The 72,089-nt window shown below is 37.8% G+C and overlaps 1 protein-coding gene across 1 annotated transcript; it reads right to left on the bottom strand.

Moving 5' to 3' along the window:
* Window positions 1–3,312: 3,312 nt before the first annotated feature.
* Window positions 3,313–13,094, bottom strand: LOC140166729 (hatching enzyme-like). Its single transcript, XM_072190230.1, has 9 exons — window positions 12,844–13,094; window positions 9,405–9,525; window positions 7,507–7,706; window positions 6,883–7,087; window positions 6,334–6,498; window positions 5,670–5,924; window positions 5,205–5,341; window positions 4,267–4,399; window positions 3,313–3,664 (listed from the first exon to the last, which is right to left on the bottom strand). Exons 1-9 carry the CDS (start codon window positions 12,955–12,957, stop codon window positions 3,420–3,422), a joined length of 1,575 nt encoding a protein of 524 aa, XP_072046331.1. The 5' UTR covers window positions 12,958–13,094; the 3' UTR covers window positions 3,313–3,419.
* Window positions 13,095–72,089: the final 58,995 nt, after the last annotated feature.

The following is a 72,089-nucleotide window of genomic DNA, read 5'->3' on the forward strand; positions in this document are numbered from 1 at the left end:
AGTAAGTATAGAAAGTAAAATATAGGTAGACATACAGAAAAAAGAAGGACGGACATTGGCAAAAATTAATAGAACGACGAATATAATATGATGAAGGATATTGTAAAATAATAACAAAAAAGAAAAGAAAAAGAAATCTAAATAAATTCAGGGGCTCGAACCCGTGTCCACTGCGCCTGTGGCAGATGCGGTATCCATTGCGCCACAGAGCTGTGTAACTTCAACAGGCTTAAACTATAATGTAATGCTATTCAACATGCATGTATATAAATATACGCGCTACACACGATATACAGTCCAAAAAAATACATTTTTACGGCATTTGTTTCATTAACTGAATATTTATCATATAGCAGGTGTTGGCTGACATTGTGCTCCACATTTAGTTCAGTTTTTGTCCGGGATAAATGACTACGGTACAAAATCGGACGGTATACACGTCTTTAAAGAGTAAAGAATTTTAATATAATATTACTTTCTTTTTCTTTTTACAAACGTGTATATCGTTCGTTTTTGTCCCAAAATCATTTTACCCCGGCCCAAAACTGAAATATATGTGGAGCACAAATGTCAGCCAACACCTGCTATATGATAAATATTCAGTTAATGAAACAAATGCCGTAAAAGTGTGATTTGTTTGACTGTTTATCGTCCGTAGAGCGTATATTTATATACATGCATCTTGAATAGCATTATATTACAGTTTAAGCCTGTTAAAGTAATACAGCTCTGTGGTGCAATGGATACGGCATCTGCCACAGGCACAGTGGACACGGGTTCGAGCCCCTGAATTTATTTATATATCTTTTTCTTTTCTTTTTTGTTATTATTTTACAATTTCCTTCATCATATTATATTCGGCGTTCTATTAATTTATTATTGTATGTAATCGAAATTAATGCTAACAAGTTGATTTACTCCGTTGCTTCATTTGTTGCTTCATTTGTGGTAGACTGCGGTAAATTGGGAAAACAAGTGTGCATGGGTTCGATTCCTTTATTTGTTTTTTGATCACGAGATGTTGTGATAACTTTTATTTTCTTCTATAGCTGTAATGTAACATTTTAATTGGTGGAAACAATAATTTTCCATTTTAAAACCCAAGTTTTTGACAGTTAAAGTGACGAATAGTGAACTTAGACAGGGCCAAAATATCGTTTTAAGACATTTTAAGTGACCAGTCCTAAATTTCAAATGTAGCCATCCAAAATTTTTTGGTAAAGCCACATGATAAGATCTCTAACTGCTCCAAATTTGGTGTCAATATCATATTTACTTTTTGAGTTATAAGCAAAAAACTGAATTAGATGATTTTTTTCAACTTTTCAAATACAACCATGGCCAAAATGTGTTGGGACACTTATGGAAAACGTACACTATAGTATGACCTTATTTCCGTTAGTATTAACGTGATAAAGTGGAGGTTTCTTTGGTGTCAAGCCTAAACACTTTCCTAACACCCCAACCCGCCCCCTTCCCCACCAATCAATGTTGGGTGCCACAAGGCTCGTGTGACCAAAAAAGTCGAATTCAACATTGATCGGGGGAGTGGAGGGGCTTATTTACAATACCCTATCAAACCGTCCCAACACTTATGGCCAGCATTGTAGGTCTATTTAAATCTTTAAGGTTCTTTACAGAACTTTCTAAGGTTCTTTATAGAGGTTCTGCATACAGACGAAAAAGGGTTCTGGTGCACCCTTTTTTCTAAGAGTGTACGAGTAAAACATTTTCACGAGCTTTTAACATGTTTAAAATGAGGGGAAACCCATAAAAATCGCAACAATTAAAACCGCACAAAGGTACGCAACTGTGTGATTTATTATGCCACTGGAATGCGGAGGTTTGGGCAACTTTATACAATTTTAAGCAACTTTACCGATTTGTCTGCTTTTTTACCAATATGTAGCCTATTTTATGCAAACTTCTTAACTCATCTTCTTTTGCAGGCTCCCTAGCACATCGGGTCTTCCTGATTTCTTGATTGATAAAACCCGACTTCTCGAATGGAAAAAAAATCTTTTTTCCCCCAGAACCCGAGTTTCTCGGTCACAACAATACTTTGGTCACAAGTCGTATCGAGAAAGCTGTCCTATCGAATGAAAAGCCAAGTTTTGGCACACCTGGTTTCTCGGGTCGAAAAGCCATGCAAGTATGCATGAGCGGATCCTAGGTTTGAAGTTTGGGGATATAAAAAGTGTTTCTCCCGGTGTTTCTTCTCCTATTTGAATTCATTGTTTTCTCCTCTTTTTGGTCTTTTTTCTTCTTTACAAAAAATTAGGGGTGATTTGTTGGCTGTCGTTTCGGAAGAAAAATATAAAAACCATTGAAATAGTTTCAAGAAATGTAGGCCTAAAATGCATTACACATTTTTTGGTAAAATATAACCACGGTCGAAAAAAAGGAGAAAATTTGCATAAGCCGTTTTTCGGCAATATGTATCTATGGATTTCCTAGATTTTCAAATTGATTGCCCCCTCCTCTATGACGCTACGCCACTGCAAAAACCAATACAATTGACACAAAATCAAAATGATTTACGATGTCTTATTTATTTCCTTCAATATACATGAGCTCGTTCGAGATATTTGCAGGGACATGTAATTACGAAGGACAGGGGAACTTCGTTATTCATGAAATTGCCCGATTTCAGTTTGTGTTATAACAGGAACTTGTACTATCATGTCATTATCATATGTATAAAGGTATTATTAAAACATTTAGTGTTATCATATTTTTTGTTTTAACAGATTAAGTTTGCACTGTATATCGACCGTGTATGCGGAAAGGGTACACTCTTAGAAATCACCGTATTTTTTACGGCACAAGCCGTAAAATTTCACGGTAATTTACCGTAAACTACATTACTATTTCTCTACAAACTAGACATGTTAATACCGTTAAATTTGATTATTTTGTAATGTGTTACATCATCCACATTTTTGAAATAGGAAATAGCCATATTTGTCTTGACAAATTGTGTTTAAAGACTACTTCATATAATTTATTGTAATTTTACTGTTTTTTACTGTAATTTTAACGGGAAAACGTTGGCAATAGAACTGCCAGGTATTTTATCGTAAAAATTACGGGCTTTCTGCCGTACATTATACCGCATATCGTATATTTTACGGCAATATCTCGTAAATATGCTAATTTTACGGTAAAATACTTGTTAAATCATCGTTTTTACGGGAAAAGGTTGGCAATAGAACTGCCAGGTATTTTTCCGTAAAATTTACGGAACATTTCTAACAGTGTAGCTAATTAGCATTGCACAGTGTTGCGTGAAGATTATACTTGCGTTATCTGCTTATTGTTTTTGAGAATAAAGGAACCACAATTATTATCATGTAATTGTTCAACATTAAAGATAATGGAAATATAAACTATATAGGAAAATATATTTATATTATTTTCTAGCATTTCCTATAAAGCCAAATAGGTTTAACACTTCTCGGGTAACCACTATAGAATTTGCGTGTTGAGTGTTGAAGGTTCAAGTATTGTTCTCCTTTGAAGATGAAGACATCGCCGTTGGTATTGCCCGATGCGCTGATTGCATCAATGCCTGTATACAATTCTGTGGGTAGATTCTTCCATATATTTCTGATGGAGTTGAATTCTATGTAAGTTATTCCACGGTACTTGTAGTAATACCCACCTGTTATAAATCAAGAAAGGAAGAGATATGAATACTAGACGAAACATTCACCTTCTTACTTCAATTCAAATTAATAATGTGTGATTTGCATAAAGAATAGATTCCTATTTAAATAAGCCAAACAAATGTGGTATAACGAAGAAAATTGCGATTTCATTCCAGCGCCTACAATGCGTGTACTACGCTCGCCGATCGTAACATTAAATACTACACGGAGCATCGCGCTCGACGTGTGTACACATAAGCTGACATCCACGGGAGATGTTAGCAAGCAGTCGATCGATGAACTCCGAATAAAACCGGGTCGACCCGGTTTTAATATAAAAAGTTAAATTTTACTTTTATTAAAGCACTTCAGGCTTAGTCTTTTACGTGGTATTTTAGTACACCACTGCATGGGCGTTATAATTATGCAAAAAAGTAGAAATCCGAATAAAATTGAGGGCGTTGCTGTGAAGCAAATCACATATTATTATTATGGCTTTAATAATGATGGGATTGCATTGTTACAATATAGTAAAACATGCGGTAAGCAAAAGTATTCTGATTCTAAATTAGTATTTTTCCATATCTGGTAATCTTGACTTAAAATCTTCACTTACCAAGAAAGAAGAAGCTGTAGCCATCATCGTCAGTGAATGCTGCGTCGATGTTACATGGTAGAAATGACCATCTGGATCTAATGTAACCGGTCTCTTCAAAACGAGTATTTCTGTAGCGTAATGTTTGACATCCCTGGATAAGATGAGACAATATTACAGCACAATGCTAATTCAACGGCGAACACTGTTTATTTATTTCTTCTTTAACCTGGGACATGCGATCAGTAACCAGTACTGTTTTTCCTTGCTGCCCAGGATACAACATACATGACATAGAAAAACAACGAATTTGTATTTAAAAATACACATAAAAGGCATAACATTATTCCATATACATGATATACACATACTAGCTACAAGAATTTAAAATAACATAATATTATTACATTTCAAAATTATGCAGAAAAGTTTAAGAAAGTTACCCCATGCATAATTAAGAAAGGGCATAAGCCCAAATACCGCAAGGACTCACCCAGCGCGCAGCGGTGCACATGTGCTCCTTCGCCATGAAAAAGAAATCACGCACAGACAGAAGGCCCCCCCCCCCCGTCAACTGCCGGTGGGAATTCCACAGGAGGGCACTCCCAGCCTGCACCCAAAATCCTGATTGTCAACTTAAAACCCCGTTCAGAAGCCCGCAGACAGATTTCTTAGGGAGCCCATCAAGTCTCTTAGGTAGCCCTACCCTTGACCAGGGGTGGATCCATGGGGTATGTGGAATGCATAAAGGCTAAAGAAAGCACACTTCAAGTCCTTTGAATAAAATTATTCATTTCTTTTGCAAAATGTCATCATAGATCGTCAAAAAAACAATCAGTGATGTCATTGCCCAAAATGTATAGTGCCAATCGATCAGAATTCGGCTCATCTTTTATCACGTAAGCTAGAGATGTCTCATGTCTGCCTGAGCATCGCGGACTAATGACAAAGTAGCTTACCTTCAAAATGTAAGTTTTGCTACCTTGTGTCACTGCCGCCTGTGGATTGGTCCATTGGGTGTTAAATTTACTCTCAATCGTTGACACTGTGGCTGGGCTACCAGTAAGTGGGCCTGTCAGATCCCAAACATGGCTACCTGCATGATAAAATGAAATACGAATTGTCACCAACATCATCGTCACTGTCATTCTCTCGCCGTTTATCACTCTGCTGTTGCCATGCATCGTCACTCACCATCATGACACACTCTTATCATTAGCAGACATTAGTTGGAATTGATCTTTCCCTAGCAGTCAAAATTCAGAATATCAGAGTTTTCGCTACTCTAGCGAGTATCATCCTCAGAGCAACTAAAATACTAAAGGAACAATGTATGTGCTATTAGGGACTGTCGACAAGTTGTCCGGTCTTTCTTAATTTAAACGTCGATGATTTAGTTCTTCCACTCCTCTGTCTTACGTTACCTGTGAAACCATACAAGGTCCCATCGGTTGTTTTCACCAGCGAGTTGAATTTCCCGCTGCATGCACTGGGGTCAGTTGGTGAGGATTCACCGCCTGAGCCTGTACCACCAGAGCCGCTGCCACCAGAACCACTGCCACCAGAGCCACTGCCACCAGAGCCGCTACCACCAGAGCCGCTGCCACCAGAGCCGCTGCCACCAGAGCCGCTGCCACCAGAGCCGCTGCCACCAGAGCCGCCGCTAGAACCAGTATTCCCTGAAATCAATTGGTGATAAGGAATGTTTGAGTGCATGTATGGTTACCAGACCTGGTTGTAATCGTCATAATCGATGAGTGTTTAGATACATGAATAGTGCTCTTACCACGATACCCATGCCCAGATATACTAGGTAAAAGAACACTTCATGAGATTGTGCGTTATCGCAGCAGTGCGGTAGTCACACCAGGAATTGCTTTGTATGCTGCCTTGTACGAACGCAACAGACAACAAATTTTGGACTGCCCAACACATTTAAATTATGGGTAGCAACACCATTGCACCTATTTCATTTCATTTAAAATGATTATCGTTATCTTTAGACGTTACTTTTTTTTTAAATTCAATCATGGTGAAGGAATAAGTTCGTTTTAGCATGTGGCCGATGTTTACTGGTTCCCAACTTACGTCCATATAAGCTTTGAATTCCTTGGATGTCATCGACTCCCAGTCTGAAGTTACTACCTTGGTAACCCTGATAGTAAGGAGCCATTATAGCACCATTTACACTAGAATGTTTGAGACCCAAAGCATGACCAAATTCATGGACAGCCACGATGAACAGATTGGTGCCTTAAAAAGAAAACGAGATCATTTTCAATAATCGGAATTGTGGTTAGGGTTAGTCACAGTGGAGCAACCGGACTTTGGAATCAAGAAAGATTGGGGCTACACGGACCATAAACTATTTGGGTAAGCATGCATCAGGACAGAATGTGCTATGAGAGTATGACTTGGAGGAATGAACGTGACTTGGGTAGATGCATACCATGCCATCCCACTTTTGATGTCTTTTCTGGTCAGTTTCCTGTCGTTACATTTCATAATGATGAAAAACGCGTATTACATAACTATTGCACACTTGCCAAGCTTGCTGCTTCCTATAGGATATCGCGTACTCCAGCAAAAGTATAATCTAGCTTGTTGGACATTCTACAACAACAGATAACCCCTCACCTGAATATGTCTTTGATGTCCACGATTCAGACTCGTCAAAGTGACACCTTCCATTTGTAGGATAGAATGCATGCGCTAAAACACCACCTCTCCCATCAAATGGATATCCATCACGATGATCGCCAGCCGCAAAATTGACGACGAATTCGGCGCTCTGTCCAGAACCAACTTCCCTAAAAGTCAGGGGTGTGACAGCTTCCCAAATCTTGATTGACAAAAACAACAATAAAACTCGATTCGAAATAAAAATGGTTAGATTAAACAGGCCGTCTCTTGAATGCCATTTTTAATACCAATAATATTAATACTAGTAATACAAAATAATCTTTAACCATTTTCATCAAAATAGTCACATGGTTTCTCATGTTTATACCACCCGTGACTTTGTATGACCCCGGCGCTGTTGACGCAAAAAGCCGAATCTCGGTCTACTCGCATAATCAATACGGAATAAATCGCAAATATGTAGGGAATTAAATCGGGTTATAGGTTATTGCTCTGATGACAGCATTACCTACCCTATTTATATCTAATAACAATTTTAATTTTTAGGCTTAAGTGTGCCATTGTTTTGTCCTTAATTGTAGCAGTTCTTGCGTGACAAATTATGGTACAAATTCCTACCTGCCATGCTTCACGAATTCTCTGCCGCACAATGTCACCTGGTAAGTCCGGAGTTACAGAGTCTATACGGTACCTCAGGTTGGTGGTAGACCACTTTGAAGTGGTTTCATAATTCCCAAGATTCTCATCATCAGGCTCAACATCAGGGTTCCCACAGCGTGGCACTTGGAACTGAGCTTTAGTAGCTTCATCCAACTTGCCTAATGAAGGTTTAAGCGACATAAGGTGCAGTTTCAGATAACATTTTAGAATATATGCGATTATTTCGATACTTTATCTTCAAAAACCATCAATCTCGTATCCCGGTCGTCGGATGGTCGGATAAGACTACTTTGCGGAAAACTCTAGACTCATGACACAAAACAAGAACATTAATGATCACAAACTTGTAAACTACACTAGGCCCGATTTTGACAGTGACACATTTGGTCAGGTTTTTAGGAGGGGGTGAATTTCGCACAGCGCGTAAATGCTTCGTCAACCGTTTGAAAGGCCATAATGCCGAGCTTTGGCTTGAGACGATGCACGACAATTTTTATACCAATGTTGCTTTAATATCTAGCTTAAACTATTTGCGACCTGTCTATGCGTCTACTTTTCCCAATTTTAATCACAATTAATTTTATTTTTAAGAATTAAGTATAGTGCCTTTCACCAACGGAAGACAAGAAATGAGTTTTAACAAACCAACTATTGAGGGCGCTAGCACACTAAGAATAAAGTTCCAATAGGCATTATTAATTAGGTTCAGTATCTTTCAGGGTCTAAAATGATCTGATCCACTGCACTGAAGCTGAAGATGGGATTTTTCAAAAAACAATCAGCAAAATCAATTTACGTTTCATAACGTAAGCGTGAGAAATGGGAAGAGTTAAATATCAAATGCAGGCATCATGATGCAGTCATGAATTCACCACGAATTCACCACGACCTTTGCAGGACTTAAACCCCATTAAAAGCTATTAAACCAAGATAACACTCATTGAAAACAGCTCAACTGATTAAATCAGATCTTCTCTGGTGAAATCCACACTACACATGTTTCTGTTTTACCTGTACAATGAGCAATGAGCTGGTATTATAGTTTCAGTTGGGTGAACGATTATAAAGCAAACGCAAGGTAACAATACTGTATGGGCTTTTGTTTACGAAATGAGACAATAGTCTGCTTATTGTTAAACAGCATTCTTGAAAATGAGAAGCATAATGGTTGCAGGCTTAACACGATTTGGAAATAATTTCTTCATATTTTTTGGTGTTATCTGTCGTTTACATATCCTTCCTAAAACACAAAAGTGCGAATATTTCCAAACACCTAAATTAGCTAAAAATTCAGGACATGTTACAAAACTATATTTTCTAGAATTTCAGAGAATACTTTAAATATTGGCCGGTTATTTTTCACACAGTGACGTTAACTAGGCAATTGCCTATGCTTCTAACATACACTATTTGTAGAGGTCACGCGTCAATGGTAAGAGCACTGTGTATTGTGTATAGGAAAACGGACAGTAACTGCAGTATGTATTTCAGTGGATGCCGAAAATGGTGGGGCGGAACATCAGTGAATATCGAGAAACCTCGTAAAAACAAGATGGGTCATCATTCCGTGTGACTTGGAAAATGTTGTATTTGTTTAGCTGCCTCCAACCAGTTTTTATACAAATAATTCTGAGCAAATTATAGACAATCCTTTCCGATTCTGAGGAAGCCATCGTTGAATATTATTTATTCCAGCTCCAGTGACACCTCTCTGATTTCCCTAGACCTTTGGGTGCATTCAAGTATTAGCATTTTATTTTGAAAACTCAATATAATTATGTAGTGCCACTTTTCAAGCCCCACCAGTGAACAGAGTTTGTAGTTTGTGATACATGATATTCGACCCAGTCACTCACCTGTTACATTGAGCCCATTAAAGGCCTGGAATGTTTCGAGTGCTTCTGTAATGTTGCGTTCATCAGGTTGTCCGAGTTGATGGTACGGGTGCGGAATATAACCAAATTGTTCCAGGTACACCTAAAATAAAAGTATATAAATAGTGTTACTCTGGAATTTGCAAATAAATTCAATCCGATATGATCAGTTATATTTTGGCCATTGATAATTTGGGTAGGGTGGGGTGGGGGTAGCGGGCAGGGGCTGTTTTAGAAGAAAAAAGTCACTGCACGTTAGCAAACGTAAATCTAAAAGATCAGCTAGCGGAGACAAGCTTGAGGGGAAGGGGTTGCTGGCAGAGGGGTTCCCCCCCCCCCCAGTTCTGTAAACTTTTACAAATCACGCATTTTACTGACTCGTTTTTAACGTTAAGGGCTGAGAGCTGAGAGCACATCAATCAGACATACCAAATTGCATTCTGAATACGAGGAATAGCCTTAACTGATATCAAATAATTTTGAATTTTTGAAATTTGCGATATAATACAAATTTTATGATATTTTTGACATTTAACAGTCCTCGAAGTAAAGTTTATCAATCTAATGATATGCACTTAAAGTTGAAAATTGATACATGTCTGGTTCACTAATGTATTCACTAATGTATTTGACTAATTCATTTAATTGACTTGTTATTATTTTTGATTACCCGCAGCTCCATACACACTAGGATCATTAATGTCATTAAGTTTATGGTATTGATGGTATTGATATGCAAAAATGAATACAAACTCTGCAAAAATGCATAAAATGCACACAGGTGCCTACAATTGCACGAAATTAATATCTGTAAAATGTCATAATAATAAAAAAATCCTTTTGATTTACTGAGAAGGGTAGGTTTCATTTAAAATGACATTCCATTTAATTGAATTATCATTTTTGATAACTCCATAAAAGTACACAGAACCTCTTTATTAAATGTTGAATGAAATTACACACGTGTCCCTACCATCTCTTAACCTGTCGCACAGTAGCGTAACGTTCTCAAAATGTGATAAGATTTCTGCAACTTAAGGGTGTACTACACCCCTGTTCAATGTTGTGCCTATTTTTGCATTTTTTCAAAAGTTATAGCACATTGGTAACAAGTAAGATATGTATATCATAGGGGCAAGGACTACATCTACTGTACTGAAAATTTAGCAACTCAAAGCAAGTAGTTATTGATTTATTGATCAAATATTGGTTTTCCCTCATTTTTGACTGTAACTCCTATACTAGTAACGGGGCACCACCACCTACGCCTTCCCCACCCCCACGCCAGCCTATACGCCCATAATGTTCGAATTCAGCATATCCGAATTATCGAAAAAACAAAGTTGTTTGCTAGTTTTACGCAAACTTGCCGAATGCAGCTCTTGCCTTCTTCATAGCTCAGACAGAGTTGTGTAACATACCTGTCACGTCAGGTACCGTCAGCGGCGAAGGCTGAGATATTTGTCGGGGGAGGGATGGAGAGGCGGCCAAAATTTGTCCTAAAAATTAGTAGTCTCCTTCGTACAGACGCAAAAGTTACAAAGAAACAGCTGTACAACTGCATGGCGGGCGGGGCCCAAATGGCTCATCTTCGTCAGAGGACGGTCGACCGGTCACCCCCTGTTCCACCCGAACTACGCCACTTGTTGACCTATTCGCAGCTTGATTGTATCATGTTTAATAATTTGCCGATTATGATATTTACTATTTGCCATAAATTGTAGGCCTACTCTAGACGAACTGAATATTAGGCCTACAGAATGGTATTTTCTTACTGTATTTTGTATTTCAAAAGAATTGGCTCGTCTCTGTAGTTTAGCATGTTTAGTTTAAAGAAGGGGCTATGATCCCGGGCTATGATGCACCCTCTCGGAAATCAATTTCTAATCGACGTCGGTAGATCAGAAGCTATGTTAACAAATTAAAAAAGTCAAATTTCATACAACAGGGTTGAAATTTCAAAATTGCTCAGATTTTGTCAAAAACCAAAGCATTCCTATGGCATAACGATTCAGAAAAAGTATAGTTTGACCGATCTGCGGCATACCATTCTTAGCAGAAAGATCAAAATGATATAAATGTGGCAACATTCCTGCTGTGTACACGCTTTCTAAAATATGTAAGTGAATTACAGCCTGTCTAAAAAAACAAGCAAATTGAACAGAACAAACGGCATTTGAGAGCCAAGACTACGCCCTTGACGTTGATGTAAGCATCATGTCACAACAGTATTTTTTATTTGCCAAAGAGGGCGTTTTTCACTTGCACAATTTTTTTTAGACAGGCTGTATAATTATATTGACATAAAATCACGGTTTCTTCTCAAATGAAGTCTAATACGGTTAGGAATACGACATACATTCGCTGTGTACATCGGTCCCACAATGCAATTCGCACGTACCAACCAGTGTCAGCACCAGGAATCTTTTTTCGGGGAGGGGCAGAGTGAATTTCAGGGGGGGCAAAATCGACAAATTTGGCGCAAAATTGCCGCAAAAATTGGAAATTTACGCAATTTTGGGTTTTTTGCCTGGGGGAATGCCCCCCACCCCCCGTAGCGCCGCCACTGGTACCAACGCATTGGGTTGCTAATTGTGTTAATTATTCACATTTACGCTGAAAATGTTATCGCTTTTTACATGTAGGCCTATGCATAAATGGGACGATGTTTGGCATGTAAGTTTGAAGACATTCCACATAAAGTGAGTGATTCATGAAAAGTAGGTCGGGGAGCCGAATCGCCTACATCTGAAATACAGTAAGAAAATGTCAGATCAGTTGTACACCCATCGAATGTGTGTATCAGCCCTCAGATCGGCCCTCAGACACACACATACAGGCATAGAGTTCTGCAGTAGCATGTTTTGTTGACATTTTGTGTACGGTAATATTTACATCCATGACAGTTCTAATAGTATACCATCATCAGACAACTCAAATACAAAGGATGTCAGTTGGCAATCTTAATGTTATGCAATCAAGTTTACAACACTATCACTCTTACAATGAGCAAAAAGTCACTCAGGTACGCAATTCAAGGACCAATATTGATTACCTGAAGTGGCCTACTGCAAATGACCAGATATAACCTTTCTCATTTTCATGTTATTTTGCAATAACAAAACCATGTTTTCCTTGATTTTGGTATGAAATTGAGCAAATATAATTAATTGTCATGTCAATTTGGAGTTATTAGGGGCAACTAAAACTGAGATAAGGTAAGTTTTATATGTTTGGAATCTGTATTGCCTATTCTGAAGGAATTATTGCCATGTAAACAAACCATCTCTTGGCCAATATGGACATGGTGTACAGCTATTCAGTACACTGTTTTCCATGGGTGACTGTAGGAACCCATGGATTCGATCCATGTAGATCAGTTGTAAATGTAAACCTGTCGAGCTACTCAACATGTACCTACCGCTGCTTGTGATTCTGCGGAGCTCTGGATGTCACATGGCTCTCCTTCTTCTTGAGCACTTGATATTACCGCAAATAATACCAAGAAAAAAGTCAAATTCATAATGGTCTTCATCTTTTACAGATATGTTTCGTGCATCGCGTATGGAGCTACTTGAATAATAAATAAGATACTCTATTATAAAGTGTTGCCGATTAATCTTCCAGGGGCGGGACCCATCAAGGCACTCAATTAGTGGCACTGTTTCCCATACCCATTGGTTGCTGGACCTTGGATTATACTAAAAACAAGACACTGGTACTGATGAAACTCGTCAAAAGCAGCCCACTTTGGCGGTCTAATTACGGCAATGGCAACATGTATCCATACACGCTTGCTTTTTCTACAGTCAAATTACCCGCGTGCATGATATTGAATTGTTACAAACCATTGTTACAGTTCATCATAATTTGACCCACCTGTATGCTATACAGCTTAATCGATACCTATTTTTAAAGCTGTGTTCAGACGTGCAGAAATTTCAAGATGTCTTTACCCACAGATTGTGTTGAGAATCTGTGCTTTACCTGAGCGCGACTCTCCAAGTGTGTCCAGGTGGTGTATGACGTGCAGTCCCTAAATTCAGTAAATTTTCATCGTCAACCGTGTAATTGAATGGGATTATTTTGAAATTTTAAAACGCTTGAAATATGACAAACAAATAGGCCTATGTTGATAAATAATATAAATACAAGCTAAAACCGTTGGGGTTCGATAATGAACCCCACAAAACTAAACGAGTATATGGAAAATGCCATACGGCCGGGCGGTTTCACGAGTTGCCGGCTCGATCATGTCATCCGCCGCCTGAGTGTGTCCACACAACAGTTTGGCCAATATACTAGGACGCGCGCCTCGAATCGACAAAGATTAAGAATTTTCAGATTCAGACTCAGAAAGCCGCAAATTGCAGGGGCATCCTTGACATTGGATGATAACAGATACAAGACAATGATCGCCAAACCTGTTTGGCCAGAGATACCACTTGTCATAGGCGTAGATCCCGGGGGGATGGGGGGATTTATCCCCCCAATATTTTGCCAGGGGGGATGGTCCATACAATCATCCCCCCCAATGTTGACGCCTGATAATGGGTTTCTGACCAAATTAACCTCATATTTGCCCATTTTAGCCCCAAAAGTGCAATTTCAGCGCTTCGCGCGCATTTAATCTACTTTTACACCATATTTCATCAGTTTAGCTTCAAAATAGCAAAAATTTTCACGCGCTTCGCGCGCACTTATATCATAAACTAATTCTGTCGCCAAAGGGTGCTGCATTGACTATACTTCAAGATTTTTTTTCCAACTTCATCCCCCCCCCCCAATGTCAAAAAGAAATCTACGCCACTGCCACTTGTCAGGTTTTGTCTGCATGGATTATGGAATTTTCAAAGTCAAACTATCCGCGTTTTTATACTTAAGCATCTCTGTTGGAAAGAACTATAGGAATATCTAGTCACTTTGACTAGATCCACAAGTAAAATACCGTAGTCATTTTGACTAGAAAATTCTAGTTATGGCCTAATAATCTAAATCTAGGCCTAATTTTAATACAGGAAAATAAGACGGCCATATCAAAAAATGAACCAAGACCGAAAACAAAGCGAGAGAGAACGAAAAACTAACTAGAGCAACTGTGCCCTTTGCAAGGGCACGAGGTAAGTTAGGCGTATGACTGTGATGACATCATCACGCAGCAATACTGTGCAACGTTAAATTTGACCCGACCTTTGTCTTCGGTTGACCTTTTCGGTTTCATATTCTGAGCAACGTTAAATTTGACCTCGGATGACCTTTTTCGGTTTTACACTCCCCAAGTGTTAGGGATCATTTGCCGCAAGTTGCAGCCTGATCGAGCAACTTTAAATTTGACCTGACCTTTGAACTTGGATGACCTTTCCAGTTTCATACTTCTCAAGTGTCAGGGATTATTTTCCCCGAATTGCAGCCCAATCAGAGCAACTGTAAATTTGACCTGACCTTTGACCTCGAATGACCTTTGCGGTTTAATACTTCCCAGGGATCATTTCTCCCGACTTACAGCCCAATTGGAGCAACTTCAAATTTGCCCTGACCTTTGACCTCACATGACCGTTGTGGTTTTATACTCCCCAAGTGTCAGGGATCATTTCCCCGACTTACAGCCCAATTGGAGCAACTTTAAATTTGACCTGACCTTTGACCTCACATGACCTTTGTGGTTTTATACTCCCCAAGTGTCAGGGATCATTTTCCCTGACTTACAGCCTAATTGGAGCAACTTCAAATTTGACCTGACCTTTGACCTCACTTGACCTTTGTGGTTTTATACTCCCCAAGTGTCAGGGATCATTTTCCCTGAGTTACAGCCCAATCGGAGCAACTTGTAATTTGACCTGACCTTTGACCTCACATGACCTTTGTGGTTTTATACTCCCAAAGTGTCAGGGATCATTTTCCCTGACTTACAGCCTAATTGGAGCAACTTCAAATTTGACCTGACCTTTGACCTCACTTGACCTTTGTGGTTTTATACTCCCAAAGTGTCAGGGATCATTTTCCCCGACTTACAGCCTAATTGGAGCAACTTCAAAATTGACCTGACCTTTGACCTCACTTGACCTTTGTGGTTTTATACTCCCAAAGTGTCAAGGATCATTGCATTTAAATTTCAGCTCAATTGAAACATTTTGAAAACTTGACCTTTGACCCCCTTGTTGCCCCTTAATGACCTTAAATGAATTTCAAAATATTTTCAACATGTTTAGAATGTCATAAGGATCATTGCATTTAAATTTCAGCTCAATTGGAGCATTTTGGAACACTTGACCTTTGACCCCTTTATGACCCCTTAATGACCTTAAATGAATTTTAAAATGTTTTTAGAATGTTTAGAATGTCATAAAGGATCATTGCATTTAAATTTCAGCTCAATTGGAGCATTTTGAAAAACTTGACCTTTGACCCCTTCATGGCCCCTTAATGACCTTAAATAAATTTTAAAATATTTTAAACATGTTTAGAATGTCCTAAGTATCGTTGCATTTAAATTTCAGCTCAATCGGAGCATTTTCGGTTCAAATGACCTTTTTTGACCCCAGTGACCCCTTGGATGACCTCTGACGTTAAACAACCCATAACATTTGTAGCCAGCTACCCAATACTGCTTGTGACTGAGTTTGGTCGAAATCCGATCAAGGATGTGGCAGAAGAAGCAAATTGTGAGAAGAAGAAAGAAAGAAGAAAGAAATGGCAAGAAAGAAATAAGTTAGGCTGCACGCCTAACTTAATTAATAAATTTATGCTGCCTCATGAGTTAATTTCTCCAATTAATATTCTTTGTTCATTGCCCAATATTTTAATTTGCGGATTTTCCATAATATAAGCTATCAGATATAATCCAAAACATAATGCTTAGACATAATATTTACACGAACAATGTCTGAAATCTTAATACGATATCGGTTTCACTTTTGCCAGCCTTAGGGGCACAACATTTTATTATGATCATGATCTGCCCGCAAAAACTGAGAAACCGCGCCCTATATACATGTATTTTCTAATGTTAGGTCGGTCAGCGACCTATGTTATGGACACAAGAAGTTCAAAAGTAAGTTATTATGTCAAGAACCTCAGCTGCATCGAATAAACCCTTTTCTCATGGACATGAATTAATGAATATTTTCGTTTGCTTTGTTTGTTTGATTTTTTTTAAATGATCAATTATTAGTTGATTTATGAAACCCATTCTGCTAACTTGCATGCAATCTTTTAAAAAAGTGCAACTTAGAACTTTTTGTCCCATATTTAGCACCCTAAGCAATGCTAAGGTTCTACAAAGAACCATTTTAAAAGCCAATGGTTCTTTGTAGGAATCATATAATAAAGAACCCTATACTTTAAGGATTCTCTGTAGAAGAGAAAAAAGTTCTTAAGCCAAGTAAATGATTTTAAAACTAAAAGGGATTCCTTTTCACTTTTCTTAATTTTACGATGAGTCGCTGAATTAATGAATATTAGAAAGTTTCTAGTCTATTTAAATCTTTAAGTTTCTTTATAGAACTTTTAAAGGTTCTTTACAGAAAAGCTTAGCAATGCATTATTATAATATGCTTTATGGACATTTCTAAAAAGTGACGTGGGACCAAACCAGTGGCGTAGCGTCTTAGGGGCACGGGGGACGTCCCCCATCGATTGCAAAATTTAGAAAATCCCATAGGAAAATTGCCAAAAAATCAGACCCGTTCCCACCCCCCCAACCCCCCTCACCCCCCACCCCCCCACCACCACCAATATGATGACCCACGCTACGCCACTGGACCAAACTTCAACTATCATGACCATTATGACATTCAATTGCAAAGACAAACTCGATTGGGGGTTTCCTTAATTTCTAACGGTCATTGTTCTATATCCAATGTTCAATCTTTGACTTTCTAATACCAAGAAAGAGGGGTCAGTGCCCCGTCCTAGCCTGATTTTATCATAATCTTGGATTATAATTAACCCATCATGCATGTAACCCAGTTAACATTATGTGTAACCAAAGTTGGTGTTTTTTGAGCTAGAAAAACACCTGTATGTGGTTAAATTACAAAATAATTAGTGATGTTTTGATATCATTTATTTCAATAATTCTATCCCTTTCTTAAGGATATGTATTAATTGGAATATAGGATTAATGGAATTAATGAAATTATTCCGGCGCATTGGTCAACATAGATTATCAATTCCACGTCTTGTCATTTTTTTTCGATATGTTTCTTTAGCGGCACTCCGGTTTGTCTAGCACTTGAATTTGAACCAACCCGGTAGCAATGCTGAGGGAGGGAGGCAGGCAAGGAGGGAAGGAGGAAACCAAAGGTCAGCTGTTGGTCGAGTTTATTTTGGTCACCTCCCGTGTCGATGTACTATTAACTTAGAAAAGTCTCATTGTGGCCACTTTTAAAGTCTAAACACTATACAATGTTTAAAACTTAAATATTGTGTTTAAGGATGCGTTTATATTGTTAGTGTTTATAAACGTTTATAACATTTTGGTGTGTTTATGTATAACCTAGTATAAACTTTACAAATATTTGACTCTTTCTATGGGTCAGATGGCGCAGGATATTTGCGCTGCTGTTGTCTTCAGAAGTGTACGCCATCTACTTCTATCAAAAGTCAAACGTGTTGCATCATACATTCCGTGTGATGAAACATTCTTCTCTTATTCTTCACGTCATTTGCCCAAGATGTTGATGGACGCGCGCTCCCCTTCCACCATGGCCTTCCACAGCTGGTTCCCTGAAGAATCTACCAGGTTAGCAGATTCCCCTGCCGACCACGCGGTCCGTACCCAGTGGCGTAGATTTCTTTTTGACATTGGGGGGGGGGATGAAGTTGGAAAAAAATCTTGAAGTATAGTCAATCCAGCACCCTTTGGCGACAGAATTAGTTTATGATTTAAGTGCGCGCGAAGCGCGCGAAAATCTTTGCTATTTTGAAGCTAAACTGATGAAATATGGTGTAAAAGTAGATTAAATGCGCGCGAAGCGCGAGAAAATTTGCACTTTTGGGGCTAAAATGGGCAAATATGAGGTTAATTTGGTCAGAAACCCATTATCAGGCGTCAACATTGGGGGATGATTGTATGGACCATCCCCCCTGTCAAAATATTAGGGGGGATAAACCCCCCATCCCCCGGGATCTACGCCTATGGGCCTATCGGGTACAAAACGTTGTTTAAAAAAAAAAGGGGGGGTCATTGGGTACAAACAAAATGAAAAAGGGGTCATTGGGTATAACGTTTTGAAAAAAGGGGGTCATTGGGTATAACATTGCAAAAAATGGGTCAATTGAGTAGAAAATTTTGAAAAAATGGAGCAAAATTCTATTTCTTGTTCCAAATTTCAAATACAAATTTGCTAAAATAAGAGAATTTGAAAGTTTTCGCATTATTTTGTGGCATTTTGATGATGCAATTCTAGAAAAAAGGGGGTCATTGGGTAGCCGCACCTTTAAAAAGGGGGTAATCGGGTATGATTTAAAAAAAGGGGGGGTCATCGGGTATAGTCAACTTCAAAAGAGGGGGCCTATTGACAGGCACATACCGTCACTTCAAAAGTTGAGTGCCCACCCCGGGGGTCCGTAATCAAATTTCCCCAGCGAAGGCAATTTTTTCACATTCATTTTGAATCCAAAATTATTTATTTTTATGCGAAAATATATACATTGCACTGCTGGGAAGTATATTTTGTGCACTTTTTTCTGTAACGGGGCCAATAGAGCTAAAAACGCACCTCGACTCGGGGAAAACAATTACGTCCAACGTCCAGTCAGTGCTGCCGTCATTTACGATATTGGCTGCTGCCGCATTTAAATGACGTCAGCCACCATCGTCTAAAATATGCTTCTCAACAATTTGTCAACTCCACCGTCCTTTCTTATAATGTGGCAAAATTAGCGCAATTCATAGGCGTATATATCCCGGGGGAAGGGGGGGGGGGGATAAATCCCCTCAATATTTTGCCAGGGGGTGGTCCATACAATCATCCCCCAATGTTGAGGCCTGATAATTTTATAACCTCATATTTGCCCATTTTAGTACCAAAAGTGCAAATTTTGGCGCGCTTCGCGCGCATTTATTCTACGTTTACACCATATTTCATCAGCTTAGCTTCAAAATAGCAAATTTTTTTGCGCGCTTGGTGCTGCATTGACTATACTTAAATATTTTTTCTCCATCCCCCCAATGTCACTGAGAAATCTACGCCATTGGCGCAATTTCCTCTCAATGAAGGACTTTCTGATGTTTAGGTCTGTGCCAATCTTATTCAGGACCCAGATGTTTGCCTTCTTGTCTTTCCAAGATACTCCCAACAGCCTCCTATAGCACCACATCTCAAATGCACCTTCTTCCTGTCATTCTTTGTCATTGCCCAGGATTCGCACCCGTATGTAGCAATTGAGAAGACTGTTGCACAAAGTAACCGTACATTGAGGTTGATTGATAAACCACGACTCTTCCAGATCTTTGACATATTCTGAGTTGTTGTCCTTGCCATAGCTATAATCTTCTTTTGATCGCAAATGTGCTATCACCTTTGTTGTCTATTATTGAACACAGATATTCAAATTGTTTAACCTCCTCAATCTTTTGACCATCAAAAGTCCTCTCCAGTTCCATTTCTATCAATAACCATTACTTTAGCCTTCTTGGAATTTAGAAGAAGGCCGTTCTCCACACTGGCTTTCTTGATGCATTTCAAAAGGGCCAGCAATTCCTCTCTACTGCTGAATACTAGGGTGGTATCATCAGCATAGCGTAGATTTGTGATACTGCTACCGCCAAATTTGACTCCACCAGTAAACCCGTCCAAAGCTTGTCTCATGCTGTCTTCTAAATAAATGTTAAACAGGTTTGGTGACAATATGCAGCCCTGTCTCAGCCCTCTTCCAATCTTTAACCATTCGGTAACTCCATTACTTGTCCTGACTGCAGATTCCTGGTCCTCATTATAGTTGACTAATCATACTAATGAGATCAATAATGTGACCATCCTTCTCATTGTCTTCCGCAATTGGGGATGGATGGTTGACACAGTCAAGCACATAAAGTGGTAGTCTGTGATCTTTACATTTCTCAATTATATTCCTGATGTTTACGATCTGGTTTCTAGTCCCTCTTTCTTCTCGAACATTATCGAAAGCTAGCCTGCTCCTCATAAATCTCCATGTCTAGTTTTAGCTTTAGACTTCTTCTGATGTTCTTTAGCAGAACCTTACTTGCATGACGTGACATATCAAGCTGATGGGATGTTTGGGACACTCTTTTAAGTTGCCCTTCTTATTTGACAAGGGAATGAAAGTGTTAGGTTTTATTTTGTATGTGTAATATGTAGGAGTAGAGGTTTCTGCAAATATCAGTAATTTCTAGATATTAATGTGGATGTGATTGTGAACTATTTTCAGTTGTAAATAAACATGATAAACACGTTCGTGTGTTTAAAAAGTGTTACCGAAACCTAAACATTTTTATTTGCAGACGTGCGCGTTGATCCACAAGCCTCAGCACACTTTACACTTTAACATCTCCCCTGTTGCGGCATATTTACTTATATAAAGGTGATATGCGTTCAAAATGGTAGCGCGACGTTAAATCTATATTATTTCCACCAGATATTCGACATTAACATGTTAAATATATATTGCTTTTCCATCAACAAGCATTCGTTAAAATGGATTGAAATAGATTGAATAACGAATACTTGTGGAACAAATCCGCATTCTACATCGAATATTTGGAGTAATGCCCTTAATGTCTGAACAGGTCTACCGCCCGCTCACATTCGCAACTTGACCATGTTGACGCTTGTCCGGATCAAAGTTTTTTCAGTTCTCTGGTCGAATACGGTGTTGATTCTTACGGTGTTGATCCTCATCAAATTAGCAATTGTAAAGTAAATATTGCTCGAAAAGAGGATACTGGAGGAAATCATAGTATAGTATTATTGAAAAATACATTGCAGCCAAGAGCTCCAAACGGATTGACCCCCCCCTGTTTGAACGCAACTAGCTGGTTATGGTTATTTTCACCTAACCAACAAGTAAAAAGTCAGTAGCTCTTGAAAAATTTCACAAGAGCGAAATGAAAAACATTGGGGTTCACCCCCCCCCCCCCACTCCCTCTATGGTCATCTTTGATGGCCAGTCCTAAATACCACGGGTAAGCTTAAAGGTGTTGGGGTGAAAATTTTGTCACCAAAATGAGCGCAAAGGATGTATCTACGATTAGCTTACACTCTTAAAAATCCCTAGTCACTTTTGACTAGAAACTAGTCAAATTTGACTAGATTGCGGGGTGCAATAGGATCTTACTAGACTCTAGTCATTTTGATATAGGATAATCTAGTCGACAGGAACGACTAGGGAGTCTTGTCAAAACATGACCAGAAACTAGTCAAATTTGACTAGATTGCGGGGTGCAATAGGATCTTACTAGATTCTAGTCATTTTAAATTCTAGTCATGTTAATTTGGGGAAATGCATCATCTCTTGTCCGCTTCACGCTAAGAGAGGAACACGAACAGTATTTGATAGCATGGTGACACGTGTTACAGAAATTATCTATAAAATTACGGTCTTAAAAGAGGATGGCCGAAAATTATAATGTATTTGCTTGAAAATATAAAATCTATGGTGTTTAATAGCGTTTGCCCTGTGTTCTTCATCCGTGGTTTTGTTTCCTATTATTTCAACTGAGTATAATATTTAGGATTTAGAGAAGGTCCTCCAAACACTAGCACTCATCACAATAATCATTTGTTACAAAATTGTTACCCAATTTGTTACCGAAATTGGTGTGAAAACTCACACCAAATTCTGCATCCTCGACTTGGAATTGACTAGAATTTCTTGACTAGAATTTATGACCAGGCGTAAATGACTAGATATGCGTTGACCAGGCATAAATGACTAGATCAGCGTTGAAATGATAAGAAAATCTCCTCAAAATGACCAGAATCTCGTCAAATTATTTTGACTAGGATTTCTAGTCGAAAAAACGACTAGATATTTTTAAGAGTGTAGGTCGTTTGGGCGTAAACGCGTGCGTTAATGACGGATAAAAATCTTGGGGTGGTACAACCCCCCTACGTAGTTCTTGGGTTAAACATTCACCATCATTAATATATTTATATATGCGCATGTAGCTTCGCATTGAAAAAGTTTCCAAAACAATATTATTTGTCCAGCATGCAGCATTTGAAAGGAACCCCTCTCAGATCTGGTCTCCAATGGAGAATCACAGATATTTTTTTCAAACTGAGAAGCTGTTTCAGGGTTGCATTTCCATTGGGTCACCAACGGCCTAACTTGGCTCCAGATGCTCAGCTTTAATGTTCGTTAACAGCACCAAATGAAATAATAATGATTCAGAGAGCTTATCTAAACATATTAACTTTTAGAAAACTAAACGCTTGAAATCTGCTTTATAAGGCCAAATAAAAAAATAAACATGTTTCACGTCCCCTCCCGCTTCCTTTTTTGAGTTTTCTTCAATTTTATTTTTATTTTTTGAAATTCAGTTATAACTTTTCAAAATATATGTCTAGGAAGTAGAGATGCTTTCTATAGCCTTGCTAATATACAAGAAACACTTTTGGAAGGTTTTGTGATCATTAGAGGGGGTCTACCTCTCAGAACAACAAATAAAAAGAGGCCTCCTCCTTTTTCCAGGCATTATTGTGTATACGCTAAAACAGCTCTAATTATGGGTATTTAGTAGGCCTACTATTTACACCGATTTTGCGATAAAATATAAAAAGCCCCCTCCTCCTCCTTTTTTTCAAAAATCCGGACGTGAAACATGTTTTTTATTTTACTTGGCCTAATGTAGGCGATTGCAAAAATGATCATTAAGGGGGTACTACACCCCTGTGGTAAATGTGTGACTATGTTCGCGTTTTCTCAAAACTAATAACACACTGGTAACAAAAGTTATGTATATTATAGGGGCAAGGAATCCAGTTACTACACTGGAATTTCAGTGACCCAAGACAAGCGGTTTGTTATTTATGATAAGAAATGAGGTACCGCTAGGATGTACCTTAGGGACGCACCATTAGATTCTCAGGGGGGGGGGCATGGGAGTTTGGGTCAGGCGGAATTTTTTGTTTTTTGCCTCCGATGGCACCAAATTTTTTTGGTTTTCATTGGGTGGGGGGCAAGATTTTTTTTCGTCTCATCTAGTGAGGCAAAATGGGTTTTTTTTTCGTCTCACTAGTGGGCGAAGTTTTTTTTTTCAAAAAGCTCCCATGTCCCCCCCCTGGAAATCTAATGGTGCGCCCCTTATATCCTATATATACTGAACCGCTTGTCTTGAGTCAATTAAATTTCAGTATAGGCCTAGTAATTTGGATTCCTTGCCCCAATAATATACATAACTTTTGTTACCAGTGTGTTATTATTTTTGAGAAAAATGCAAAATGGTCACAAATTTACCATTAGGGTGTAGTACCCCTTAATGTAGGGGATCATTTTGTAGGTTGTCAACTTGGCCATTGGTCCAATTGGAGGGTATTTTGTTATTTCTTATTTGGTATTAATTTTATGATATATCTGTGTTAAGTAAAGTCTGACAACTATTATCAGCATGATCAGTGACATCAATCACAGACCAAGAAACTCGATTATTATCAATATGTTGTATTTGTTGTCTGTCTACCCAAAATGTCCGATTTTGTTGAGTTTTATATGAGCTGATAAATAATGAGCATCACAATACATTCATATTGTATTTGTTGTCAGTCTGTCTATCCAAAATTGTCTGAATTTGTTATTTTATGCAAGCTGATATGAGGTCAAATATTATCTTCATGTAACCATGTTTTGTTACGTCAATGTTCTTGCTCGATACGGCCGGATAGCGATATAAGTTCATTTATAAAGTTTATTTATTAACATAGACACGATGTTTTAATTGCTTTATTCAAAATTGACGTCAATATTCATATTTGGGTCCTTTTTATATCTCGAAATGCAAGAAGGTGACCACCAGTGGTGTCAAATGAAAGAGAAAAAGTTAAAAAATATATAATAACAAGAACTGTTTAACAAAAGACAACGCAGTTTATTAAAAGGGTATTTCGTGGTCAACACAGCCTCATCCACCACTTTTCTCCTAAAAAAAGTTAAAGCAGTATGCAGACTTTTTATTGTACGTAAAATATTGTATGTAACATATCTACGTTGTTTAATCTATTGCCATTCTATTTCCAGTAATGTTTAAGTTCTAACGAATGTTTGATGACGTAAAATCGATAATATATTTCTGCTAGATATTATATGTAACATATTATCGATTTTTCGTCATCAAACATTCGTTAGAACTTTTACATTACTGGAAATAGAATGGCAATAGATTAAATAACGTAGATATGTTACATACAATATTGTACGTCTAATACTCGGAGTCTGTGGAGCGCTTAAGATTTTTTATACCACTGCATGGAAACCACTGGCTACTTTTATTTGCAAAAAGGTCCTTGCAGATTCGTATAGTAAAACATATCGGCAAATTTGAATTACGTTCTGGTGCAGGTACTTACAACAGTGGCCTACGGAGCATGTATAGGACACATAATTATGCATAACTCGCAAACGCAAAATCGGAATCTGAAATTTTGGGCTCTTTTCGTGGATACTACTGAAAAATGTCATAAAAAGACGTGCTAAGATCACGATATACTTCTTTCAATATTTTAATTAAACAGGCATGAGAATTTTCAGGTTAAATGGAGAGATCGTATTTTTCTCATTAACATATTGAAATTTAAGAGCTCCAAAATCGGTGTATTTCCGAAGATATCATCAAATAACTGTCGAATTAGTCTCAAACGTGGTATACCACAGTTAAGACTAATTCAACAGTTTTTTGATGATTTCTTCGAAAATATACCGATTTGGAACGTCTTATTTCAATAGGCCCCTATGTTAATGAGAAAAATATGAGCATTCTGATGAGGTATAAGTGGGGGGGAGGCTGTCAATCAGGTTACCCACCTACCAATCATCCTAGAGATGAAGATTCGATATCGCTAGTCCGAAAGTTCGCTTGTAGCCCTAACCCTACCCATAAACCAACTCCTAATCCTAAACTAAACCTGTAACCCTATACCCATAAACTAAACCCAACCCTACTTATAAACATAAACCAAACCATAAACCAAACTATAACCCTATCAATAAACCAAACCCTAACCCTACCCATAAACCAAACCCTAACCACACCCATAAACCCGAAACCCTAACCCTAATACCCACAAACCAAACCCTCACCCTACCCATAAACCAAACTCTAACCCTACCCATAAACCAAACTCTATACCCATAAACCAAAGTACCAAACCATAACCATAACCATACACTCTTAAAATGCGGGGTCAAATATGCACCGACTAAAAATAAATTGACCCTGTTTCATTGCAAACAACCACTTTTGTAGTCAACTTTGACCCCACACGGGTCCCCAGAACCCCCAAAGTACGTGGTTGTTTGCAATGTAACCTTCGGTCTCTAACTATATACAAACTTTATTTTTTTACATTTACGGATATCTCCAAGCGTATAATAATTAAAACAACCAACAAAAACAGGTTTTGATTATACTCAATCTATAACATCTATAACGTCTATAACATATTCAGTGAATCAAAAATGCGCCGTATAACATCCTCTAACTTTAATCCTCTAATTCAATTAATTATCCATTATGTAACGGTTTTGTTTTCTTATTCAATGCAGTTATAGATCTATCCGTTACATTCAAATTACTTCGTTAAATCTAATTACTTTTCAATCCTAAACGGTAGGGTAAGCTTAACCGTCACACCCCTTAGTTTATGGGATTAGTTCAATGTAACATGTTCATATTAGGGCAAATGAAGAATGCCGTAATATTTAAGACATGACAGGCATAATGTATGATTTTGGGTAAATTCTAATTTTGTTATTCCTTGTTATTCTTCAAAAATGGCCATATTAGTAGCAACTGCATGTCAAGGAGGTTTTTGAGTGATCATTTTAATTCGAAATATTTTTGTTATTCCCTGTACTTGGGACTGGTGGAGGAAAAAGACACACTACAAAGATATAAGCCACGAAAAAACTCCTGTGAAAAGCCCGAGAAAGAACCATTTAATTCAAAATAATGAGGAAGGCCTATATTATGTGTGTGGTGTGAGAAATTCGATAAAAATTGAGGGCGTCCTTATGGGCAAAACACTATTTTTTTCAGGGCCTAAATTTTTTTCAGGAATGAATTTTTTGTGCACTGTGTCCAATGTTGTATTGGAGGGACCGGGGGGCTATCATTTTCTTCGGACTGGTGGGGGATATACCGGGGGGGTCATAAAATTTTTGATGACCAATATGTAGATCACAAGATAACACAGATAGTGTGTTTATTTTATTAAAAAAGACTGATTTCAATACAATTTTAGCCTGTTTAGAGGGTAAGGAGGTGTATCGGTGGTGGTGGTGGGGTCATAAATTTTTTGTTGCTGAAATGGGGTCGCATTATTGAAAAATGAGTTTTGTTGTTTCAGCCCTCTTAACAACATAACTTAAGTACCACAGGACCTACAAAAGTATGTGGTATTTTATTTGAATTCTTCGGCTCACTATGAAATGATCAATACAATTTTTGCCATAACTCACTACCATTCGCAAGATGCTGTGAACTACCAAATTACTAAGGCCTACCAAAATAGCAACTATTCCTAAACCTTAATAATTTGTCATTATTATTCGTTTTTAGTTATGCTACCCAGTTTGATTAGGCATGCGCGTATTTTTTTTTGGGGGGGGGGGGTTTTTGGGGCGCGAGCCCCCCGGGGTAACAGCAGGGGGCGGCCAAAACGAAGGGCGGTGGAAGACGAAGGGGCGGCAATGATAATTAGTAAAGAAAAAGGGTGGAAAATTTGAAAAAGTATAAAAAAATTGGAAAAAATTGTACTATCAAAATGTGTTGCGTTTAGGCCGCAAGCCTAATAATCCTGAAGAGAGGTTTCGGCACCCTCTGCGTACGGGCATGGGCCCGGTCGCGGGTCCTTGGACTAGGAGGTAGGCTTGTAAACACCCCTCCTCCACACACATGTTTGAAACCTGCGCACGCTATTCGCCACTTGCACGGTTCCGCCATTATGCACTATGTGCGGGGAGAGCCTCGAACTGGCAGCACATTAGGCGGAGGCGCCGTGTTTAATGTTAGCTTTGGCCTACCCGGCTTTCCCGGGTAGGATTTAATGGCCTCTAATGAATCTGACCCTGTTCTGTCAGTATCCGTGACATGAAACCCGTGGCACACAGATTAAGTTTCACCATATGGTTTCACTCATCAAACTGCAGTGTGCACAACCATGCATGCCATGCATGGTGCTGTGCAATATGATATCTGTGATCAAACCACACAAGCAAGGTCCAAGGATTTGCGCACTGTGCAATGTGATACGGTGATCAAACCACGCATGGAAGGGCCAAGGTTTTGCGCATGCACAACAGATGACCGCTATGATGGAATATTCCTACAACATGTACAAGGCATGCTTGGTTTACCCACAAAGATATGGCTATACACGTGGTACAGGGTTACAACTTAATATTCATATTTCTATTATACGATTATGACTTTATCCGGGAAGAATACACGTCTTATCACACATGCAGCTAATCATTTATTCAAACCTGCGTAACTAGTGAAATCCCCGGGTGAAATCACCTTAACATAGATTATAATTTTTCTGAATTTATAAAGTGAGAATAGATTAAACTAATTTAAATAAGAAATTAGAGAAAAAATACAAGTGGCAATTGTGTTTATGAAGTCACGTTATTTAATTTAAATGGTAAGCAATGATTTTGAAATTTGTGACCCGTGCTAGATATTTGTTTTTTACATTAAATTATCTTTATTTATAATGTCCCATAGGCCTATGTTTGAATAATTTCTCATTGAAAAACGGAGCTCCAAAAAATTGCAGAATTTTAAGCTGCAATATAGGAGTTTTTATGGAAATATTTCGGGCGAAAAGTATGACGGCCTTTTTCTCCGGGCTGATTTTTCATTGAAATTTGCTAGGCAAAATCGTTTGCTATTTCCTTATTTTATCGATTTTGATCCGAGTACTTCACAAATTATTGTACTAACGTGTAGCTGGTTTTGGATTTTAATCTGATCTCGCCATGCTCACTTTATCATGATAAATTAATAAGAAATAAAAATCTCTGTCAAGGCGATTTCACTTTTCGTCATGTTTAGGCCCAAGTTTCCAAAAAACCCTGCTCTGCATTTTAAACTACCCGGTTCTATACGCAGACTCTTGTAGAAAGTTAAGTTCAATATGTCAAAAAAAACCTGGTACAAGTTCCCCGGGGGGGCCACTCAAATATGACAGTGTACGCATGCGTGACCAAATTATTTTCAAACACCCCCTAAACGAGTTTTACCCTACCAGCAAATTTAGCCCCTTAATAAGGTAATTTAGTGTAGAATTTACCCCCTAATGAGTTTTTGGCTGAATGCAACAAATGTACCCTTTTTGGACTCATAATTTACCAAAATTTTGAAAAGGTACCCTAAACAAGTTGTCCGGTTTCAGAAAACTACCCTTATTCTTGAAAATCACTGTTTTTTAGACCCTAAACGCGTCACGCGCGTAACTTGCCTTGCCTAAAAAAACACCCCCTTTTACTCGTTTTTTTGGTCACGCATGCGTACAGACCATTTATGTGAGTGATCCCCCCGGGACAAGTTCGAACCTCCACGAATTTGGAATGTATAGATGTTATTTCACAACACTCGTGTTTGTAGTGGATATTTTCGGGGTTCTAATAAAATTTGCATTAAAACGCACGGTAATTCAAATTTTCGATGGCGTCATCATATCCACTTTCTGTTAAGTTCCTTCTGTACATTAATTTTCACTACAGCTACAAAGACACAAATTTAAAGTCGCATCCCTTTCTCGCTCCCCTTTAAGTCCACATTTAACATACAGGGAAATGAAAGGCTTAGGCCTACATCAAATTAACTGAACGGACACGTTAAATTTTAACATGGAAATTATAGTTCATAGTTAGATGCTCTGGCTAGCAAGATCCCGCTCCCCTTTCTCGTATTGTTGTAATAATAACTTGTTCAATTCATAATTTGGTACAGCTACAACTATCGGCTAAGTCCGCATCCGTTTCTCCCTCCACTTTCTATACCATGAATACGACACTTAGCAGTGGATAAGTTGTATATATGCCTACAACAAATAAAAGGGTGCGGTCTCGGGTTAATGCGGAATTTCTAGATCGGTCATGATGTTCATAGATACGATACTATAGCTCGCACCCCTTTCTCGCACCACTTTCTGTTAGCTGCAGTTTTTCAGTACAGTACAAATTATGGGTGACTTTTCTTTACAGCTACAAAGACACACATTTAAGTCTCATCCCTTTCTCGCTCCCCTTTGTATATTAAGTTCATATCCTTTCTATTATGATATTAAATACAGGAAAATGAAAGGCACATAGGCCTACATCAAATTAAACTGACACGGTTGAATTTTAACATGGAAAATCTAGTTCATAGTTAAGCTATGATAGGGCTAGCGCGAACCCGCTCCCCTTTCTTAAATGGTTCTGGTGACATCTTGTTCAATTCATCAAGGAGTCCCTTTTCTGTACAGCTACAACTATCGGGTAATTAGTCCGCATCCCTTTCTCGCCCCCTTTCTATTACCATGGAGGGACATGAATTAATACGACACTTAGCACCGGAAAAGTTGCCATGGTTGTATAGGCCTGGAGCAAATGAAAGGGTGTGGTCTCGGATTTTACCGCCCAATTCTAGTTATTTAAAGTCGCATCCCTTTCTCGCTTCCATCCATTTGTATATATTTATTAAGACAAATCCTTTAACATAGAAATTCTTGTTCATAGTTAGATGCTCTAGCTATGATAGGGCTAGATCCCGCTCCCCTTTCTCGTATTGTTGTAATAATAACTTGTTCAATTCATTGGTACCCATTCTGTACGGCTACAACTATCGGCTAAGTCCGCATCCCTTTCTCGCTCCCCTTTCTATTACCATGAATACGACACTTAGCAACGGATAAGTTGCATACAGGCCTGCAACAATAAAATGGTGCGATCTCGGATTTTTATGCCGAATTTTTAGATCGGTCATGATGTTCATAGACGTGATAGATACGATACTGTTATAGCTCGCACCCCTTTCTCGCTCCACTTTCAGTTACTTATAAGCTGCAGTTTATTCAGTACAAATTATGGACGACTTTTCTTTACAGCTACAAAGACACAAATTTAAAGTCGCATCCCTTTCTCGCCCCCTTTGTATATTAAGTCCATATCCTTTCTAACATACATGGAAATGAAAGGCAATATAGGCCTACATCAAATTAAACTGACACGGTTAAATTTTAACATGGAAAATCTAGTTCATAGTTAAGCTATGATAGGGCTAGCGCGAACCCGCTCCCATTTCTTAAATGGTTCTGGTGACATCTTGTTCAATTCATCAAGGAGTCCCTTTTCTGTACAGCTACAACTATCGGGTAAGTCCGCATCCCTTTCTCGCTCCCCTTTCTATTACCATGAAGGGACATGAATACGACACTTAGCACCGGAAAAGTTGTAATGGTCTGGAGCAAATGAAACGGTGTGGTCTCGGATCTAGGAAGCGCCCTAAGGAAGCAATCTGGCATGATCCCAGGATTGAAGAAGCGAGGAGAGAACTACAGCAAGCGCAACTTGTGGACAGCCAAGAAGTTTCAAGCATATCAAGATCAGAACTGCAGTCTAAGAAGAATCATCTGAGAAAGGTTTATGAAGAGGCAAATGAACAAATCCTAAAAAGAAAGATCAAGGAGGTGGAAAATTGTAACATCAACTGCCAGCATAAGGCAGCCTGGGACCTCATCAATGAAGTTAGTGGGCGTAAATCTGCTAAAAAGGTCAAATAAAGGGGACACGCAAGGCGAAAGACTGAATGCTTGGTTCCAACACTTCCAGCAACTACTTGGAGACCCACCAGATGTAACCGATGAGTATGAAGCCATAGATCAAGTATACGAAGAGTTCAACATGCGAACTGATGCTTTTGACCAGGTTGAATATGACACTGCCAAAAAGACATTTCAGAAGGAAAAGCACCGGTGAGGATGGGATTCCACCTGAAGTACTAAAACGCTGCAACCTTGATGACATAGTCCTCAACTTCTGCAATGAGGCATTGATGAATGGAAAGAAACCTGACCAGTGGTCAATTCTCAACCTCATACCAATCCCCAAAAGTGGAGATTTAAGAGAAGGGAAGAACTACAGGGGAATATGTTTGTCATCCATCGTAGCTAAAACATTCAACAGGCTGCTACTCAATAGGATTCGCCCTTACCTTGACCCGGTCCTGAGATTCAACCAAAATGGTTTTCGACCTGGGAGATCTACGGTGTCACAAATACTTGCTCTAAGGAGGATAATTGAGGAAGTCAAGAACAACAATCTCAATGCAGCAGTAATATTCATCGATTTCAAGAAGGCATTTGATACCATCCACCGTGGGAAAATGCTTGACATAATGAGAGCATATGGAGTCCCAGAGAGGCTAGTGGCTGCCATAGGATGCATGTACCATCATACAATAGCTCATGTCACATCACCTGATGGTGTCACTAAGGATTTTGAGATCCAAGCAGGAGTTCTGCAGGGAGACACTCTGGCACCATTCCTCTTTATCGTAGTCCTTGATTATGTTCTAAGGAAGGCTATGGAAGGCAATGAAGAGCGACTTGGCTTTACTCTGGAGCCCAGGAAAAGTAGGCGAATAGGCCCACGCACAATCACAGACCTGGATTTTGCAGACGATATTGCTCTTCTAGCTGACAACCTCAAAGACGCGCAAGAACTGCTACATCTTGTTGAAGCTGCTGCACAGAAGGTGGGACTAGGAATGAATGCCAAGAAGACCAAGGCAATGCTGTACAAGGAAACTCCGTCTTTAATAAAAACACTGGACGGAAGCGAATTGGAGATAGTACAAGACTTCAAATATCTAGGTGCATGGACTGCCAGTAGTGAGAAGGACTTCAACATCAGAAAGGCACTTGCTTGGAAAGCATGCAACAGCATGGACAAGATCTGGAAAAGTAATCTACCAAGAGATCTAAAGATCAAGTTGTTTACCACCACTGTAGAATCGGTACTAACATATGGCGCTGAAACATGGACAATAACAACCAAAATGAGAAAAGCTATGGATGGCTGCTATACCCGTCTCTTGCGGAAGGCACTAGATATCTCATGGCAAACTCACACCACCAACAAAGAACTATATGGGAATCTGTTACCAATCTCTGAGAGGCTCAGGATTAGAAGGTTAAAGTTTGCAGGGCACTGTGCAAGAAGCGAAGAGGAAGCGGCTTCACGTGTTCTTATGTGGCAGCCCAAATATGGAAAGCGAACAAGAGGTGCACCCAAGAAGGATTATATCAAGATGTTGGCAGATGATACAGGATTAACTGGCCCAGACATCAAGAATTGTATGCTTGACAGAGCAGTTTGGAGAGCCATTATGGGAGTCCGACTACAAGAGTCGACATAAGCAAGGTCTCGGATTTTACCGCGGAATTCTAGTTCGGTCATGATGTTCATAAATACGATAGCTCGCACCCCTTTCTCGCACCACTTTCTGTTAACTGCAGTTTCTTCTGTACATTAATTTTCACTACAGCTACAAAGACACAAATTTAAAGTCGCATCCCTTTCTCGCTCCCCTTTGTATATTAAGTCCATATCCTTTCTAAAATAAATTATTGTATTAACATACAGGGAAATGTAAGGCACATAGGCCTGCATCAAATTAAACTGACACGGTTAAATTTTAAAATGGAAAATCTAGTTCACAGTTAAGCTATAATAGGTCTAGCACGAACCCGCTCCCCTTTATAATATCGTTCTGGTGACATATTGTTCAATTCATCAAGTTGGTCCCTTTGCTGTACAGGTATATCTATCGGTTAAGTCCGCATCCCATTCTCGCTCCCCTTTCTATTACCATGAAGGGACATGAATACGACACTTAGCACCGGCAAAGTTGCAATGGTTGCATAGGCCTGGAGCAAATGAAAGGGTGTGGTCTCGGATTTTATCGCGGAATTCTAGTTGGGTCATGATGTTCATAAATACGATAGCTCGCACCCCTTTCTCGCACCACTTTCTGTTAACTGCAGTTTCTTCTGTACATTAATTTTCACTACAGCTACAAAGACACAAATTTAAAGTCGCATCCCTTTCTCGCTCCCCTTTGTATATGAAGTTCGTATCCTTTCTATTATGATATTAACATACAGGAAAATGAAAGACTTTAAGGCCTACATCAAATTAAATTGACAAGGTTAAAATTTTAACATAGAAATTATAGCTCATAGTTAGATGCTTTAGCTATGATATGGCTAGCACGATCTCGCTCCCCTTTCTTGTTGTAATAATAACTTGTTCAATTCATTGGTGCCCTTTCTGCACAGCTACAACTATCGCATCCCTTTCTCGCTCCCCTTTTACAATGAAGGCACCGGTTGCCATGGTTGCATAGGCCGGGAGCAAATGAAAGGGTGTGGTCTCGATTTTTTTCCGCGGAATTCTAGTTCGGTCATGATGTTCATAAATACGATAGCTCGCACCCCTTTCTCGCACCACTTTCTCTGAACTGCAGTGGTTAAGTCCGCATCCCTTTCTCGCTCCCCTTTCTATTACCATGAAGGGACATGAATACGACACTTAGCACCGGCAAAGTTGCAATGGTTGCATAGGTCTGGAGCAAATGAAAGGGTGTGGTCTCGGATTTTACCGCGGAATTCTAGTTCGGTCATGATGTTCTTAAATACGATAGCTCGCACCCCTTTCTCGCACCACTTTCTGTAACTGCAGTTTCTTCTGTACATTAATTTTCACTACAGCTACAAAGACACAAATTTAAAGTCGCATTCCTTTCTCGCTCCCCTTTGTATGTTATGTCCATATCCTTTCTAAAATAAATTATGGTATTAACATACAGGGAAATGTAAGGCACATAGACCTGCATCAAATTAAACTGACACGGTTAAATTTTAACATGGAAAATCTAGTTCATAGTTAAGCTATGATAGGGCTAGCGCGTACCCGCTCCACTTTCTTAAATGGTTCTGGTGACATCTTGTTCAATTCATCAAGGAGTCCCTTTTCTGTACAGCTACAACTATCGGGTAAGTCCACATCCCTTTCTCGCCCCCCTTTCTATTACCATGGAGGGACATGAATTAATACGACACTTAGCACCGGAAAAGTTGCCATGGTTACATAGGGCTGGAGCAAATGAAAGGGTGTGGTCTCGGATGTTACCGCCGAATTCTAGTTCGGTCATGATACGATAGCTCGCACCCTTTTCTCGCACCACTTTCTGTTAATCTTCTGTACATCAATTTTCACTACAGCTACAAAGACACAAATTTAAAGTCGCATCCCCTTCTCGCTTCCATCCATTTGTATATATTTTAAAGACAAATCCTTTAACATAGAAATTCCTGTTCATAGTTAGATGCTCTAGCTATGATAGGGCTAGCACGATCCCGCTCCCCTTTCTCGTATTGTTGTAATAATAACTTGTTCAATTCATTGGTACCCATTCTGTACAGCTACAACTATCGGCTAAGTCCGCACCCCTTTCTCGCTCCCCTTTTTATTACCATGAATACGACATTTAGCAGCGGATAAGTTGCATATAGGCCTGCAACAATAAAAGGGTGCGGTCTCAGATTTTTATGCCGAATTTTTAGATCGGTCATGATGTTCATAGACGTGATAGATACGATACTGTTATAGCTCGCACCCCTTTCTCAGTCGCACCACTTTCTGTTACTAAGCTGCAGTTTATTCAGTACAAATTATGGATGACTTTTCTTTACAGCTACAAAGACACAAATTTAAAGTCGCATCCCTTTCTCGCTCCCCTTTGTATATTAAGTCCATATCCTTTCTAACATACATGGAAATGAAAGGTATTATAGGCCTACATCAAATTAAACTGGCACGGTTAAATTTTAACATGGAAAATCTAGTTCATAGTTAAGCTATGATAGGGTGTGGTCTCGAATTTTACCGCGGAATTCTAGTTCGGTTATGATGTTCATAAATGTGACAATCCAGCACAACTGAGCCCTGAAGTCGCCAATAATCATTTTTGAGATATTCAACCAAAATATTCTGCTTGAAATTAGCTTTAAAATGATGTATATCATGTCTATAGTAATTGACATTTAAGTAGTGAAAAATCAATAAAACAGTCAATAAATCCTTTGTTTCCTATTGTTTATTGTTAAGTTCAATGGAGCATATCTCAATAGTGGCACTGGCAACATCCGGGCTCAGTTGTGGAGGATGGTCACAAATATGATAGCTCGCACCCCTTTATCGCACCACTTTCTGTGAACTGCAGTTTCTTCTGTACATTCATTTTTACTACATGCAGCTACAAAGACACACATTTAAAGTCGCATCCATTTCTCGCTCCCCTTTGTATATTAAGTCCATATCCTTTCTATTATGGTATTAACATGCTGCAGGGAAATGTAAGGCCGGGTGTAAGGCATATATAGGCCTGCATCAAATTAATCTGACACGGATCAATTTTAACATGGAAAATCTAGTTCATAGTTAAGCTATGGTAGGTGTAGCACGAACCCGCTCCCTTTCTAATATGGTTCTGGTGACATCTTGTTCAATTCATTGGTACCTTTTCTGTACAACTACAGCTATCGGGTAAGTCCGCATCCCTTTCTCGCTCCCCTTTCATGAATACGACACTTAGCACCAGCAAAATTGCAATGGTTGCATTATAGGTCTGGAGCAAATGAACGGGTGAGGTCGTGGATTTTACCTTGGAATTCTAGTTCGGTCATGATCATGATGATGTATATAAATACGATAGCTCGCACCCCTTTCTCGCACCACTTTCTGTTAACTGCAGTTTCTTCTGTACCTTAATTTTCACTACACCTACAAAGACACAAATTTCAAGTCGCATTCTTTCTCGCTCTCCTTTGTATGTTAAGTCCAAATCCTTTCTAAATTTATTATGGTATTAACATACAGGGAAATGTAAGGCACATAGGCCTGCATCAAATTATTCCCGACACGGTTAAATTTTAAAATGGAAAATCTAGTTCATAGTTAAGCTATAATAGGTCTAGCACGAACCCGCTCCCCTTTATAATATCGTTCTGGTGACATATTGTTCAATTCAATAATAGGTCTAGCACGAACCCGCTCCCCTTTATAATATCGTTCTGGTGACATATGTGATACGATCAAGCAAAATCAGTCGGAACTCGGCAATAATAAATTTTCAGTTTCTTACAGGATAGTAAAAAACATTTACAAAGCTGGATTTTGCAGAAAACCCCATTGAAATTGAACAACCAGTTCCAAAGATATGAGCAATTAAAGAGTTTCCAAAACAACAAGAAACAAAAGGAAATATTTCTTTTATTTGGCTATATCTCAAAATCAATATTTCCGAGTTCCGACTGATTTTGCTTGATCGCATCACATATTGTTCAATTCATCAGGTTGGTCCCTTTGCAGTACAGGTATAACTATCGGTTATGTCCGCATCCCTTTCTCGCTCCCCTTTCTATTACCATGATGGGACATGAATACGACACTTAGCACCGGCAAAGTTGCAATGGTTGCATAGGCCTGGATCAAATGAAAGGGTGTGGTCTCGAACAAAATCTTAAGGCCCTTCACAATATTGGTTTTGAGTTTACTGCCGCATCCAAAATTGAGAATTGCAAAATATTTAATTAGGCCTATTTGATATTTATTTGACATTTTCTCTATTAACTGACATTTTAATTACATTAATTTGCTACTCATATAAATTTGATCATCCTAAATTAACCATCATCAGTTCATTTCTGACCTAGAATCAGCCTTGAATACCATCTCTAAAGAAAGGAAAAAATGTTTTGTCTTAGGCGACTTTAATATCGATCTCCTAAAATTTGACCATAACCATCAAGTCAATACATTTGTTAATCTGATGTACGCCTATTCATTTTTCCCCTGTATTGATCGACCCACCGAGTCTACACAACCAAGACCGGTACTACAATCTCGCTAATTGACAATATTTTTACAAATGATACTGATAACCAAATAACTTCTGGCAACTTGGTTACAGACCTCTCAGATCATTTCCCAAATTTTATTTCTGTTAAAGGCTCTCGTTTTGATAACATTTCTCAACCTATAACTAAACAAACAAGGCAATTCAAACCAAATAATATTAAAGGTTTCAAAAACTCCCTGTCTACTGTCAATTGGGATTTTATACTCCACGACGATAATCCTGAAAACTCATACACAAAATTCATTAATAAAACCACTGGCCTATTAGACATCCACTGCCCTATAAGAACAACTAAAATGTCCAAACGTAAATCACCACGTAAGCCCTGGATCACTACAGGCCTTGTTAAATCAATTAGAATTAAAGATAAACTATATAAAAAGTACATCTCTAAACCTACATCAGAAAATAAACTTAAATATACTAAATATAGAAATATATTAAATAATTTACTACGTACAGCCAAAAAATCCCATATTACCGCCCAAATTGAATCAAATAAATTTAACATGAAAGAAACTTGGAAAACATTGAATAATCTTCTAGGTAGAAACAGACGTACCAAATTACCCGACTTCTTTAAAGATAAAGATGGCAAAAAAATTACCAATTCAACTGAAATAGCCGATAACTTCAATATTTTTTTTACCAACATAGGCACTAAGCTAGCTGAGAAAATAACTACTCCTGACGATGACTACATCTCTCCACTAAATTCATTAAATCAGCATAGCAGTATGTTCTTAAACCCAACATCCCCTGACGAAATAATTAAAATAACTAAAAAACTTAAGGCTAGCAACAGTAGTGGCTTTGACAATATAAGCACTAAACTACTCAAAACAATAATCAATGAAATAGCCCCTGTTCTCTCACATATTTTCAATAGGTCCCTACTCACAGGCATTGTCCCATCTTTACTCAAGATCGCAAAAGTAATACCAATTTTTAAATCTGGTAATAATCAGATTTGTAGTAATTATAGGCCGATTTCAATATTACCTTCTGTCTCGAAAATACTTGAAAAAATAATATACACCCGGCTTTCTGATTTCATTGCTAAAAATAATATCTTAAGTTCCCACCAATATGGTTTTAGACCAAACCGGTCCACATACATGGCAATAAATGACCTTTACTGCAAAATTACAGGTGCGTTAGACGAAAAATTGCATAGTCTTTGGGATATTCTTAGACTTAAGCAAGGCCTTTGATACCCTCAACCATGATATACTTCTCCACAAACTAAATAGCTACGGTATCAGAGGTCTTGCCAATCTATGGATAAAAAATTATCTTTGTGAAAGAAAACAGTATGTCGTTTATAACCACCAGAAATCTGCAGAAGGTGACATAATATGCGGTGTCCCCCAGGGATCAATCCTTGGGCCACTTTTATTCCTTTTATATATAAATGACCTCCCACTTTCATCTCCTTCCTCCCATTTTATTATTTTTGCTGACGACACCAACATTCTTTTTTCCCACAAAGACCCAGAACAACTTGAAGAATTAATAAATAAAGAACTCAAGAAAATTTCGAACTGGTTTAAATTCAATAAGCTTTCATTAAATATAGATAAAACTAACTTCATGATCTTTAAAAATAAATACAACAATAAACCTGACCATAATTTTAACATTGAAATTGATAATAAAGATATCGAAAAAGTAGAAGTAACTAAATTCCTAGGTATTTTAATTGATAACAACCTTTCATGGAAGACCCATACATCCCATATATCAAAAATTGTTTCAAAATATAACGGCATAATTAGGAAAGTCAGACCATTTTTAAACCAGGATTCCCTCCAAACACTTTACAACACTCTGGTGCTACCATACCTATCCTATTGTACAATGGTATGGGGTGATAAAAATAATAGTAACTTGGAATAAAAATTAATAATGCAAAAGAAAATCATCAGAACATGCACTTATTCACTTTGGCTGGATCATTCAACCCCTCTTTTCATTTCCTTAAAAAACTAAAATTCGTGATATTTACACGTTTCAACTAGCAACTCATATGTATCGTTACCACCATGACCTCCTCCCACAGGACTTACCAAATAATCATTTCATGACAAATTCTGAAATTCATAATTATGAGACCAGACAGGCCCTTGACCTTAACATCGCAACGACAAACACACTGCTAGCCAAAAACACAATTAAAACCCAGGGACCTACCACTTGGAATTCACTGAACGACGACATTAAAAACTCTTGCTCCCTATCCTCCTTTAAAAACGAATGAAAAATTATATCCTGGATCAATACCACTCTGAAACCGTCAATAACGAGTACGCATCAATCATGTAAATTTCCTTACCCCCCCCCCCCTTGATGCTTTTTTTTCTGCACCCTCATTTTCATGGATGTTCTATATAGTTCATATCAAAGTAATTTTTGTCAAATATATTCATGTGGTATATGTATATGTACCTAATATGACATCCATTTACTGTTTTTTCTTTTCTTTGCAAAAATGTTATTTTCATATTTAATAAATTATTAAATTCTATGTTTTTCATTGTAATATTTTCATGTAACCTTGGGTGCCATGGTGCCATCAGCCACACGCTCAGCGTTCTTGATGGCATCCACATCTCATATAATTTATAATGTATTTGATTATCTGTATTTAATAATAATTTGTATATATGTGAGAAGAAACCAAATAAACTTGAATTGAATTGAATTGAATATGATGCTGAACAAACAAAGAACCCCTCTGCATTATTATCAATGTATAAAATCAACCATAATTGCAATATAATAATAAATTTGATTCGCTTCAAAGTAAAAAAAAAGTAATTAATAATTATTTAAAGTTACCTCGTGCCTTTTTTAAAAACAGGGAAAAAACACACTATTATTAAGGCTCATACGCATTTGATATAGGCCTACTGCAGGGCCTATAAATTATAGAATAAATGAAGTTTCAAGTTTCAAGTTCACGGAATTTTATTCACCGTGGATGTATCTCTGTGGGTAAACAAATCATGCGTTGTAGGAATTTTCCATCGGAGGAAATTTGGGGGTCATCTGTTGTGCATGCGCAAAACCTTGGACCTAGCTTGCCTGGTTTGATCACAGATATCATATTGCACATACACACACAGTGTATGCATGGTGGTGCACACTGCAGTTTGATCGGTGACACCACATGTTGAAACTTAATCTGTATGCCACGTGTTTCATGTCACGGTGTAGGAACCCGGGCAGGGTCCAGGGTCTAGAATTAATTGTTTATACTCTACATGCTTTGCCTGTCAGCAGTCAATTACAGGCATGCATCAAAGTTTCTCAAGAGAGCATCGGCCAAAGCTAACATTAAACACGGCGCCAACCTGTAATGTGATGATACATGAATGGGAATTGAACCAGTCATATAACATTCTGTGTAAGGTTACGTAATTCTTCCTTTCATGTATGCTGCCAGTTCGAGGCTCTCCCCGCATATAGTGCATAATGGCGGAACCGTGCAAGTGGCGAATAGGCTACTTTAGCTAGCTCAATATAGTTAACATAACCGGGAACATAACTCCCCAAAACAAATAAAGGCCTAAACAGATAAAAACAACATCAACAATTCAGTCAAGAAAACGAAATATGTTTTTTAAATATTTTAAGGTTGATCTTCATAACTGCTAAATTGTTGGTCTAAAGTATTAAAAGTAGGGGAAACCGGGGTAAAGTGGACCACGGAGCAAAATGACAAGCTATAGAACACGGCATGGATCGAGCATTATTTTTTTTTACAGAAAATGTCTGTTTTTATGTTTAACCCGATAATTTATAGAAATATTGTTATCTGCCAAAGCACTGTGCTTTTGCTGAATTAGGCCTACTTCGATAGCCATATTAATGACAGATGGGCTTAAGCATATTCATATGCATGTTAACAGGGATAGCATACATTAGTGTACAAGATTAGTGATGCATGTCGGGAGAAATCTCACATGGTCGGGGCAAAGTGGACCGGGGCAAAGTGGACAAATAGTCCAACGTGGATGGGGCAAAGTGGAACACCGTAAACATAATACCCCTCCATCACTCAGAACTATGCAAAAGAAATTTATCCGGCCATTAGTATGCCTATGACTGATATACCAGAAGGTGTAGGCCCTAGTGGTGTTGATAAATGAAGACACACCTGCCTGAAGTGGATGCATTCCTGTACCGGGGGTAATGCCCCCTCCACGTTTCACTCTATACCCCGGCCCAAATGAGCCTGGGGCAAAGCGGAACGACCTTTTTCAAGTTCACACCATTTAATAAAACTGCATTTTTGATCAACTTTATTAATGTCATTTGTTAGTTGCAGTCCTAAGGTAAGATTATAAACCTTAAGTTTTGCCTTGCCTTGCTTTGTAATCCTGTTTGGGCTGGAAAATAAAAATTTGGTCCACTTTGCCCTGGTCTCCCCTATACATATTTAGAATGGCAAAGACTTTATTTTTATTCACCTGTAGGCCTACTTGGGCCTGGTGGAAGAGAAAAAAGAACCATACAGACATGGTCCACCAGACCCCATCATAAATTCATAATTACGGTAACTTGGCAAGATAGATACAAAAGAATGGCAAATGTTTGATAAATTCACCTGTGAGGTCAAATTTTTGGGCCAAAATGCTCATTTTTGGCCCAAAATTCCCCCAAAACGGTTTTTTTGCCCACTTCGACTTCGACCAACTTTGAGAAATTTGCACCAAAAATGGTCAAAAAATGCTTAATTTTCAAAAAATCATCAAAAAGCCTGATTATCACCCAAATTCCAAATATTTTTGGTAAAGTTGGTCAAAATTCAAAATATAAATAAATAAACAAAACGGCTAGCGGCTCCCGCTCCCTGCGGATATTTTTATCTACTACTACTAGTAGTTTTTAAAAATTAATAAAAAATTAGCATTTTGGCCCAACCTCACAGATGAATTAAGTATTTGCCATTCTAAATAGGCACTCTTTTTCAATGGTTAAGACCAATATTTTTGAAGAAAAAAAACTCCGGAACATTTTCAAAAATATGTTTGCAAAAAAATATTTTTATTTTTGCAAAAATTTTCAAGCTTTTGGGGTCATTTTAGCCTTTAAAAAAAAAGGGAATAAAAAAAAATCCTGACCGGCTTTTTTTTTTGTCGCCTAAACAAGATTATTTTCTAGGCAGTCCCTCCCATGTCCATGTCCATTTTGCGAATGTTTGCGTTTATGTGTTATAAGGTTATGCTAATATACATGAACTTAGGGTGTCCATTCTGAGGTCGGGAAAAAAACCACAACAGCCAAGAAAAGACTCGAATGGCGCAGCGGTCGGCGTGATGGCTTCTCGCCTTTACTACGAAAATACAAGAATACACGCATTCAACTCTCAGGTAAGTGGTAGACCGATTACGCGGGTATCATTTTATCTTGTATAAAATGAGTTTTGGGATGTTGTCATGATTAAATTTGCTTAAACTTGGACTTGAAACGTAATGGTCATCGTCAAAGACAAAGCCACGTCCGTGTATCATGCGTGCCACAGGTCCGTACTACGTCCGCAGTAGTGTACACTGAATGTCACCATAAAGCGCACACATGATCTGATACATTTTTCCCAAACATGCGATTAATATCGTAACATTTCTACTTAATAAACACTATTCACGACCACAAATGATGCAGTTTTCAACAAATTATGGACTTGAGAACATATATGAAGTGTTATGTAATCAGTTTGAAGGAATAAAAGATGTAATGTATAGTATATTTTATGTACATTTTGCTATGTTGTAAAAATGTACATGCGTAATGTATGCACGGATGGGCAGTGTGCAGTGCATATATCTGCCCTTGGCCGTGTACTTTCATACATTGGACCTGTGTACAGCTAGCTGACCAGTAGTGCATGCCCGTTGACCTTAGTTCCCTGAGGCCAACCCAACCAAAGAAATACACGCTAAGAATAGTAACGGTCAAGTCTTCTTTTAAATGAAATCTGAATGACTGAGTGAGGCCCAAAGTTGAAAGTACATGATATGACCTCCCTGGGTATGCAGTAATTGGTGGGCACATTCTATACAGTTACTGAATAGACTATGCCCGCCAAGTTTTAACTCAAGCAAAAATGGGAAAAAATGTATTAATTATTGTTTTCAATTTAGTCAATAATCATGATCTTTATCTTCTTTATATGTTTTGCTAATTAAGTTTATAGTGTACCAGTAATAAAAGGGCATTTTGTGATCCACAGCATTACCCCCCACTTTTCGAAAAAAAAGTTGAGATTTTTAATATACGGTACCACAACATCTACATGTATGGCTTTAAAATGTTTAGTACAAAATATATCTTAAATATCGTGAAATTTGAATTGCGTGCTTGTACACCAGAACGAAATCAACACATTGTCTAAGGAGCAGTGTAATTCCAGGGGGGGGCACTTACGTTACGTGATGGACACCATGCTCAGGTATGGACTCTCGAAACACTCTCAACAAGCATTACTCAGCATGTGTAAAACATACCCTAAACAAGTATTTTGCCATTTTTTAACACTAAGAAAGTAAAAATGCATGTTCAGGTTCTTGTTCAATATAGTTTGAAGTTTCTTAATGTTTTTACCCTACGATGTGTTCTGATAGAAGCCAAAGTATAGCCTATTTCACCCTTTTTTATTTTGCCATTAAACTTTGGTACCGGTACCCTAAGCAAGTATTTTGCTTGAAAAAGTAGGGCGTTTTTGACACCCTAAACAGGTACAATGCAGTACTTGCCCAATGCTGAAAATACAACCCTTTTCACTTGTTTTTGTACCTGAGCATGGTATCCACCTTGAAATACAAGTGCCCCCCTCATTTGTTTGGCTCGAAATTAAAAGGGGACAAAAAAAATGGACAATGCGATCAGTAGCTATCAGTGAAAACTAACATTTAAATAGAAATCTATATTTTATGCAAATCACACATAATATTGCAAAAAATAAAAACAAAGCAAGGAGATATCACAGGATAGCCCTTTAAGCCAAAGGCAGTGGCATACTGGGCAAAGAATACAATACCGCTCTTTTCAAAGATACTAATCTTGCACTAAATCTTACAGGCGTAAGTGATCAGCATGATATGAATATTCTATAGAAATACTTTTAGTTTTTGGGTACAATATGGAACATAAAGTATTTTGGGAAGTTATTGAAGAAAAGGATCCTTTTAGGCCCTTCTGCGAAAATATAATACAAGGTACCCATCACTACCCATGGGAAAAGATTTTCAGGAGGGAAAAAGGGAGGGCAAAATTACAGTGATGTGACCCACTGAATTGCTTCCAAAATGATGTGACTTCACGTAAGAATACATATATTAGCATTAAGGCCCGAAAGTCGGGGTTGTTTTCCCGTGTTTGTCACTCCCGTACTTGCAGAAAATCCAAATACATGGGGTGAAAATTAAATCTCGGGGGTGAAAAATATTTTGCAGTGTAGTCAGGGGTAGGAGTAAGGTCCAAAAGTAGAGGGTCAGAGTTCACCCCCGAGCTTGCACATATTCCCAATGTAGAGGGTGAAAAATTAATATTTTTTAAATTTAGGGGGTCATTCACCCCTGATTGGGGGCTAACGCTACCCCTGTTAACATAATTTTACAAAATGTTGGTCCATAATTACAGCAATTAAAAAAAATGTTGGTCCATAATTACAGCAATTAAAAAAAAATTGTGTGAACCAGATCAACAGTCCCATTCTTCTTTTATCAAAACTGAGATTTTTGGTATCAATAAAAAGCTCATTATTTTTCTCATTACCATTAAGGGCTGGGGTATGAACGTTTGGACAGTATTTATTTAGGGACATTAGAGCACATCAGACATATCGAATTGCATTCTGAATACGAAGAATGTCATTCTGATATCAAATAATTTTGATTTTTGAAATTCGCAATTTAATACACATTTTATGGCAAATCATTAAAATTGATATTTTTGATATTTAACAGTACTTGAAGTAAACTTTATAAATCTGATGATTTATACTTAAAGTGTGTGCAGGTGGGATGAAAAGCCGACGATCAATTGAAAATTTTGACCTTTTCAGTATTGAAGATATGGATTTTTTCCCAAAAATTAGGTCTTTTTGGGAAAAAAATCCATATCTTCAATATGAAAGGTCAAAATGACCGTCGGCTTTTCTTCCCTGCTACATACACTTTAAGAATATATCATTAGATTTATATAATTTACTTCGAGGACTGTTAATAGTTATGTATCAAAAATTTGAAAATATCAAATTTTTATAATTTGTCATAAAATTTGTATTATATTGTGATTTAAAAAAATGAAAATTATTTGATATTAGAAAGACATGCTTCAGTATTCAGAATGCAATTCGATAGGTCTGAGGTGCTCTCATGTCCCACAAAAAATACTGTAAAACATAATAAATGCTCATTTTGGATCCCTTAATGTAATGCTCAAACACTTTAAGGTTAGCAACTATTTTAAACTGTTGCGATTTGGTAGTTCATATCATCTTGCGAATGGTGGTGAGCTTTGGTAAAAATTGCATTGATCATTTCATAGCGAGTGTGTAGAAGAATTCAAATATCATATACTTTTGTAGGTCTTGTTATGTTGTAAAGAGGGCTGGAACAACAACACTTAAATTGTAAAACGTACATAACTCATTAACAACAATAAATCACACAAGTTTTCAAAGTGTATGTTTCATGATTTGTAGAATGAATTTTTGCAAAACATCAAAGTGTTATTTTTCAATAATATATTGATTTAGATATTGAAAATCAATATTTTGGCTGCTTCGACCCAGCAAGTGTGATCCAATCAAAAGAGATTGATTGCCTAACCGTGCACTTATTGCGCGGTCATAATAACTCACTAATGACTCCTGGAAAACACCGAGATGCGCAACAATGACTTATGTGCGTGTGTGCGTGTATACACTAAGCGTTTTGGCAACGCACACACCCACACGATGCCGTCTCTTTTTATTTTTGTTTTTTAAAAGAACTTCTGGATCTCGCTCAATAACAACAAGTACTATGTTTGTCCTATAGTTATTATTTGCAATATTTTATGGGAATATTGTAAATTATCAATAATTTGGGCCTTTAAATGTCATAATATGTGTCGTAAAGTGTCAAATTTAGGGTCATGTGGACGGTAATATGACACATACGACAATCGATAACACCTTTACTACCCTATGGGGCATAATTGCTTCTCATAATCATATAAAAACTGCTGCCAGCAGCACAACTCAAAATTTTAAAACATTGTTTGCCTCAACTTATCTGCAAGATCGAAAACAGAACATGAAATGATGCCCTATAAATAGGCTTAGAGAAAAACACAATTTTTGACCAAAAATTAAATGCACAATCAAAGAAGGTAATATTATCTGGCATAATGTAAGTTTGGTAACATTTTTTCATAGTATTTTGAGCCAGTGTGGTCAACATGAATGATGAATGAGTAAAACAAAATATAATTTAACATGGCTGAACTGGGTTGAGACTGAGTGGTGCAGTGCACAGTGCACTGCATCCTCCTTCAATCACATGATGACTGTTTGGAAACATGGCAAGGGAAGTTTGTTCTTTATGTTGTAGAAATGTTTGCACAGGCTACATAGCATAATACCACTTGCATAATAAATAAATGTATTGTCAATTGTTATCTAAAATGAGATCAATAGATTCTTGGAAGGAATTGACATGAATTACATTGAAATGCGCATAATCTACCATTGTTACATATCTTGGCCAGTTGTGGACTGTATTGCACTATTGAAGTAGAGTATCAAAATGGATCATATAATGTTTTATATCTCAGATATCAAGTGCAATAAATGTCTTTATGGGGATGGTCATACTTCCATTAATGGAATAAAATGTGCAACTTACAGGATTCAAACTTGCAAAGATTTTCAAAGTATTTATCTACCCACATGTATTCTAAAAATATTGAATTCATCCCCCTAACCATGCCAGCCAGCCTATGCCTATCATAACTGTACAAGATTTATGCTGCAAGCCAATTGATTACCAGTATAGTAACCCAAGTTATTTTTAATCACAGGCAAAGATGCTATAAATGAGCAATGGAAATTGACTTATGTACTACATTTTATTTTGTTGGGATATTGACAAACAAATCAATATATGATAGGAATGGGTTATTCCGTTTATTTTCTCACACATTTAAAACGCATCAGTGATGCATGTGTTTAATATATTTTAAAACACACATCAATCCAGCCCCTTCTGGCGGCAAGATTGCATGAATAAACAATAGGTGCGGTGCACCTCACAAAATAGGAATTTCTAACACAGTAACAGGTTATACCAGACAGGGTCTAATTCTGCATAAAACCGGGCAAAGTTATTTCTATAGATCTGCTGCGCATTCAAATTGCATTGTATTGCATCGTAATTTCATTTGTGTCTATGCTAATTATGTTTACACAACATGAACTCACGTGTTTTCAAGCAAATTCGCCGATAATAGGTGATCAAAAGCGATCGGAATGTTACAAAAGTACAGATCGCATTCAGCTTACTTCATATGAGATGATCTTTGGAAAAATACGGCATAATTTGTCTTGGTGTTTTGCGGAATGCCATGCAGTAAAATATTAATACGCTATGCAATTCATGATTGACAACTAACAATCGGGCGTGTCCATCGTATCCCCACTGTCAATTTCTTATCCACTCACTAATCCTCACAAAAGCTTTGTGTTGATTACGTAATGTGTGGAGGCAAATTGCAATAAGTACAATGAAATAATGAGTAGTAGGCGGGCTCCGAGGCGGGTTTATTCTTCATCTTACGTAACAGTATTGTTCTCCAAAAAAACCCGGAAGCTTGTCGTTTGGAGCTCTAGCTGAAATACAGCAAGATAATGTAAGATAGTAAATGTAAACCTGTATTTTAGCTAGAGAATCTCGAGCTAGGTTATACCTGATTATAACAGGTTGTACCAATGGCGCCTTACATGCGAAGGCAACTGCCCTAGAACTTGTCAGAAACTATGCATTATTATGATGTATTATTGTTAAACTGGACAAAAAATATTTTTCAGAACTATATAATTGTTTTCACAATATTTTAAAGACCTGGATGGTAATTCTATAGAATATTCATATCACTGATCACTTACGCTTTTAAGATTTAGTGCAAGATTAGTATCTTTGAAAAGAGCAGTATTGTATTCAATATATGATTGCAGGCATGCACAGTTGATGAATGCAACATGCTTGAAGTGCAAGATGATATAATATATTCAAAAATTAATCTGTTTCTGGTAGTTAATCTTGTTACATCAAAAACAAAAATTGACACTATTTGTTTGGTAAGCACTACTAAGCAGTAAGCACACTTTCAAAAATGTGTTTACTCAGATGGTTAAAATGTCAACGGTAAAAAAACCCCAAAATAATTGGAAGTAAGAATCACCTCAATCATGGCCTAAGTTAAAGGCGGGTGTTAATATTTAGTAAGTAGATTAATTTCAATATCTGTGCTGGTGCACATTTTCAATATTTTACAGCTCATCTTAATACAAATAAGTCTTTTGACAGTAGTAGATGGCTGGTTTTAAATATTATCACATTTTGCCTGTTGTGAAGTTGTTGGGTGGGGGCTTATAAGGGCATGGAAGATTAATGGAATCAATGGCAATTGGTTAATAAATTTAATACATTGAACATGTACAGATTAAAAGGGCATTTCGTGATCCACAGCCTCATCCCCCCACTTTTCTCAAAAAAAAAGTTGAGATTTTGATATCACTGGAAACCTCTGGCTACATAATGTTTATGTACAAAATATTGCTTGCAGATTAATTCGTTTAGCAAAGATATCATGAAATTTGAATTTCGTTCTGGTGCACCAGAACGAAATTACAACGCATTGTCTATGGAGCAGTGTAATACACATAATCATGCATAACTCGCAAACGCAAAATCGGAATTAACTGAAATTTTGGGAATAGGTTTTTTTCGTGGATATCTATAGAAAAATGACATAAATAGAGGATGCTAGGATCACGAAATACTCCTTTAAATAGGGATAAGTTTGTCATTTCTCACCAATGAACACAGTTTTTTGGAATTTCTAGAACTGATACCATTACAGTTCCTCTTGCCCAGGAGGAGATGACACACTGCTGCGAAGTGAAACTTGTATAATGTCAGGGAGGGCCTGCCATGTTCCACTCTGCACTGAACAACTTACAAGTACTAGGAATTTCAAAAAAAGGTGAAATAAATGTAGGCCGATTTTACTAGTACGCAGCATTTGACTTCCAGGGGGATGGAAGTTGTTAAGGTCAGGCAAAAATTGTTTGCCCCCAAAGTTTGTTTTAGGCAGCGATTTTTTCAACTATTGGCACAGATCTGTGGTATTGGTCAGGATATATTTTTTTTTTCATTTTCATGCATTTTTTTATAGTTACAGTGGGGATTGGGGATTTTTTTTTCAAAAACTTCCAGCCTACCTTCTGCGGTATGGTTCAAAATAACATTAGTGTCTCAAATCCTATGCTCTGAACAAGAATGTGTCCTGTGCACTTTGCAAATCACGTATACCATACTTCACTTGAGTAGTAACTTTCATGCACCAAATGATCCCATTGCCATTAGTGCCATTACCATGATTACATTACAATGGATTCTCATTCAGTCATAAAATGGAATATGTATCCATGAATCCATGCTCCATTGGACTGTTGAGGTTATGGTATTTCATTTGTCATGCTATGTGATGAATGTATTCAAAATGTGTTTATTGTGCATTGAGGTGATTTATATCCATGAACTGTGAATTTATAAATGGAATCTGAAAAAAAAAAAGAAGTACACATTTACATTTTTTACTCTTTGATTGGTTGGTTGGGTTTTCTATGTGGCCATTGTTGTACTAAGGTCAACATGCCCCAATGGTTCATAGAAGAGGGGCTTGCATGTATTATTATGATTGTTATTTTTATTATTATTTCTGGAACAGCCCTGAATTAAAATTGGCCTTTTAGCATGGGTGGGAACTTGATAGTGTGGAAGCTAACTTAGTTGACCTGAATGACTCTGCAGAATGAATGAATGGTCACTCTTTCAGTGATGATTATGTTGGCATTTGGGATGGATCCCCTAGCTTACTGGAATTATGAATAGTAACATTCATGACTCAATGATTTTGAATATTTGCAGTCAGTGGTCATTTGGTGCACTGTCTCTGTCACTAAGATTGCAGTTAGCAGCCTGGACAACCGATTCTTTAGAAATGCTTAGTCGCGCTGAAAGTCGATCGATACATGTTAAAATCAGCACAATTCAGAGATACACCTTTTTGCTATGAAATTAATTTTCTCGGTCAAATATAAAGCAATATTTTTTTTTTTTTTTTTTCAGTTTTCATTTAAAAACTTGGTGCTTGGATATACATTTTTTTTTACAAATCCTGGTGTTAAAATTAAGCATCAAATTGTGTCTTTTAGTGTGATATTTTTGATTTTTATAGGCCTTCAGTTTCGCCCGCGAGCTTTTTACGGAATTCATTTTTTAGCGTCTCAAACTAATATAGTTTGCTAAAGAAAGATATTTCCCACCTCTGTAAAGCACATCGTGTGGGTCTATATATTATAGTTTTGTTAGAATTTCCGTTTTATTTTACCCTTTTTCCTTTCATACTCCGCAAATGTCTAACTCAGTACTTTTATCTCGAGAGCAACCAACAGAAATAGTCGATATTTCCTTTGTTGTTTATCCAGGTCAATTTTCCATTGAAAGCAAATTGCCCGACCAGCGATTTGGTAGCCCAAATCCCCAATTGAGTGTTCTGGTTAAACATGATCAGTAGGAGCGCTATAGGCCTGGGAATTTCTTTGCTATATTGAAGTTCTAGCAACACTGTAGCCATGCCGGTATTCCTATTAAACCCAGGGATATCGATCCACAATGCTAGTATTAGCCTTAGATTTCACTCGTTGATTTTGAAAAATGGTCAGCCGGCAGTTAAAATAGTGAAATGAAAACGCAAATTCTGACAAAACTATGATATATCGCTCACGGTGATGTGCGTTAGAAAGTTGGGAAAAATCCTTCATTAGCGAACTATCTTACTTTGAAAAGCTAAAAGGTTGATCCAAAAAAGGCTCATGGACAGAGTTTAAGCCTATCAAAATCGAAAATCTTACACTAAATGACTAAATTTCACGCCTAAGTTTCACACTAGAATTTGAAAAAAAATACAGTATCAAGCACTACAATTTTTCCTGACATTTACTGAAAAAATGAAAATGATTGCTTTTCATTTGGCCGAGAAAATTAATTTTACATCAAAAGGTGTAACTAAAAATTTAGCTCATTTCAACACCAAATTCGATCGTTTGTATTGCCTCATTAAATGACTGAGTGAGCCTTGCCAAACAAAAGAATCGGTTGTGCAGGCTGCTAACTGATTGTGGGTGTTTGATACAAATGGGTCATGAATTTTTTTGATAAAAATGTGTTGATTGCATGTTACCTCAAGCATCTGAGGATATGGTTTGTCAGATAAAAATCTTGAAATTTTGGACCAAAAACTCATGAAACACATTCACAGTGCATGGAAAATTGTGCGCCAACATTATCTCAGTAAAAGTAAAACAGATTTTGAAACCTTCAGTTGGTCTTATAACAAAATAATGCAACTGGGAAAATGACACCAAATGGTAGAGAGAGTTATCATACTATCTAATAAGAAATTAAAACAAAAACTTGGGATCTCTGTGATTGGTATTTTTAAATGGTTTTTAAAAATTCACTGAAGGTCAGCATGGAGCAACATGCACTTTTCAAGTTCTTGTAGATTGTGCAGTGTTTTTGAATATCCAAAACATTGGCACATGATTCTCTTGTTTTGAAGAGCAATATAGCCCAAAAGCAACGCAGTACATGCATGGATTTATGTCTGCATTTTGTATAGGTTCGCGCCACAGAGGAGAAAGAAACAGCGCTTACAACCAGTCAAAGTCCCTGTGTATTATATGATGTAAGCCCGGGATGTAAGTTCTCGTATCTTCACTAGGGCCGATTGTTCGATCGTGCTATGTCTATGTTGTGCTATGTCCTTTCGCATATATGGGATAGAGCGTTGCGTGCTTTCGCGATTACGCGGTAGACCGTGAAAATATGTGGTAATTGCGAAGCGGTCTCGCCTGTCGCATTTCATGGAACAATCGGCCCTCATTATTGGGTGATGCTGAGACTTTGACTGGTTGTATGCGCTCTGTTTCTTTCTCCTCTGTGGTTCCCACATGAATTACAACTTCTCCTACTAGGTGTTGATCTCTAGATATCCAGGGTATTCAGCTCTAGATTAATACCTAATTTGCATAAATGCTAATTATTTATGCATATATGTAAGTTAGAGGGTGGCTAGACTATATAATAATAGAACATAATTATTATTATTAAAAGTATGCAAAATAAAAGTACCCTGAACATTTGTGCATGGATTTTATCAAAATATTGGCAAAAATGATGTAAAACCCTAACACTGAACACTGCTTTTTGCTATTGGAAGAAACAAAAAAGTAGAGAAGATAAATAAAGAAGTCACTTGCTACCCCGGGATTCGAACCTAAGACCCATTGTGTGCCAAGCACATGACCACTGACTGGTAGCCACAGGGGTTGCACTAACCCAGCCAGCGATTCCCTGAACATATAGCACTTGGGGTGATTGCATCATCGCATCATGTGGGATTCATGCATGCATGGTGGTTATCCTCGACTCCTCGTGGTATTTTGTGGTATCTAGCAGTGTTCAACTGTTAAGGGTTAATGAACCTTTCCAGCCATTTTACTTTAACTTGATTGATTATTGATAAAAACAGTAAGATTCAAACAAAATATGATTTGATAATCAAAACCATTAAATGTCCAATTTGCTAATTAATATATCCTCATATTCCACCGCTTTTAGATGTGAAACACTTTCCACCCCTTTTTCCCGCCCCTTTTAGATATTTCACCCCTTCTAGGTGCGTGAACTACCCATTTCTATGGAGAGCAAAATATTATATAATTTGTATAGTTATTTTTTTACAGTTCTACTGCCATCTATGGTCTAGCATATTCATATGGCTTGCAGATATTGCTTGGTGCATCTGTTTTATGTGGCGATGTATGTATTGTAGAATGGTGAATTAAAATGGTTATTATGTCCAAGAAATTGTTAAATGAGGGGACAATATTGAAATTTAAGTAAGCAATAGCCACATTGATACCACCAAGTGGGAGATTCATGCAAGATCACTATATTTGTGGCTGTTGGAACAAGTTCCCTTGTCAGAAAAAGATTCAACCGCATCCTTGTTTTAAATGTTAGGGAAATATTGTATGTATGGGACTGAAACATTGTAATCTTGGTTTCAGTTCATCTGGTATCTTTGTGGCAACAAACTTGACCCCAAAACAGTTTGGTCAGTCATCAACATCACCACTGGCTGACCACCACACCACAGAATCATATCAACCAAAGTCCAGTTGCTATTATCACTAAATACAAACATAACCATGCCCTATATCATGAAAAACAATCTATGACTTAAGTCAATTGAAAGTCATGTGCTTTTCATAATTGATCAAATTATGATTTGATTGATAAAGTGGTGTTGGCTATAGCTTTGTTCTTCTGTTGATTATTAGTCCTACTAGATAAGTCCCTTTTTAATATGGCCTCCGAAAACCAATATCAACCAGGAACCGTATTGCCCATCTGAGTCCTGCACAGGTTGATTCTTAGATTAGTAAAAGGGACTGATCTAGGGTTAGGATATTAATTACAATTATATTACGAAATGACTGCAATCACTACATGTATATATCCCTGTCAGTAGAGTATCAAATGGGGGGGGGAGGCATTAGCGAGAGGGGTGTCTTTAGGGTGTCCAAAATGGTCAAAAATACCTTATTCTTCAAAATCAGGTTGTCCACTTCCTATTCACTCCAGTACAAAAATCAGAATTTTCGGGTGTCCAAATTGAAAACAGGGTGTCCAAATGACAATTATGACACCAGGACACCCCTCTGGCTAATGCCTTGAATGGGGGACAAGGGGGCTTGATACAAAACAGATTTCCCTACAAATAAATACAAAGTCACATTAACAGTGGGCTATTTTGTTTTTCACTGCAAAAGATGTACTCCTTACATGTATGTCATAAAATATTAGTCACCATTCTATCAATAAACCATATTTTTTATTTACTTAGGATTCATGAGGTTGGGGTGTGTTTTTGTATGAAAGAGAAAAGGGAAAAAATATAGGGGTCAGTATCGTGAGACCCGAAATAATATGAAAGCATCAAAAAAGAGAGTATCTTTCATCACAGTACCTGAATCAAATCCTATCATGCAAACTCCCTCCCATTGTGCTCAGTTGTGCCACATTGTTTCTGATTTGTTCAAAATTGAGTAAGTGGGCTTTTGGCACAGTTCTAGAATCTGTGCTTTTGGTATGGTCAAAAGTAGCACGCCATCATAAAGTTAGCGTGCTACATTCTGACAGTGTCCTACATTATTCAAGATTTGAAGTAACAATTGATATCAATTTATAAATGTGATGGTGTAATATAATTCCCACTCTTCAGGATATCTTAGGCGTATCGGTGTTGAAATTGCTACCTTCAAGTGGTTTTGATATCCTAGGTGTGAACTACCAATTAACAAGCAAGTAGATCAAATATTTCAACAAAATGTGCAGTTGTGACCTGTTTGGACATGCAGCGCTTTTAATCCGTTTGTTGTCCACTCTAAAAGAGCCGCTTAGTTTGGCCAAATTAGCATATCTAACTCATCGCAAGCCTGTGAAGTGGCCACTAAGGAATGAGAACAGTAGCAAAGCTTATTTAGTCCGATTTTGACTAGTCTCTGTTGAAGGCAGCTTTTGAGGAAATTAAGGGACAGGAGTTTTGAGACAATTGATATTTGTGCAAGAAACACAAATTTACATCATTTCAAATGATATACATACTACATACTATGGCACTTGTTTATATTCCCCTGTAGACTGTGTAAAAGACTACACCTGTGATTAAAAACAAGGGTAAAGTTGACTGTGCAATCAAAGAGCCCTCAAGATTCAAATCTGTGCTAATGTATTCTCACACCAATAGAACGACTGGTATCAGTTGATGCGATATTGCACACTCATCATGCAAAATGAGATCAGGAGAGGGCAGCGTTAGATGTACTTGAGCACGAAATCCACGCTATTGTTTGCTTGTTGTTCTGACCTGGCGTGAAGTAGGGAAACTAGTCCATAAGATACTGTAGCATTGGTGAAGATTCTATGTATTTATATCGTGGGTCAGTCCTCAACTCGCTGACCCTTTTAATATCAGGCTGCATTTTCTTTTCCAGCATGATGGACAAATCCTATTGTAACGTGAAGCACCTATCATGTTTCACTATTTTACTTGGGTATAAAAACAAACGTTGTTTTAAAGTGTTGTTTGGACAGATGTAACAAGAACTGAAAATAAAGTTAGCAATTCTGTTTGCATTAGAATATTAGAGGATGGCCAGCTCTTCACAACAATAATGGCTACTCTACATCCTGTGGTTTCATGTTGAAGCATTGCTGATGTGTAATACATTTTCTTTGAGGTGCCTCTTGAGTGATTAACATACATTAAGAAGAAACAAGAAAAACAAATCATTATGTGGCTCAAAGTTCCCAGTGTTTTTATGCCTCCACCGGAGTTATTATGTTTCCTGGTTGTCTGTCCATGTCCGTCATTCCGTCCGTCCGTCTGTCCAAGGTTGCTAGTTTAATTGCTTGGAACTGGTATTGCGAATAGTGATGCGATTTAGTGGAGGGGTGGCAATTGGTGGTCTTCCAAATTCCAGTAGGTTTTTGTCGCAAAATATGATAATTAAGTAGCTAATTTGCATAATTTATGCATATCAAGCAAAATAATTTGAGGTTTGAATCTTTGGGGTACCAAGTCATGAAGTGACTTCTTTGTTCACCTTCTCTCCATTTTTGTTTCTTCTTTCCCTTCTGATAGCAAAAAAACCACCGGTAGTAGGTTGGGGTTAATATGAATATTTTTTTGTTTATTTACTTTTATTTTGATTTAATTTTGTTTAGTAAGAATTCATTGGATGATTCTGAACTGTTAGTTAGTTGTCTCCAACTTTCTGAAAGTCTAAATTATGTTTTAAATCCCTATCCATCCGTCCACGGTGCATCTGTATCTGGTACAAGGTAATACAGGAAAACAAGTGCGGGTTATCAAGCAATGTTTATTACTATTTACTAAGGGTCAAGCGGAAAGGCTTCCTCTTTGTATTCTATGTCCAGTTACACATTTTCAGGTTGAGTGTTCAATTTGTATTAAGTTTCATAATTTAGCCTTTTCTTTATGGAAGAGGTGATTACGGATATAGGTCAGGATGGTGTGTGGGTTATCTGGGTATTCCAAAACATTTATTTATTTATTGTTTTTAGATAATTATCGCAAGTACTGATTTCCACAGATTCCTCTGAAACATTTATAGAGCAGAGTTCTTTCTTCTTCTAAAGAAATACACAACTGGGTTTGAATGTTATTGAAATCCACAAATCGATTCTTGGAAAGCATTTTAGTATGAACAGATTTGCATGGATCAAAGTAATTCTCATCAACTGTTTAATTTGAACAACAAGTGAATTCAGTGATTCTTACAACACCTTTGTGAAGAAATTACTTTACTAAAAATGTATGTTTAATAATAATAATAATAATACACTGCATTTAGAACGCTATACACAAAAGTACCATAGCGTGTACAAATATCATAAAAAACATAATACATAATACAAAATACATCAGAATAAATATGATTTCAACAGTCTCTTGAAAGAATCAATGGATGGAGCTGATCTGATTGTAACGGGGAGTTCATTCCAGGCTTGGGCAGCAATGATGTGAAATCGCTTTTCACCAAAGGCAGTGATACTTGCTTTGGGAATTGCCAAGCGAGTGGTATCACCCGATGATCTGAGAGGTCGACCAGGAACATATAGAATGAAACAGTCAGATAAGTACACTGGAGCGAGATTATGCATAGATTTGTAAACATATAGCAGAAGCTTGAAAGTAATCGCGGTTGGAGATGGGGAGCCAGTGCAATTTGACCAGCAGTGAGGCAGCATCAACTCTCCGACCGACAGCAAAGATGGCTCTTGCGGCGGCATTTTGGAGACGCTGAAGTCGACAGATGTCTGTGGCAGATAGATGAGTAAAGAGAGCATTACAGTAGTCAAGCCTTGATGTTATTAAGGCTCGTGCAACATGATGACAGGTGTTAAAGTCGATGAAACTACGGATGCGCCTACAGATTCTTGATCTGAAAATTGATAGTTTGGCGAAGGTGATTTATGTGATTAGTGAATGTCATTGTCTGGTTATAAAATACGCCAAGATTATGGATTACTTGAGATGGTATGATCATGGATGTACCTATGGTGAGAGTATGCGATGGGAGAAGTCTGAGGCTGTAGACAGAGCCGGCAACAAAGAATTCTGTTTTGGAATCATTCAATTTGAGGTAGTTGGAGGCCATCCAAGATCGAATTTCATCAATGCAAGATGTTAGATTGGCAAGAGTTAAATCAAGTTCACCAGGGATACGAGGATCGAAAGACGTATATAACTGAGTGTCATCAGCGTACAAGTGATAGTGAATACCATATTTGCGTGCGATATCACCAACTGGTGTAGTATAGATGGTAAATTTCAAAGGACCGAGTACCGATCCTTGAGGAACTCCAAATTCAACAACGACGGGATCAGATAGATGGCCACCTATATTGACTTGACTTGTCCATCCTTGCAAATAGGAACGGCACCACTCTAATGCCACACCAAAAACTCCAAAACGCTTATTGAGGCGGTCTATCAAGATTTTGTGATCGACAGTATCAAATGCCGCGCTCATGTCTAACAGAACCATTAAAACAACCTTCTTAGAATCAATCTCAGAAGTAATGTCTTTGGTGACTTTGATCAGTGCACTCTCTGTGCTATGCATAGCTTTATATGCTGATTGGAGGGGATCAGTGAGTTCATTGGTATTAAAGTGCTCAACGAGTTGAGCAGAAGCACATTTCTCTATGACTTTAGCTAAGTGTGATAGGTTGCTGACTGGTCTGTAATTTTGGAGATTGTCTTTATCGAGAGAAGGTTTCTTAATTAGTGGTGAAACAACAGCAGAGTGGGCAGCTTTAGGAAACACACAGGATGTTAAGGATGCATTGACAATAGCTGTTAGTGCAGGGAGATGGTATTGTATATGGTCCTTAAGCAGCCATGTTGGTTCAGGGTCAAGTAGACACGAGGCATTAGATGACTTAGAGATCACGTGCAACACTTCATCCTCCGTTAAAGGATGGAATTGAGCGAATTGGGGACAATTATCACATGGAACATCATTAGCTGGGTCGCAAACACCTGCATGCAAGTCATCACGAATCTTACGAATCTTTGTGACAAAGAATTTGGAAAATTTATTGCTTAGCACCTTGGGGTCATCATGAGCAGGAAGATAACGCACCTGCTTGTTAAGGAGATGATTCACAGTGCTGAAAACGGTCTTATTGTCAGCATCTGCAAGTTTGTCAGTGAAATATGATTGTTTTGCTTCTAAGATACACACATTGACTGAACTGTTTATGGTCAAAAACCGATCACGATCTTCATCAGAGCGAAGTTTTTGCCACTTCCTTTCAGCTCTTCGTCTTTCCCTGCGAGCAGCAGCGTGGACACTATCATTATACCATGGCATGCGATTTCTTATAGCGCTGGTGCGAGTAGTAGCTGGGGCAAATTGGTCTCACGACATCAACTGTACATGAATTGTACCAGTTGTACAAATCGTCAACATTGTCGACTACTGGAACAGTTTTCAGTTTGTTAGACAATGTGTGAGAGAATTGTTCGACATCAATACTCTTGTAATTGCGAACAGTCTGGGTAATTCTTTGTGGCAAAGGTTTCGGAAGATTGATTCTAAAAAGGACACAGTGGTGAACAGTCACAAGCATCTCATGGACATGGAAATCACTCACTAATTCATCATCAGGACATGACAAAACATGGTCTAATATGTGTCCAGATCGGTGGGTTGGTTTGTCAACATGCTGTTGGAAGTTAACAGAGGAGATGATGGAGGCATACTTTTAACATCCCATTTGTTTTGTTCATCCCAGTGTATGTTGAAATCGCCAACAAGCAGTAATTTTCTGGGAGACACAGATATATCATCAACAAAGGAGTCAAATTCAGTTAAAAAGTCAGATGTACGAAAGCCATTGTCACGAGAAGGAGGAGGTCTGTATATTACAACCAATGTAAGGCGCTTTGGTAAAGTCGGTGATGTAAACATGTTCAAAATAAGTAGTGTGAATTTCTTGTGGAATCTGGACGCAGTTTAAGGGGTGTTTTGAAAACAACGCCGATTCCACCACCACGGGTACCGGAGGGCGAGGAACGTTGAGGTAAGTATAGCGGGAGGGGTGAGTTCCCCAATGATGACTGCATCATAATCATGAAGCCAGGTTTCAGTCATTATAAATACATCAATATCATGTTCTTGAATATAATCAGCAATCTCGTAGTCTTATTTGCAGCAGATTGGACGCTCCAAAGACAAGCATTGAGACATATGGGGGGTGGAGTGTACAAATTAGGCAGTTGTTTTAAATTTGACAAGTTTACCCCTCGATTAGGATGATGGTTTGCCTTTCGTTCTGTAATTAGCGTAGGAATGGAGGTTTGCTGTTTGGCTTAACGCATACGATGTCCACGCTTTGTAGGCTTAACACTACATATACCCAAGTTCCTTAATTGGTAATAGGTATCTTGGGGAACTCTGTTGATAGATGTATTACAGTTAAGTTGTAGTAACTCCTCTCTAGTGTAGGAAAGAGGAGACATTGTAACAGTCTCAATCAATAAGGAGACAACAATGGTAGACAATAATATACCAGCCATGAAGAGTACAAGTTTGGTAGGTGTGAAACACAATCAATACTCAGTAGCACAGTACAGATATACTAGTAGTAGTGTGATGAAATATGATATCCACTATATCAAAATGTCCACAAATATTCCTCATTAGATGAGAAAAATAAGTTATCAAAAACTGGTTCAGAATGATCCTGGAGCTTATCCAAGTAAAATTATGTAAAATACTTGTCAATCCCAGAGCAATTGCAAGAGAAAGTTGATCATTTAATCAGAGCTCATGTGCAGTGCAACTCAAGGCGCAACTGGAAACTCTGACAAAAAAAAAAATTTCACTTTTTAAATTATTTTAATGAAAATCGTAATCTTCAATTAAGATATCCAGGTAATTTTTGGATTATACCTGTCACAATTCACAAGTGTGAAGAAATCAGCAAGTGTACATTTACTAATGAAGCAAATACAAGCAAGCAAATGCAATTAACTATCCCATGAATACCAATCTCTGTGACTGTCCCTACAAATCACAATTTTCTTAACCTATTTATTCATTGAAAAAGTTGGGTTATGCTCTTCTACAACACGGCATCCTCGGCCGGCGACCACTCTGCGCAGACAGGGTTTTCAGATGAGAGCGGTTCTTGTTCTGAACTTGTGATTTCATTTTGAGATGAGTTGATATTGAAGTATGAATTTCAAAAGGGGGCTATGGAGTAGATTAGTAGTACATAAGGGGAGTGTGTCAACTAAGTATGCTAGAAATACGCAAGTTTGGAGGCCAAAAATGCACCTTGGATTGTCCAAAAATACAAAAATCCAAAAGGTGGATTTTGCATGGCATAGCTGTGTCCATGAGGTGAACCACAAGTACCTTTTCTAGAAGCTTGTGAGTACCATAACACCCTCTAACTATGGAATCTGGGTGATGTGCAGTACAGGTTTTGTAGCCAATCATGGACAATGATGAACCTGAAGGATGAAGTGCAAAGTTGAATTTAGGCCATCAACTTCCAACCCAGGCTTCAACTAACACTTGATTTAATGTTTCAAGCTTACAGACCAATTTGCAAGTCAAAGTATCATTATATCTCCAATACTACTTCAAAATACAGAATAAGTACACATTTGTCCCTCGATTTACATACATGTACATTTGTATGCACATGTTCATAATATATTGATGACCAGACATAGGTAGGTTTAGGTTATTGACACATAACTGATTCTAAAAAAAGTATAAAGCATAGGATGTTTCAACCATGTAGCCATTTGTGACGGAATCATTCACACGTCAGCTATCTTCTCACCAAGGAAGATTGTTTATCAGACAGGTTTTGCAGTGGACTTATGTTCGTTTTTGGTAATATTGATGGAACTGAAACTTGTTGCAACAGATAGTGATTAAATCCGCATATGGGTGAGTAAAATATTGGTATAGTAGTGTCAGTTTGATCAGAGATATGCATGGAGGCATAGGTCTATATGATTTATACAAAACAACTTGGACCAGAAAGATACAACTGGGTACAGCTACTCGTAGGGTAAAATGTGATTGTAGAGGTTTGATTGAGGTAGATTTTGATTTTTCAAAATGCTAAAAAAACAAACACCTAAAATAAGCGAAAGTTGTTTTTTCAAAATATGCAAAAAAATATAAATCAAAAAGTTGCAATAAATGCAATTTCAAAGTCAAAGTTATAATTTGTATTAATTTCAGTAACTTGCTGTTTTTGGATACCAAATTGTAATTCTTTATTTTGCTAGTGGGATACCCTTCTGGTTGAGGTATCTTCTAGTTGAGTAAATGGGAGCGGTTTGTAAATTGGAGTGATTAGTAAAGTTCGATTCAGACTCCACATTGCAGCGCGATGCGATGCTGTGATGCTTTTAAAACTAATCTGAGCTAGGTTTTTACAAGCGCAGTGGTGAAAATTCTCATTGCGTGGTGACTTGTGATTGGCTGGTGGAAAATCAAGGTCAGCAGAATGACCATAAAAGGAGATGCAGACCCAATATGCTCTTGAAACATCACAGCATCGCGCGATGCTGCAATGTTTTAAAAGCATCGCATCGCGCTGCGATGTGGAATCCGAATCAAACTTAAGTGGTGGAGATAAGCATGTTAGCTCCTGTTATATTAAAGAATGTATGTATGTAACGGGGTACGTATGTAGAAGCTTAACTGTTCTATATGAGTCCAGACCTGTAAAGAGACTCACATTACCTGATCCCACAGATTTCTTTTCAAACAGTTCGTGATAAATGTAAAAGAAGTGCCCATTCATGGTTAAAAAGAAGTATACATGTATCAAAACCTTACCATTGCACATAGTTCATCAAGAAAGTTAGACAATTAAAATGGCAAATTGTTTTTTCTGGGAATTGAACCATGATACTGTAGATTTTGTAGGCTTGATTATTGAGAATGGAAGTGTCTGAACCACCATTCTGGTTTTGAGCTTATAAAAATTACGAGGTACTCCCATTATAAATTTTTCATACTACAATATAAAAATTGCCATTTGAAATCAATCCATGTTGTAATTGAATTTTTGTATCAAATCTAAACTAGTATAAACAGGTCATGTCACTATTATGATGGCCACGCAGGAAGTTGTAATTGAATGTTGACTTTAAGCTTTGTTATTATAAACCTCAGCAGATTTTGAACAGGTTACTCATGACATTTATCTTTAAGTTTTAGAAAAGGTGATCAGCATAATACCATGAATACATGATGTACAAGATTGTTATTTTAGGATCGGTCTTTAAAAATAGTATGATTTTAATATGCAGGCAGTGGCGTATCTAGAGGGGGGGGGGCAAGGGGGGCAATTGCCCCCCCCCCAATATGCCATTCCGTCGGTTCAGACGGGACCGTCGGTTCATTTTGAGTGGTCTACTAAGTGCCGGCCCAGAGGGCCGGTCGGCAAATCATGCATCTGCATCGTCGGTCATGTGAACTTGGGTCCGACTAAAAGTGTCAGTAATGTGAAAATTTGATTCAACATTACTTATTTGTATGGTATTTAGGCACACCGCCGCACTGTGTAACCTACGTAAATTATTTCAAACTTTCAAACACTATATTAAATAGCAACCTTTCTCTTTAAAACATGTTAAAACATTATTTCCTTACCTTCTCTAATGATTTTCACTCAATTTTAAAGGAACAAAATACTATATAGGTAAAAACATGCATGAAAAATGGCCCTCCACAATGGTAAAAGCTCAGAGCTCCCCTGGACCTCACCCATTGCTCGCTCCTATCGCTTTGCTCGCTACGCTCGAATTGTCAATATTACTTGTCGGTTCGTGTCAAAAACTTGCCCCCCAATATAAAAATCCTGGCTACGCCACTGTATGCAGGTGAGTTGTTAGGCTATAATGGTGTTTTAAATTCTTGATCCAGGAGACCCACTTGTGCAGTAAGCGTAGCCAGCGGGGGCAGGGGGGCAGAGTGCCCCCTGACAAAAAAAAATGAAAGAAAAAGTGCCCTCTGACAAAAAATGAAAAAGAAAATCAGGAGGGCAAAGGAAAAGAAAAAGGGCAAGGAGCCCTTTTCTAGCAAAATTCAGGGCCAAAATAGTGTAAAATACAAAATTTTGTAACAATAAAGCCCTTTTTTAGCCGGATAATGGGCGAAAAAAGTGTAAAATACCATTTTTTTGGCGCTACGCACGCACATCATCCCAATAAGGCCCTTTTCGGGATGCTCGAATACATACAGTCTCTATGTATTGTATGATGCAACTGCAATTTTTTTTTCGTCTGTGCCCCAAACATTTTATTTTGCCCCCCCTGACCAAGAAAGCTGGCTACGCCCTTGCACTTGTGGTGTTTTTTGATATTTTTATTTTGAGAAAAAAAATCTGATTTTCGCCGATTTTTTTCTGGAAAAATTAATTTTTAATTTTTTTTAAATAAAAAAAATTCTGCATTTTTTTTCAAACTGTACGATTTTTAAAATGCGACGCAAGCTTTGAGCCAAACCTTTTTTTTGGCCTAAGGGTGGCTTAACTTCCCGTTTAACTCAACTTTGCTACTCCGACCAGAGTTACTCCAACACTTTTGTTTCTGCCTTACTTTGACTTTAAAATTACATAAAAACAGTGCATTTATATAATAGTCCAAATAGAATAATTCATGTTTTTGTCTAATGCATAATAGTGAAAATGGTTGGATTTTTAAATCAATGTAAACATTGTAAAAGGGTTTGTTTTCATAACATTTGCCAAGATAAAACTTCTCAGCACATTATAACACAGTTGTATGTCAAATACCTGTTGGACTTAAAACTAGATTAGGCATGCCAAAATAATTCATTATTTTCAGTGTTTTCACCAGTTTTAGCAATTGGAAACATATATTTTTGTTTGTAAAACATATAAATTCATAACTTGGAAGCAAAACCAGGCTCTTTTCTAACTTTTCTAGTCCCTACCTTTCGTGAACAATTCTTCGTCGTCGCATTTATTTCCATTTTGCAAACATCTGATGAAAAATGAAAAAGTCACCTCACCAACCTGGAAAAAAAAGTGACGATAAACTCTGAATTGACTTTCATGGGCCTAAAGTCTGATGTATACTCCACTTCGCAACCGCGATTTCGCAGGCCGCGAAGTAATTTGAGAAGGAAATTACTTCGCGGAGCAGGCTTCTTCGCTTCGCGTAGAGTTGGATTTGGTTCAACTTTTGGGGGGTAGACCAGCGAAGTTTCTATATGAAAGCACAGAGCGGGCAACAATTTTTCGCGATACTCGGCGATATTTTGATGAAGTATACATGAATGCCTTCGCGCGAAGCTGCAAATTAATTTTTTCATCACAGCTTCTCGCGTAGTGGTGAAGTGGAGTATACATCGGACTTAATACTTAAGTTACGTCCATTCCCCCCCCCCAAGTGAGCTTCAATTCACAGGTTAGGACACTCTTGTGGCAACTTGCCAAAATTCCTGTATAGGTGTCATAAAGGTCCTATAACCTAAAGCCAAGAATTTTCTGCTTTACAAATGCTAAATTTCGCTTTTCTCCGCTTTGTAATTTTAGCACATTTTTTGCAGCACGGCCAATGTGACGATCATTGGGATGTTGCAAAGTTGGGATGGGTGATTGGGTATCATGGCTGCAATGGGACGTAGGACAGGCGTTGTACGGTAAATCTATGACGGATTTTACTTTATTTTGATGAATTTTGAAGACCCATTTCATTTAGTATTTTATTTATTTCTTTTCAATTGTATTTTTCTTTTTTCTAGGTCATTTTTGCTTATTTTTTAAATTTTTTTCTCAGAAATGCGTTTTCCGCTTTACCTCCGAATTCCGCGATTTTCGCGGGATTTCCACAACGCGGAGAATTCTTGGCTTTACTATAACCCCTTATAGGATTTTACAATGTTGTGCAATGGGGGTGCATTATATTAACCCTTTTAAGAGAGAGTATAGTCAGTAAATAAGTAAAATGTAAATAATTGAATAAATAAATAAATTAATGTCATCCGAGGTCAAAGGTCATTAGACAGGTCATCCGAGGTCAAAGGTCATATGGGGTCAACAGGATAAGCTTAACTCGGTCCACCAGTTTACGGTGCAATAACCGCTCTTGTGTTTCACAGATTTGGAGAGTGCCTTGACCTAGAGCCAAGTGTAACCATTCATGGTTGATTTAAAATAAATTGAGGGGGGTAGGGTTGGTGAAGTCCACTAATATTTAATTTTGCTCATATCAAACATTATTCAGATTAAAGTTTGTTTCACTGTTTCATTTCCTGATTGTCTGTCCTTTACCTCTGTTCAAGCTTGTGAGCATGATTGTTTTGAACTGGTAAGGCATATACTAGGCACCGGAGTTTCGCGCGATCGCGCAAAAAGCGCAAAACATCACGATTTTGGGGGTCCATCGCAATTTTGGTGGTCCATCGTGAATTTTGAGAATTTTGCCAAACACACTACTTTTCAATGTAAATTCACCAATAATAACTTTTTACAACAAAACAGGCTTCCCGTTAGTGCGCCATTGCGTCCAGATAATAAAAGCCCCAAAATTTTGACCCACCTGCTGAGAATTGAAGTAAATTCTGCAATATTTGTAAATGCAACGTCAGGAAATCGTGCACTTTTTGCATGCTTTCCAACGATCGCTGGCCTGATGGTGGCTTGGTGGGGAAGTCCCGATTGATTTGTTTACAACCAAGCATGTGCCGCTAACGTGCTGTTAATGTTTATTTAATTATTTATCACAACCTGACAATATTCAATTTTTAATATTTTAAGTTTATTTTCGCATAAATAATCTAGGTTTCCTTTATTAGTATTATTGTTACGATGAATAAAAGCAATTTTAAAGACAAAATCCAAATGATAACCCCTTTTTCGTATTATTTGTGGTAGCGCGTGTTTTAGTTTTTGTAGCATCAACAACACGTTAATTTAAAAAAAGAAATGCGGAAGTGAAGTACGAACGAAAATTGCTCAAGATTGACAGACTTTGCTCATGTTTTTATGCCTCCCGCCTCCACCGCGAGGCATACTGTTTTTGCAATGTCCGTGCTTCCGTGCTTCCGTCCTTCCGTCCTTCCGTGCTTCCGTCCGGATGCGATATCTCGGGCATGGATGGGCGGATTGACTTCAGATTTTCAGGATAGGTGGGTCATGGTCAAAAACTCTGGCTACTTTTTTTGGGGTGAGGTTCAAGGTCATATACGGAGGTAAAAGGTCATTTGAGGTCAGAGGGCCAATTTTCCTTATTTACCTCTTTTCTCGGAGACTGGGGGTCGCACGTTCCTCAAACTTGGTGGGTGGGTGCATCTTGACCCCAGACAGAACAAGTTTATATTGGTTAGTGGGTCAAGGTCTCCTGAGGTCATGCAGGGGTCATCTGAGGTCAAATTAGCAAAAATAGTCATATGGCCATGAAACTTGGTAGGTACAGTCAACATTTAGAGCCAAATTTTGGAAGGTCATTTTGGGGTCATCTGGGGTCACCCAGGGTCATCTGAGGTCAAATTAGTAAAACTGTTGTATGGGCATGAAACTTGGAGGGTACAGTCAACATTCAGAGCCTAATTTTTTGAAGGTCATTTTGGGGTCATCCAGGGTCACCCAGGGTCATCTGAGGTCAAATTAGTAAAAACTGTCGTATGGGCATGACATTTGGTGGGTACAGTCAATATTCAGAGCCAAATTTTTGGAAGGTCATTTTGGGGTCATCTGAGGTCATCCAGGGGTCATCTGAGGTCAAATGAGTAAAAACTGTTGTATGGGCATGAAACTTGGTGGGTACAGTCAACATTTAGAACCAATTTTTTGGAATGTCATTTTGGGGTCACCAGGGGTCATCTGAGGTCAAATTAGTAAAAACTATTGTATGGGCATGAAAGTTGGTGGGTACAGTTAACATTTAGAGCCTAATTTTTGGAAGGTCATTTTGGGGTCACCAGGGGTCATCTGAGGTCAAATTAGTATAATTACTATATGGGCATGAAACTTGGTGGGTACAGTCAACATTTAGAGCCAAATTTTGGGTGGTCATTTTGGGGTCACCCAGGAATCATTGAAAGGTTGTTTTGGGGTCATCCAGGTGTCATCTAAGGTCAAATTCAGTATCAACTTGTGAATTCCACATCACTCCCTTTGGTGGAGGCATCACGGTCGACGCTTTGCGTCGAAAACCGCGACATCCGAGAACCGCGGTCCATCTAGTTGCACCTGTTTTTGACCACGTTTCGGACCAAAACTGACACAGAAATGAGAAAAATTATTCGGAGATGGAATATCACGGCGAAAATACACTTTTATTTTTTTTTTTACCACTCAACATTTGATGAGGTGTAGACCCGAGAACGTGTGTATCGTCATAATCGTGAATTTAAATACTGGAAAACGCATTTTCGCACTTTTTGACTTGAATTTTCGCGCTTTATAAAAAACCGGCCGCGCATTTTGCCGTTTTAAATCGCGCGAAACTCTGGTGCCTAGCATATACTGATGACTTAGTGGAGGGTGGCAATTGGCAGTCTTCAAATTGACCTTTTCGGTAAATCCCATAATTCCCAAAGAACAAATTGCAAGGGAGAAGAGAAAACGGGAAGGGGGAAGAAGATCTACTACTTTCATTGTGAAATTTGTACTCTGTAACACTGATTTTTTTTAGTTTCTAATATGCCAAAAACCAGGAGCTTTTCGGTAAATCCCATAATTCCCAAAGAAAAAAGGGAAAGGGAGAAGAGAAAAGGGGAAGGGGGAAGAAGATCTACTACTTTCATTGTGAAATTTGTACTCTGTAACACTGATTTTTTTAGCTTCTAATATGCCAAAAACCAGGAGCTTTTTTGCTTGACCCCAACCCTTTGCCCCTGGACCCCACAAGGGGCCCTAAGGCGGGCCCCTGGCCCCCTCCCGTTTAACGCTTCGCGGCAAGCCGCTCGCGATGTGAGCTATCGCTCGCACATAAATACTACAACTTTTGATCAGACATTGCGAAATTTTTCAATCTTGCCCCCCCCCCCCCCGGAAGGTCAGGTCTGGTTACGCCTCGGGCTACCTTCATGCGCAGACATACTATTTATGCTGCATTTGTGCAACTCTGACTCACCAAACTGTACTACGGACCCACTACTTTCAGATTTTCTGCAAGTTCGGGGTCCCTGTGGACTCTGGAGCATTTTGTTCTAGCGCTACCCCTGCTGATGCTGAAGATTGTATTGGGAAAACTATCACTAAAACAAGCTGTTGTGATCAGTTGTAACTTGACCATTCCTGGTCATAAGCAGAGCATTAGTGTATGAAATTCTTACAATTCCTGAGCACTAATGCATACTCATTGCATATTGAAGCTGCACTGGCATCATGTAAAACTTTGACAGTTGTCATGTTGCTGGTCAAGCAAATAACAATGTATCTGCACAACTGTGAGACAGAAAAAAAAATGATATAATTATTAGCATGCATTAGGATGAGATCTATCTTGTAATCAGGGGTGGATTTAGGGCGCAGCCGGCGCGCGCCCCCTCTATTTTTTGACTAGCAACGGGCGCCGGCCTAACTTAAAATACAAAAAATGAAAGAAATTTTAAAAAATGAACAAATTCGGCCATGAACAGCAAACAATGGGATGCTGAGGGGTAACCCCTTAACACCATTTTTTCGTCAGTCGACCAAAAAAGGCGCCTCTATCAAAAATTCCTGGATCCGACCCTGGTAATCCAAATATTATGATGCAGGCACTGAAGAAACCAAAAATGGCTACAAGATGTGTGGTCTGAAATTATTATACACTTTTATTTGCTTCAAAGGATTTGGTGTATTTTCTCACAAACATTTCTTATATTGAGATGATTGCAATGTATTGATATACTCAGACACTCCAGGAAAAACAAAGTATGAGAACTGACATCATGTGACAAAATATACGGTACTTTGAAATCCTGAAATAATTTTGAAAGCTTTGATTTAAATGTTGTTAGTGCTTATGTTTTAGAAGTTTACTTTCATTATTTGTTGCAAAAGTTGTCATTTCAACAATAAATCCTGTACGATAACGCTTTATAGATCATTTTTTGGCAAAATAGAAATAGATAAAAATCAATCGGGGGTGTGCAGCTGCAAAAATTGGTGTTTTTATTGAAATGGATGTAACTCAGATTTTCTATGAGGAAATGCAACAATTCTTTTTTTATCTAAACATTGAAAATCTGCTCTTACACGCTGAGATTTTTAATGGAAGAATTTCAATTTTTCTGTATATATTTTTTATCCAGCCAGCTAATAAATATTAACAGCCATGAGAATTTTCAATAAATAAGTCCTGAAATTAGATGAAATTTCACAAATTTGTAGGCCCTACAGTTTTAACTTTAGAAAATCATCTGTAGCCGACAAATATCACCAATACCAGTATTTGATTTTGAGTTTACCTCCAATATATCAGAGTCCATACCTGCTTCCAACTGTACCGATTTGCCTACATTTTCATTAATCCACTCTGCAGCTTAAACGTAATAACCGATCAACTTCGAACTTGGTTTGGTGATTGGATATGGTGGCCTGATAAGCTCTATAGTTTTGTGTCATGTTGCATATTTATGAATATTAATGAGCTGATTTGCATATTTTGCCAACATTTTTATAAATCCACTTTACAGCTTAAACACAATAACCGATCAACTTCTAACTTGGTATTGTGGTAGTACACGGTGGCCTGATGTCTTGTGTACTTTTGTGTCATGTTATTTGCATATTTATGAATATTAATAAACTTATTTGTATATTGCATATTATTTGTTATATACAAACCTTTGTGTGGGGACCACCTTAATTACGAACCGTGTAATTCTAGTGGAAAAAGAATAAGTTTGAAAAATGGAAAAATCTTAAATTTGCGGTCGGACGGGATGCTAATTCTCCAGGTGCTTAATTTATGTTTACTTCTGAAATTAGTGTGTGGGTATTGTGCCTGCGCGAAAACAATCTGCCATCATTTATAATTGGGAGCATACATTGAGCACATATTAGGTGCTTAAAGTTGCACTCCTGAACAATTCCAGGAGAGCAATTCATTGAGCCCCACAGATTTCTTTAAACGAAGGACTGTATAGGCCCTAATCAAAATTATTTGTAAGTGAACTTGATTTCTTAATACCGTATTATTTCTTCTCAAAATAATCAGATATATGCTATACTGTTGTTATTATATTTTTAGAAAAAAGAAGAAAGGACTTGGAAATAGAGAACTACTTAATTTCGCTAGCAATTTAATTTTGCAAATTTCACTAGCGCTTCAATTCGCTCAATTAAATTTCCGCTAAATAGTTAATTTATTATGGTTTTACAAATTCGTGAATTAAAATTGCCATAAAATTAAAAAGATGACTTCTTGCTAATGCTGTGAAATTTAACTGTTTTAGAGTATACAAATATCCAACCTATTGAGTGTGATATAGCATGTCAATTACCATTCTGAAAACCAAGCTGAATGTTGAATGAGGGAGTCAGAGAGACTGTCCCATTTGAATCCTGTCCAAGATAAAATGATTTACCATTTGATCATTGAAGTGCTTGAAATATGAAATGTCATCAAATGTTGACCCCTACCAAATCAAAATTCTTCTTCTGTCAAGTAGTACTGGTGTGTATGGTCAGTTTAACTAAAGACTAACATGGTGACTGTGGAATTTCTAATAATAAGGCAAATGAAATATAGTTGTGTGGATGCAATTTTTTTTGAGGATGAAATCTAAGTAGCAGTTCTGTTAGAATTGATTCATTGATTCCATCAAACAACTTGAATTTGTTAGTGTTTTACGTTGGTTAATTTGCAACTACTATTGTTTTTCCAAAGCATCAGAATGTCTTTTGAACACTGTATGAATTCATTAAACACCTATCCCCCTTTTGCAGACCAAAGTACCATAAATTACTCATAGTAAGGTTGAGCTGATTACATTCAACTTACAATTACAAAGGTTTCCCCCAAATTTGCAAAACTATAAACAAGTCCAAAATAGCGAGCAAAAAATA

The sequence above is a fragment of the Amphiura filiformis genome, chromosome 1 (assembly GCF_039555335.1).
Source record: "Amphiura filiformis chromosome 1, Afil_fr2py, whole genome shotgun sequence".
Taxonomy (NCBI): domain Eukaryota; kingdom Metazoa; phylum Echinodermata; class Ophiuroidea; order Amphilepidida; family Amphiuridae; genus Amphiura; species Amphiura filiformis.

What these genes read in the sequence shown, in the direction of transcription:
- LOC140166729 (XM_072190230.1), bottom strand. Translation starts at nt 12,957, where the DNA reads ATGAAGACCATTATGAATTTGACTTTTTTCTTGGTATTATTTGCGGTA. An exon ending in TAATGGGCTCAATGTAACAG is followed by an intron (nt 7,707 to 9,404) that starts GTGAGTGACTGG and finishes AACCTTCATTAG; the next exon opens with GCAAGTTGGATGAAGCTACT. An exon ending in GCAAAACTTACATTTTGAAG is followed by an intron (nt 4,400 to 5,204) that starts GTAAGCTACTTT and finishes CATCTTATCCAG; the next exon opens with GGATGTCAAACATTACGCTA.